This window comes from Lissotriton vulgaris, chromosome 8 (assembly GCF_964263255.1).
Source record: "Lissotriton vulgaris chromosome 8, aLisVul1.2, whole genome shotgun sequence".
NCBI lineage: Eukaryota > Metazoa > Chordata > Amphibia > Caudata > Salamandridae > Lissotriton > Lissotriton vulgaris.
The window spans coordinates 742,427,437-742,499,525 of NC_141696.1; positions in this window are offsets into that span (position 1 = coordinate 742,427,437).

A 72,089-nucleotide genomic window follows, 5' to 3' on the forward strand; every position below is an offset into this window, starting at 1 on the left:
AAATTGTTCTATGGAATTGACTTTTCCTAGCCTCTCTGTTGTTTGTACTAATTTTACCAACACTACCACAATTTTGACATTATTGCCTTTTTATTCTCTCTAGTGGCTCTTGTTTCTGGGCCAAGCTTCTTCACTGTAATAATCACTTCCACTTTTCAAGCCATACTCATTTGTTAATATATCCTTTTCCAATCGATACTTCTACTTCCAGATTTCTCACCATGTCGAATATTCTCCAGACATCAGACTGATCCAGAAATTTTAAAGCAGGACTTCTGCATTCCGGTAGATAGTGTCGTGCAGTTCTGAGGCAATGTTGTTCCTCTTCAGAACTTAAAAGAGGAGCCATATATAAGCCCCACCCATACAAGTTGACATCAGTTCCTTTCTTTCCGAGCCTCCAGATGCAGACCCAAAGCTTCTCCTTGGTCTTTTTACTGATTATTGTGCATGCAGAGGAAAATGTCCTCTCCTAAAACAACAGGAATTGAACCTTATAGAGACTACCGCAAACAAATGTCTGCAACTGACCATCACAAAGTCTGTTTGTGGCGCCTGTGGTCAAAGACAACTCCACTGCGTGCTACGTTGCACCCAAATTAACCCGAAGGGCACATAGGACTGTGAGGCCAAATTTTACATTGCCAAACACAAGAAGACTTGATGCCATGACTGGCTGAAGTTGATGACTCAAAGGCTCTTGGGGTTGTTGGCCTCAAGTGTCCTGCAGGCCAAACACACCAGGTGACACAGTTGGTGAGACCTCCAGGAGAGTCTATTGGATTGTTTCCAGATTTCGGGGGTGACTGCAAAAGGTCTGCAGCGATGGCTACTGAACCACAATTAGGCCAGTGGTAGGTGTCTCTCCTTACCCCACCCAGAGTGGAGAGTGGTCATGGATACATCACTGCTTGGTTTGGGAGGTCATCAAGGAGAGGTGAAGATTAGAGGCCTCTGGTCACCGGCAGAGACTTGAACTCACATCAATTTTTGTGAGGGAGATTCACTTGGCATTGAAGGCTTTCATGCTCACCACAAAGGAAGGTTGGTGCATTGTTTACGGACACCACCACCACTATATGGTACGGCAACAAACATGACAAGGGGGTTTTGGGCCCTGTGTCATGAGGCTCTGAGCCTCTGAAAGTGGTTGGACCACCAAGGTATTTCCTTGGTGGTAAATCACCTGCAGGGATTTTTTTAACGCTAATGCTGACAAATTCAGCCGCATGCATTTAGTGGAACATGAATGGCATTTGCTTAGAAAAAACAATGAAAATTCCACCCGCTGTGGGTTGCGCCACCAGAGATCATTAGTACAAATATAAATGCAGTCAATAAAGAATGTCCATGAATTGTTGTTTCGTTTTTTGTCTCTTCTTTATTCAATTTTCATTTAGGCAGCCAGCGCGTTTCTTTTAAAAGAACTTCATCAGGGCGTTTTGGCTGTGTCCAATGTGCACAGACATCACATCATGTTCCTCTGCGGTCTGCGTCCAATAAAAAATAAATGGCTGCTGTGCCGAGAAAAGTAGCAAGTTATTCCAAGTAAAAGATCCGTTTGAATGGCAGTTGCGTGAGCGGTGGCACAGGGTGTCTTCCATCAATGGGGCCACCTAAGGCTGGATTTTTCCGGGAACCCTGAGAACATTCAGTCAGCGCTTTTGCACATTGGACTTTAAGTGCTTCTCTCTTTCTGAGACACCCTTTGTTCAGAGTTGAGCTCGAGACTCCTTTATGCCTTTATGATACTGCCTCAAGTCCTGAAGAGGATAAGGAACAACAAGGCCAAAATCATCCTTTTGTCGCTGGATTGGGCCAGGAGAGAGTAGTACTCAGAACTCCTGGCCATCAACACTTGTCCTCCGAACAACCTGCAGCTTCAAGAGGATCTTCTGTCACAGCAGCAGGGCAAGTCGCTGCACAAAGGTCTGCAAAATCTGCATCTCCATGCTTAGAGATTGAGTGGAAGCAGCTAACTTCCTTCGACCTGCCACATGAGGTTGTTAATGTCATCTTAGCAGCAAGGCGTACCTTTATACAATCACTGTATGCCTGTCATTGGGGCAGATATGGGAATTGTTGCAGTGCAAGACAAATTGACCCATTCCAGGCAAAGTTGTCTAAATTCTTGATGTTTGTTCTTTCCCAAGCCAGCAAGGACTTGCTTTGCCACTGTTGAGGGCTACTCATTGTCTCTTTAGCAGTTGCTAGATCAGCCGTTGCTATTTAAATCACCTGTTGTGATGAGATTTCTGAAAAGTTTGCAATATTTGTTTCCACCAAAACCCTTTGTGATGCCTTAATGGCACTTGACCATAGTCCTCACTTTTTTTGATGTGCACCCAATTTGAGCCACTGCTCAGCTGTCCTTTGAGATTTTTAATTTTGAAGAAAGTTTTTCTCATCGTCAAAACATCAGCTAGACGTGAGCAAGCTGCAGGCTCTTTCAATTAACCCACTTTATATCACCTTCTTCCCAGATACGTTACTGTTGAGGACCCGAGCTTCCTTTCTTCCAAAGTGGCCAGTTCCTTTCATGCTAGGCAGGCAGTCACTCTTCTAGCATTCTTTGCTCCACCTCATCCCCCTAAGGAGGAGGAAAGATTCCATTGGTTGAACCCTGAGAGAGAATGTAAGCTTTTACGTGGATTGTACCAAGGAGCATTTAGTGGACAATCAGCTCTTTGTATGGATTACTGGAGCAAAGAAGGGCAAGGCAGTGCAAAAACAGACCATTTCTTAATAGATTGTTCTCTGCATAAAGATATGCAGTGGCGAAGAAGCAGCTCCCAGAAGGCTTGAGGGCTCATTTCACCAGGGCCAAAGTCGCTATCACTATGTTAGCAAGTGGAATGTCTGTCTTGGACATCTGTGATGTGGCTATAATAGCACTGGTACACACATGCACAAAGCACTACTACCTCAGCAGTCAGGTTTGTCAAAAGGGGTATTTTGCTCACTGTGTCCTACTGGACTTTTTGATATGCGAAAGTTTACCGACCAATCACCGTAGGAGGTACTGCTATAGTACCTATTTAGAAGGTGAGCAATATGTGGTTAGAAGTATCTACCAGAAGAACAAGTTGCTTACTTACAGTAACCACTTTTCTGGTGGATTCTCTTTCTCACAGCAGATTCATCATGACCCTCCAACCTACCCATTCTTCGAGCAGGACTCCTCTCACATGTACAAAAGTCTCACGTTTAGAGATCTGCACACTGGTCATGCCAATCTGCGAATGGACTCTGCGTCTACGGGTGCAGACAGCCTAGAAAGCATCTGATGTCAGTGCGCACTGGTTGGCACTTATATGAGGCCGATTCATCACTTCCTGAGGTGTAATGACATCATCACGGTGCCACACAATGTCACCTATCAGCCCACAGCAGTACTGCTTTTAAAGTTTGCTCAGCTAGTCACAAGGGGAAATAGTCACACGGTGAGGAATCTGCTGTTAGAGTATCCAAGAGAAAAATTGTTACCAAAGATAAAGAACTTGTTCTAGAGGAGTACAACATTACATACTTCAAAATGCCTTTGTGAAATCAACCTCAGTATCCATAACATCCTGGAACATGATTGTCACAAACTTCATTGAAGACGCATTTGTGCCCCAAAAGCGTTTCTACACTCTTGCTGATGATACACCAACAGTGATTTTGTACCTAAAAGAGCTTTATGTTTCTAAAACTGTTTCCACACTCCTGCTGAGGTTACTTTTAGGGTAATTAGGTCCACTCTGTAGTTTACCTCTAAGTGGGATTTTATCAGACATGTGTGAACAAAATCCTATTTACCAAGGTTGATTTTGTTCCTAAAAATGTTATTCGCTCATGCTGAAGTTTCACCAATGGCGATTTTGCACCTCTATTTACTGTCAAGCAGTGTGATGTGATACTAATATACACCTTTTACACCCAGGGCCAGATTTATCACAGGGCTGCCTTGCCCTTGTGTCACACAAGGGCAACACAATCCTTGAGTAATATTTACCAATCCACATAAGGCCACCTGTGGCCATGTGTGGCTTGGTAAATCTGGATTAATGCAAGACAGCGCAAGTCGCTTCCTTGTTTAAGCAAGGAAGGTATTACATGGGTGAAGTATGGCTGTTCCCAGGCATCCACCCATGTAGTTTGGTGGAAGCCCAGATTTACCAAAACTGGTCAACTTGGGAATGCATCAAAATGATTCCCCTTCCCAACAGAGGCGGAACAAGGTGAAATATCTTTATTTCTCTTCATTGTTTCCTATTTCTAAGTGTGTGGTGTTCTGCAGCACATTTAGAAACGGGAAAAAACCTCTAAGGATTGTTTTATGCAGGAAGGTGTTCCTTCATGCACAAAAACAATCTTGCCTGGCACCCTTGCACCAGACTCAAAGTTGCCTGCCTTGGCCATAAGCAGCCCCTAATGCACCAGCGCAGGAAGAGAGCAGGAATGCACCATATTTTGATAGATAGAGCGCATTCGTGCCCTCTCCAATTGATGCAGCGCAACAAGTTGTTTTGCTGCGTAGTGCTGTGTCAAATGTTGATTAATCAGGGCCCCAATGCAATATCCTACAGTTGCATTTTCACCGAGGTGAATCTTGCATCTAACATTGATTTGCACCTATATGTGTTCCTACTCTTAAAAGCTATTGGTGCTCCTAAATGTCTCCCCACAGTCCAACTTATGTTGCACCAAGGGTGCCTTTGCTCCTAAATGTGTTAAGACAATACTGAAAACTTAGCACCAATGGTAACTATGCACCCCTATGTGTGATTATGCAAGTAAATGCTATTTGTACTTAAACATTTTCCACACCCATGCTGTTGTTGCACTGAGAGATTTTGGAACTCAAAATGTCAACCAAATATTATGTCATACTGATGCCCACCTTTTACACCTAATATGACTGCCTCAAATTCTGTATTTATTGAGTGTCTTTTGCAGCTGAATGATATATCACCATGGTAGGAAAGAAAAGTCCGATTCGTCTTTGAAGATATGGTTCATCTCCTAGGACCATTTAGACAACCTCAAAGTAGCATCCGACTCCATATTTTAATTGGGCTGCAAGTTTCAGAATGAAGTTCAAATATTATAAGTGACGAATTGCATGTTATATTCATTTTAATCCACTGAATTATCTACTAAACCAAAAATATGCCCTTTTTTACTGTGAGATATTTTTTGTTGAAATACTGCAAAACTGAATAACAGATCCCTGGTCAGAAACTTGGACCTGAATCCTCGGTGGTGGGCAGTGATGGTGTTGCCACTTGCTCAGCTTTTTTTCAGCATAATCCTAGTGAAGATCTCAGAATCAAACTAAGCAGGCTAATCAACCTACAGCAGCTCTGCTACTCTGCATGGGTCATATAGTGTCTGTAGAGTTTCTATGGGATCGATATCCACCAGAGAGTAAATGCATTAAAAAGACAATGTACTAATAAGTTAATGCCCGCAAGCATTATTCGAATATGTAGGCTGCAATCAGTAGTTTTATTTGCTCCAGATCTAAGGTTACACCATTGGCAGCTGTCTTGGGCTATTTATAGTCCTGCCTTATTCGGTGGGCCTCACGAATGTCTGGACTAGTGCATTGTTCGTCTTTATTGACATGTGCTGTGGCACACTGGATGTTTTACATCAGGTCTCCTTGTCACTATGGCTCACAATTTTTAGATTCATTGGACCTGGATTGCTGTTACTAGGATTCTTTCCCATGAAGCCTACTAAAAGGCTCTCTTTTTAATTTTACTAAGGTTAGCATGTGTTTTTCTTCTGTTTGAATCAGTGTTCAGTGTGGCACCTTGGAATCAATTATATTTTAGCCCCCTCGTATTCCTCCCACATTCCAAGTTGAACCAAAATCTGGCCATTATATTTTGTTGGTCAAGTTTTTTACTTGTCCTTCTTGTTTTGTTAATTTGAAGGTCCGTTGAAATTAAACTTGAAGGATCTTTCGTCTAACGTTGCTCCGAACGGATGAAAATATTTTGCTTGCAGGCTGGTCATCGGTAGAGGAAAGTCATTCAGAAAGCTCCACTGCGCTCATAGAATTCCAGCTAATTCTGGGCTTGTTACTTCCTCTAAACGTGTGTCATCAGGTCCCTGCTTTTGGTGATCTGATAGACACATCTAACCGCAGATTCCTTAACTTGTGAAATCTCCCCTGGTATCAAACCGGATCTGGAAATTTTTCTCAGCAGTACCTCTTTGCGCCTGGGGGCGATGCTGCATGGCTCCATATGAGTCTGCTCCGATATGACATCAGTGGAGCCATATAAGTAACCTCCAGCACGCTGACATCAGTTTCTTCTTTTTCCGTGCTGCACGCGGATTGAGTAGCGTACCTAATGCCGTTTTGGGCCTGCTGTGACAAACGTTTCTCATCTGTACCAGTGTGCTAAATTCCTATGCCCTCTGGATTTAAGTCCTGTGGGTCCTGTGCTCCCCAAATGTCGGATACAGACCCACATTGTATCTGTATGTGGTGCTTAGGCGAGCATGATAACGCAGACGGTGCGACACCTGCTAGCGGTTGAAGCCAAAGGCTCTGCGGGAGCAGCACATGAAATTTCTGATGGTGCAGTTGTTGCGGACCTCCAGCTCCTCGTAGCGTCTGTCATCCTTGTGATTCAGGGGTCGTTCCTGTGAGTGCTGCACTTCCTGTGGTCAACAGCAATGGTCCCAGTCTCTAGCTACCTCTCATGGTAAGTGGCGTCATGAGACATAGAAGTCCCGGGCCTCTGTGGCTCCTTCGACTCGCGGGTGGTAATAGAGTCTCTTCTATTTCTGCTCCGGCATCGTTCCTATGCCTCCCACCTTTTCCTGGATCTGGGGCAACCTTGAACCAGATGCAGAAGTATTGCAAGGCTCTCCATCTCATCTTCCTCTGGAGCACCTGCGGGCCCCAAGGAGATCGTAGGAGCGCTAACTGTGTCATAGCCGACGGGTTCACCCTCTTTGGCAGTTCCAGCCTCGCACACAGACGCGTCGGTGCACGGTCCTTCGGGACCTCCAGTAGTGATGTCAATCGACTGTGACGCAACCTTGGTTGATCCACCGGTGCCTCTTTCCATGCTGGCAGGAGACTCCGAGCCAGAGTCAGTGCACGACATGGCTGTGCACCTCGTAGGGTCTCCTTCGCCTCAGCTCCTTGCCTCTGCGCCAACGACGACTGGCGTCTTTCACCCTTCCAAGGCGGTCTTCGGTGAGGCACCGGGTCGCGCCGTCCAGCACCGGTTATGGAGCCGTTTTTGATGCTGATGGTTTCTGTGGAGGTTTCACAGGACCAGTTGGGGGAAGAATGTGTGGGAATAGACTCCTACTATGTTGGACAGCTGGATTGTGGAGCTGGGTGAAGCGAGCAGGCGAGATTCATCCTCTTCTTCCTCTATCTTATCGCCTCCTGGCCTCGCCTCAGTAACCATTTCTTATTTGGCAGACGTTTTGAAAAGAGTGGCTGATGTCTTACATCTCACTCTATCTACAGTGGAGAAGGCCATTGACCCTCTCAATAAAGTCCTTCATCCAGGTCAGTCGGGGGTTTGAACCAGTACTTCCCTTTTGTGAGGCACTGATATTTTATTTTGAGCATGGGCAAAACCTGAGTCAGGTGTACTGGTTGGCCGTGCTATTGCCCACAAATACCGCCCTGGCCCAGGGGACCCTGCTTGCCCTATCCTACACCCGACCCACCACCTCTTCGTGGTCCAGATTATTACGGCATCCCCTCAGATGGAGAACCTTCCGCATTTCCTCCTTGACAAAGAGTCCAGGAAGCAGAATTCTTGCGGGAAATACTTTTTGTCCTCCTCTAGTGCAGCATTACCAACACGGTTTGTGTCTTCGGACATTTTCTCCGCCTTGTGGGACTCGTAGCACAGCTTTTACCTTTGTTCTCAGAGGCTAGCAAGGACGAGTTGACCCAGTTGATTTTCGATGGTCGCCAAGGGTCAAATTGCTCATCAGGTGTGGAATGGACTTCACCAAATCCATTGGTCGAGCCATGGCGCCGGCTGTGGCATTGCACCGGCACGCCTAGCTTCGGGCGTCTGGAATTTCAGAAGCTGCCTAGACAGCTTTGCCTTACATGCCATTTGATGGGGTTCTTTTTTTTGGAGCCCAAGCAGATGCAGTATTACGTAGGTTTTGGGCTAGTCTGGAATTACCAGACTCCCTGCTTGCCCTCCCTCCCTTTTTTCCCCTTGCAATTGCAAAGCAGTATGTGCGTTTTGTGGCATCATTGCCAGATCGGTGTCTTTATCCTTGTCTGGTGCTGCTGGATAGCCCCCTGTCTTAAAACCCAGCAGAGGGTCTTACTCTACTGGCTGGTGGGATTCTTTGGATGCAACTGTTATGTGAGTCCTTTATCACACAATTCCCTTTAGCATTATGCGATATGTGTGATATTGGCCACTCTGGCTTATTGCCTTTTCTTCTGTTCCTGTGGGCTGTGGCTCAGGAGTTCTTATCCTGTACTGTTATTGTGTTTGGAAAACTTGTTTCCTGGTTCAGTTCCTTTGGCAGCCTTTTATCCCTCCCTTGGGGGTTCTATTACAAATTAATGTTATGCAGTTTTTGCTCTACACTCCCTTGGTGTTGTCTCCTTCTATTCTATTTTTTCATTGGCGACATGTTTTTTTGCTGAGGTATTTTACGTATTCCCTCCGGTAGATCGTTTTTCCCCTGTTGACTGTTTCCATCTTGTGGATTTTGTTGCACACCCCAATGTGCTGGCTACAGGTACGATTGGCAAGTTTCAGGGAGACTTGTTGTACCTAAGCTTGGAATTCAAGAGTGCTGCCTTGTGACTCTGGTGGTGCAGGCCTCCCCAAACCAGGGGATTAAATTCCTCTGATGTTGGGGAATATACGGCATACCCCAGGTATTGACCGTCCTCACTGCTGCTGGCGGCCAGCGGGGTCGGTCTAGTTGGAATTAGATTGTAGAACAACATGGTTTTCCTGTTTTCCTTCTGCCCCACCCCACAGCCATGGCGTGATCAGCTATCCTTCCCTCAGGGTTGTTGTGTGGCCTGTTGTTCTTGCCTCTTGGCCGTTGTATGATCTGGTCTCCTTGCCTCACAGCTGTTGTGCAGTCATTGTATGAACCTATGTTTTATATGTATATTATATTCCATGGATTGCTTCCCTCATCTGCCTTGTCGAAATTTTCTTCTGGAAATTCAGTTAGGTGATTCTGGAATTCTCAGCCATCCCTTGTTGACTAGGTCTAGTTATTGTTACGCGCTTTTGGACAAGTGTACTCTCATGTCTTCCCCCTGGGAAGTACATGCCTGTTGAGATTATTCTAGCAGGCAATGTTGTCTTGTGCTCTGGCCCCAACCTGTTCTTAGAGGGGTTTTTTGCCCCCCCCATCACCTTTTTCTCCCCTCTTTCTATGGTAGGTACTCTGGGCATTGTCGGTGTGCCTTGAGTGTTGCCATATATATTTTCGGACTGCGGCATGCATTGCTTGCATAGGTGTGTCCAGTTTTTCATATGTCAATATATGCCTCGAATATGTTTTGTTAAGCTGGTTTTTCGGCCGGGCAGTGTCCACCCTTTCGCTCTCAAAAACAAAACAGTGAGGGGGAAGGGAGAAAAGTAGACAGAATTTAGCTTTCTCCATATTATAACCCCTTCTTCATTTGATATCAGCCTCGTTTTTCTAGGGCCTTACCCTGCTTGGGATAAGGGGGTTGTGTCTGGTGGCCCTTCTTCCTCTATTGCTCTTATGTGCCTCATGTTTTCTTTTGTACCCGTTGTTAGTGTACTTGGGGTTCACATACGGCATCCTGACTGTTGTCAGGTGATTTTGTGTAGGAGTTAGTCCCCTGTTTTTCCTAGACTCTTTATTTCCTTGCCGGGATTGCCTGATCCCCTTCTTTGGGCCAGGTGCTGTAGCTCAGAGGCAGTGTCCTGTGCTATTTCTGTATCTTTTCCCCACCTGGCCCTAAAGACTTAATTCATTTTGTTGTGCTTGGACTGATTCCTTTCACACTTTTTCTTTTCCCACTTAGCGATTTGCTTTAGCTCCTCTAGAAGGCACGTTATTTCACATAAGATGGATGCCATCCTCTGGTTAGTCGGTCTGGTGGCTCAGTCCTCAATTGTACACATTGCAGACTCCTATGCCCCTTCTAGTGGTCATGTGCCCACATTACATTGGGGCCAATTAGCCTTTCGTTTAACAGGATCCATGTCAATCTTCCTTGGAGCTTGGTTACAACGGGCATCTGTACTTCAATACCACTATGGCTGACGAAACATGCTCCTTACTCTTGGTGCCTATTCCTTGCTTGCATTTTTGTTGTGGTCGTTACCACCTTTAGAAGAGAGCTCTCTCTCTTCCTTATCCTTTCCCGCTGAGGTCTGGCTGATCTTAATCTCGGTCAGCCGGTCCTCATGGACCTATATGGGATTGGTTCACAGACCCTTCTCCTAGAGATTATGGCTATGGTATCTAATTCACAAGTTAGGGAATCTGCATATAGAGCGCTCTCTTCTTTCCCTCCTACCCCGGTCCACCACGGCTCCGCCCGATTGTTGTGGAGGGTAGGGAGGGCGACCGCGCTACACTTCCGGTCGCGAGGGTGGAGTCAGGGGTTAGCGGGCAAGCCTACTTAATCCCATGCAGTTCGCGACACGCAGCGGGCGCGCCAAAGGCAAGCCCGTCTGCACCCGTCCGCGCCTGGCCCGTGACCAGCGCCAGCCACTCTGCTGCCTGTCCCCCAACTACCCGGATTTGATGGCCTAGATCTCAGCTTTTAAGACTGAGTCACGGCGCTTGCACCTCAGTAATACGGTGTTATCCTTCTATGCTGGATAGACAGCCATTTAGCTGCTCATACTGCTCCTATTTATTTGAACCCTCCACTAAATTGACCAACCTGCAAACCAGAAACTCCAGACCGGCTAGACGCCTTGCAACTTTTAAGGCTGGATTGGTTAATTGCCCCTCCCTCCCTCGTCATGCCAGTGATATTTGGTTATCATTCTCTACCTACACCTAGGATATCTTGTTTTTAACAGAGACCTGGTTAAAAGATTCCTCCAATCCTGACATTTACTTAGCCACTCCTCCTGGCTATAGTTTTGTGGGAATCAATCGGGAGGGATCTAAGATGGGTGGGGGTATCGCCGCTATTCTGCGGTCTCATTTAAATATGACTACCAGGAAAATTACTAAGTTAGGGCTCATTGAAGCCATGTATTTTACCATCTCGGACACTTCTACAGTCATCCTAGCAGGTGTTCTGGTGTACAACCCCCCTTGCGCTCTTCCCGCCTCACTCTCTACATTGGTAACCGCGATTGCAGATCTGTCACTTAAACATACGCACTTTATGGTATTGGGAGATTTTAATCTCCACATTGATGATACCACATGCACACAGGCCAATAATTTGCTAGATACTATGTATAGGCTAAATCTGACTCAGCTGGTCCAGGGTCCCACACATTTAGCTGGCCACACCGTGACCTAATTTTTTCTAATCACCCTGGGCTTATTACCCACCCCGCTTCCTCTTACCTGGTCGGATCATTACCTGATTCCACTTGAGTTAACTTTACCTCAACCATCTGGCCCCTCAATAATTGGCAGGATCTAGGGAGAAATTGGCACAAGGTCACCTAAGCCGCCCTGGAGCCTATCTTTTCTAAACGGATAGGACAACCCTCTAGCGATCTAAATGCAGATGTAGCCAAATTTAATATCTCCCTCTCTTCCTCTTTTGATCTCATTGCCCCATAGCGATCACTTACTTCTTCCAAGTCAAGACCGTTTGTACCCTGGTTCTCCTCCACTCTACGTGAGGAAAGGAGTAGATGCAAAAAACTAGAACGCAAATGGCGATTGACGTATGACTCGGATGTAAGAACCACTTACAAAGCTGCATTAAAGAGTTTTCACAAATTAAAATGGACCACTATGAGGAACTTATTTATAGAGAAAATTAAGAGCACTGAAAACTCAGCTAAAACCCTGTTTAACATCATCAAGGATTTCTCTAATCCTCCACCTTGGTGTCACAGATTACCCCCAGTCAGTCCTTATGCGATGGCCTTTCTGACTTCTTTCACGACAAGATTGTCAAGATTTCATCTACATTTAATCAAGATGAGGCTCGGCCTTCGTCTGATCCTAATGTCATGCAGGAATAGACCTTTGTTTAATTTAAGAACTTAACTATGGAGTCCGCCTTGACTCTGTTTGACCGATGTAAATCCGGGTCCCCTCTCGACCCTGCCCCAGCACAGGTGCTTGGTAAACTTTCTCCCCTGGTGATTAGCCCACTTCTTGCTATCTGGAACACCTCTCTACGCTTAGGCCAATTTCCTTCCTTGTGGAAGCAGGCCATGTTGGTTCCGATTATTAAGAAGACAGATGCTGATCCATCTCTGTTTAGTAATTATCGACCGATATCTCTTCTTCCTAAGCCAGCAAAAATTTTAGAGAAGGCGGTACAGGAACAGTTGGCGGAACATCTTGAAGCCAAACAACTATTGCATGACTCTCAGTCTGGTTTTAGACCAGGTTTCAGCACTGAGACACCACTTCTAGAGGTGTCGGAGTCTATTTGTGAGTGTGTGGATGCGGGCGAGGAGGCCATGTTGGTCCTCCTCGACCTGTCTGCAGCTTTCGATACTGTGTCACATGACATACTGCTGGACCGTCTGCGGAACATTGGTATTGGGGGTACTCCACTGGCCTGGGTTAGATCCTTCCTTACGGTGCAATCTCAGAAGGTCTTTCTCTGACATTTTGCGCCAGAAGAAAAACCTTTGTCTGTGGTGTTCCGCAGGGCTCTGCACTGAGTCCACTATTTTTCAACGTGTACCTTGCTCCGCTGGCAAAAGTGGTTGAATCCTGGGGGGTCAGAGTGATATCTTATGCTGATGATACTCAGCTTGTATTTTCTTTTAGAGATCACTCTGACGGCAGTCTGGCTAGTTTCCGCCACTGCCTCACTAACATCTCCTCTTGGATGACCTCCAATAATCTCAAACCTAATACTGATAAGACGGAGGCCTTATTTTTCAATCAGAAATCGCACTTTCAGCCATACTATGGTGGCCACCGGAGCTCAATCCTCCTCCGGTACCAGTTCAAGCAGCTCGCAATCTGGGGTTTCAATTTGATAACTCTGTATCCTGCAAAACTCACATCAACAAATTTATGGCAGCATGCTTTGGCAAGCTGCGTATGATTAGGAAAATGTTTCCTTATCTTCCCCTGGATTCTTGCAGGACCATTATACACGCCCTGATTACCTCACATCTTGATTATTCAAACAGCTTATATGTGGGCGCCCCAGCCTACCTAATCAATCGTCTGCAGATCGTGCCAAATGCGGCTGCCAGACTGATTGGTAATATCCCCTACCGCCACTCGGTCACTGCATACTTGAGGAAGCTACATTGGTTGCCAGTGACCCGGCGCATTCAGTTTAAAGCACTGGTCTTTGCATCTAGGGCCCTCAATGGACTGGGCCCAGGCTACCTGAGAAAGAGGCTCAAACTTGTCCATTTGACCACAGCTCTTAGGTCCAACAATCTTCGCCTCCTTGTTACCCCGCGCTTTCGCCGTCCAGAATGGGGAGCCGAGCTTTTGCGGTTATGACCGCTAAACTCTGGAACAGTCTCCCCTTAGACCTAAGGTTTATTTCCTCTGAGTCACTGTTCCGGAGTAAATTGAAAACCTGGCTGTTCGCCAGCCCTTAGCTGCCCCCTTCATACTGTTTAGCCTGCTGTCTGCAGCGCCGGGACACTCCCGTTGGGGGTAGCCGCGCACTTTACAAGCTTCAAAATAAATAAATAAATAAATGTCTCTATGAGATTAACAAGTTACTTACCTTCGGTTCAGCAACAATGTATCTGGAAGAGACAAAGCCTAGCCGCAGATTCCTTAACGCCCTGCACATCCTCCCTGCTCTGCGAATGACCTTGAGATCGTCTCTTGGTGTTTTTAGTTCACTTACTTCCTGATTCTATGACCTTTGGCATGGGAGTGTTTCCCCTTTTCCCTTTCTGCTTCTGTTGTGATGAGGTCCTCCAGTTCCTCTGGTCTGATCTCCTGACTGTATGAGAAGTGCCCCCCCCCCCCCCATTTTCTCTAGGTATATGGTGGAGGGAGTTCCACATTTTCCTCTTGGTATAAATGGTTTGGGGAGTAGGAGGGTTTACTCTTGTATATTGTGTCATGCGCCTCTGCGCAGTCTTGCAAATGACTTGTGCTTCATTGACTTTTTGGCCTTTTCCTTAAGGATCTTCTTGCTATTATCATATACTTTTTCCCCCCCTTTTTCGTTGTTTTGGTTAAGATTTTCCCTCCTTTTTAGCACACTGGTTCTATAGCCAGTTTCTATGTGTCTCCACGTCTGAGCCAAAAGTTTCACAGAAGAAGCAGAGGTCAGCGTGTCGGAGGGGACATATTCAGAGCTGACATCTTACTGAGCCAAGCCATGTACCCCTGGTGCACAGAGGTACTGCCAGGATTCCAGATCCAGTCTGAAGCTTGGGGAGAATTGTCAAGTTAAGGAATCTGTTAGCTAGATTATGTCTATCAGATACATTGTTACCAAAGGTAAGTAACTTACTCATCAAATAGTATTTTGGTAGGGCTATCACCAAAAGGGGTTATGATTGCTTTCCGTTTCATTCTATCATAGGTAAAATGTCTTCAATCTTCCAATAAGATTAAGACTTACCCTATCAACAATTTTTAGCATCCATTACTGAAAGATAGAATTTGAGATTATTCTAAAAACGTCTTTGTTAGTTAAAGCCCCCTCCCCTCCTCCCATTGTACCAGTATATATTTGCAAGGCCTCTGGTACTTGGCCCACCCACACATTTGAGGTACCTTTTTTATCGGGAGACCTGGGGAACGCTGGGTGGTAGGCAATTTGTGTCAGCCCGGTGATCCCACATCTTTGCCACACAGAAATGTGAGAAAAATTTGATGTTTTTCAGCTACATTTCAGGTGTGCAGGGTATTCTGGGTAGGAAAACGTTGGAGGATCCACGCAAGCCACACCTCCCTGGACTCTTTAGGGTGTCTAGTTTTCAGGAATGTGTGGGTTTGATAGGTTTCCTTAGATGGCCAGTGTTAGACCTGGCACCATTGACGTGGGTCTCCCTTCCATTTTTGCTGTTGCCTCATGTGTTTTGCTGGTGTTAGATGCTTTGGGCACTGTGCCACTGCTGTCCAGTGCCACAGTGCAAGTGCTCCCTATTGTAAATTGATGTATGAATTAGTGATTCTATGATTGGCTGGTTTGGTTTAACTGTCAGACCCTAGTACAGTGCATCAGGAGTGCCCAGGGCTGGTAATCCAAATGCTGCTAGTGGGCTTGCAGCACTGGTTGTGCCACCCAAAGAAGCAGCCTGTAAAAGTGTGTCAAAGGCCTGCCATTGCAGAGCCTGTGTGCAGTCTGGTACTGCCCTGCTGACTGGGCAAGTGCAGCCACTTGCCAGTCCCTAAACTTTCCTTTTTCTTCATATTAGACACCCCTATGGTAGGCCCAAAGCAGGGTGCATTGTAAGTATAAGATAGGACAAACCCTGTTGTGTGTGGCAAGTCCTAATAGTGAATTACAGCCATTTTCGTTTTTCACTATTGCAAGGCTGCCTGTTCTCCATAGGCAAGAATGGGCAGTTAGATTATTACATCTTATAATCGTAACTGACTCAGGGAACATGGTAGAAATTTGAGTTTAGTGTGCCTGAACTCAGAGTGGTTTTAACATACTTTGTTTGAAAATACCACTTTTAGAAAGTAGGTATTTTCTTGTGTAACTATCCAAGCCTGCCTCTGCTAGGTTGTGTATTCCTTGTCTGGAGTTTGAGTGACAGGGCTGGGGGGTTCAAGGAGACAGAATGAGTCAGCCCAGTGGTGAATGGAGAGATCTGCATCTAGATGGGTGGGTGGAGTTGCCCCTGGGACCTGAATAGGGCTGTGCCTGCCTCCCACAATGCTGACTCCACCTCCTGTGGTGCCGCTGATGTCTCTGCCCTGCACTGTGGAAGAAGAGAAGGAATCATGTCAACAAAGTGCTCCAGGGCTGTGCTTTCCCTCCACAATGCTGGCTCCACCTCCAGTGGGGCGTCTGATGTTTCTGCCCTGCAATGTGAAAGGAAAGAAGGAGTCTTGTCAACAGAGTTCTCCAGAACTGATTTGGACTGGGCAAATGCCCGTCTGCCTTCAGAGGACAAAGGATTTTGGGGTATAAATATTAGGACCCTGATCCTAAGAAATTAGATCACTTTTGGACAACAAGAAGAAACCTTTGCAAAGGAGTGAAACCAGAAGAAACTTAGGAGAGACCCTCCCTAAGCTGAAGTGCTGCTTGGGGGATTGGCCTGCAGTGGTTTCCTGACTGCCAAAGAAAGGAGAAAAGGACTTTGTGTACTTTCATCAACTTGTAAGGATCTCCAAGGGCTTGGAACAGAGCTTGCCTCCTGCTGAAGTCTCAGGGACAACATACTTCAACCCCCAGCTCCCCAGAGTTTCTTAGGAAGTGCCTGCTGCTGTTTTTGCCATTATCAATAATGTGGTAACCTAGTAACCCTCAGAACCTGGGTAGGTATGCTAGCAAAAAAACAATGGTTCTGTTGGGAATCCCGTGTAAATATTCTTGCGTACTAGATACGTGTTATAGCATTACATTGATCATTGACAACACAACACAACTCAATTCAGAGGAAAACTTCCTTGCAGAATTTTTACTTTTTAGCAATATAAGTAAAGCACTGGCTGTCCAAAATGTAGGACTACAAGGAAACATGTGATGGGTGATGCTACTGGTGAATGGTCGTGATCAGTGACACTCTGAAAAGAATTCGGACGGACTAGGACGTCGTCACTTTGAAAGCTATCAACTTTGGTGATCGCTAAGGGGCCCCCCGCATTATTCATTCCACCGGCTGGTGATGAAAGCAATGCAAGGATATATAGAATACCCCTTGATGTGAGTGTATGATGTCGGCTGACACCTTCGGACAGTAGCATTGAATCATTGTGCTACTCCACCTGAACCATTAGGCTGTCCTAACCTCACCTCTCGAAAACCCGCCACAGTTGATTATGAATCTTCACTAATTATTAGGGGTCGAAACGTCGACATTGCCAGCTCAACTTATCCACGTAATTTCCCAACTAGAATAAGTAAAAATTATAGCCTGTTGGGTTTTATGCATCCTCTGTTGGACATGCTTGTGAAGTACAGTTCATACTTGTAAATAAATGTGTTATTTATGTCACCTATATACAGCACCATCTCACTGATCACGACCATTCACCAATAGCATCACCTATCACATGTTTCCTACATTTTGGACAGCCAGTTATTTACTTGGCGTAAAGACTATGGAACAACCCATAAGATGCACTATAAGAACAGCATGAGGAAGTATCATAGGCTGATAAGGAAAGGGAAAAGAGAATTCTTAAAGGAGAGAATTGGGTTAGCCGAGAACTCTTCTAAGAAACTTTTCACAATATACAAGGAGCTAACGTTGCCCAATAGAACAGTGGCCCAGGACACTTATTCCGAAGAGGTCTGTGAGTCTATTGCTGACCACTTCGTGAAGAAGGTGGAGAAGATATATGTGTCCTTCCCGACGGGGACTGGCAAGGACATATCTGACCTTGACGGAAGTACGAGGCACACAATGGATAAATACTTGAATCAGTTTGAGGTTCCTCCTAGATTGGAATTGTTGAGAATCGTGCTTAGCATTCAATCAGGATCTCCCACAGACGCTGCCCCGTCCAAGATTTTTAGGAGTCAGTTGGAACTCCTGATAAACCATATAGGTCATATGGCCACTCTCTCTTTTCAGGAAAGCTATGTGCCTGATGATTGGAAAATGGCTCAGGTAATTCCTATAAAAAGAAAGTAAATTTGAATATATCCCAACTGGATAATCTCCGCCCCATTTCGCTCCTTCCTTTCTGTATGAAAGTAGTGGAGAAAATAGTTAATACCCAGCTTATGAAATTCACGGAAGAAGGCCAACTTCTCCGCCCTTCCCAATCCTGCTTTAGGGCAAACCACTCAACGGAAACCGCCCTTCTCTTCTCCATAGAGATGCTCCGGCAAAAAGTGGATGAGGGTCAGACAGCTGCCTTGGTATTGCTAGACCTGAGTGCGGCTTTTGATACCGTTTCACACTCATTACTGCTAGCCCGTCTCAGTGAGGCTGGAGTGGTAGGATTGGCCAACGATTGGCTGTGCTGATTTCTTAAGGATAGGAGTTTCCAAGTTTACTGCCCCCATTTAAATCAGCATCCCGGTGGGTTCCACAGGGGTCTATTTTGAGCCCCACGTTGTTCAACCTTTATATGGAACCCCTTGCGAGGACTGTGGAATCATATGGTGTGGAAATTGTATCCTATGCCGACGACACCCAGTTGGTGGTCACTTTATCCCAAAGCCCGGTTGAGGCGCAGCCAACTTCTCCGCCTGTCTAACTGAATTAGCTGGCTGGATGAATAATAATTGCCTCTACCTTAACGGGAACAAAACCGAGTTGTTAGTGATCGGTAATATACCATCTATTTAGTTGTCGGCTTGGTGGCCTCTAGAACTAGGTCCAACACCTACTCCTTCTGTCCTTGTGAAGAACTTAGGTGTATACCTGGATACCAATCTCTCCTTTGAACAACACATTGGAAGTATGACATGCAAATGCTATGGCAGCAAATGCTATGGCATTCTGAAAACTCTTCATAAAGTCTTAGACCTTCTTCCCATTAAAGCAAAGAAAACGCTGATACACGCTTTAGTCACCTCCCACCTGGACTATGGGAATTCTTTGCTTATTGGTCTGAACAAGAAAGGTATGCACCAACTCCAATGTGTCCAAAATGCGGCCGAAAGACTCGTACTTAACCTGCCCAGGAAGTCATCAAGTAAACGTGCCTTAGCTACCCTGCACTGGCTCCCCATACGGGAACACATTCAGTTTAAAACTATGTGCATGGCTCACTGTATTGCACAGGGCAAGGGCCTGGCATATCTTAAAAATATGCTGACCGTTTACCGTCCTAAACGACTCCTGCGATCTCTTGGAAGCATGCAATTTCATGTCCCTCGTATTCACAAAGCTCGGGTGGGAGGTCGCTCCTTTAGGTACTTCTCCTGCAAACAGTGGAATGAACTACCCATTGAACTCCAGATGGAGCCTTCAGAAACAAGGTTCCGCCTGAAACTCAAGACTCACCTTTTCCCTAAGAATAGCATTTGAATCTGTGTCTTTGACCTCTGTTTTCTGCTGATTGCCATGACGACTGCCCCCTTTTGTATTGTATTCACAGCGCGGGGACACACTGATTATAGTGTAACCAGGCGCTTTATAAATGTTTTTTATTATTATTATTATTATATTGCTAAAAATTAAAAATTCTTTAAGGAAGTTTCCCTCTGAATTGAGTTGTGTTGTGTATGTTACCTTACAACATTCAATGATCAATGTAATGCTATAAAACGTATCTAGTACGTAAGATTATTTACACGGGATTCCCAACAGAACCATTGTTTTTTTTGCTGCTGTTTTTGGGCCTTCTGAGGGACTGCGTGTCGCAGGGAGCTGGAAGTGCGAGTCGCATTTCAGAAAAAGAGTGTCGCCGCTGTAGCTGACGCATTGCACCACATAGAGAGAAACGTCTTGCACCGAAGAAGAAGCATGTCACAGCCGCTGCCGTCGCATTTCTAAACTAGGATGTTGCCACTGTAGCTGACGCATTGCACCGCATCAAGAAAAGCGTTTTGCATCCACGGAGAAGCGTGCCTCTGTCTGAGCCGCTTTTGTCGCATCTCTGAACAAGGGTGTCACCGCTGCAGTTGTCGCATCGAACAGAAGCGCCTCACATCGAGGGAGAAGAGTGTCGCCGCCAAAGCTGCTGTAGTTGCATCTCTGAACAAGGGTGTCACTGCTGCAGCTGACACATCGAGACGAGACTTCTCGCAACATTCGAGAAGCATGCCGCATCTGGAAGATCTTCACGTCTTTATTTCTTTGCACCGGAACTTTGCCGCATTTCCATCGCTGCAACACTTTTGTTGTGGAAGCGTCACACATCGTAAGGTACATTGACTTAAAGTGTCACATTTTAAGAACTGAACAGAATTAAGCTACAACTACCATTTTAAGTACAGTATTGTGGATTTTTGTCGTTTGTGGTCTTGTGTTAAGTCTATATAAAGAATACTTATTTGTAATATACAACTGTGTGGTGTCCATCTGTAGTGTTGTCACTGGATTACTGTATGTGGTCACAAATGCTTTACACACTGCCTCTGAGATAAGCCTGTCTGCTCGTGCCAAGCTACCAAGGGGGTGAGCAGGTTTTTTTTTAGGAGTGTACCCCCTAACCCTGACTAGAGGCAAGGGCCCCTATTTGTCACAAGTACCTACCTGTGCCAACTAGAGACGCCCAAATCTAACAGCCAAAAAACCCAGGACCAAAAACTCAGGTGCTCCTATTTATCACAAAACAACCTGGTTTAGCAAGAGGGCACTTTTGTTTGAGGTACCGGGTTCAACGACCCTCTAGGGAAACTACTAATCTCAGACATTTTTGAAAACTTGACATCAGGGGGAGTCCAGGGAGGTGTGGCTGGCGTGGTTCTCCCAACGTTTTCCTACTCAGAATACCCTGTAACCTGAAATTTAGCTGAAAAAATCTAATTTTCCTTACATTTCTGTATGGGAAAGTTGTGGAATCACCGGGCTGACACACATTTTTTACCACCCATCAAATTTTCCTCACATTTCTGTCTGGGGTTACTGTGCCAGCACAAAATACCTACCACCCAGCTTTTCCCTCAGTCTCCTGAGTGAAATGATACCTCACTTGTGTGGAGGGCCAAGGGCCTGCGACTGGGAAGGGCCAAAAATATAGGGATTGTGGGAATAGCACAGCGAGCTCTTATTCTTTTTATAAGCGTTTTTAGGCTGACTTTGTATTGGACACCCATGCAAGTGAGGTATCATTTTTATCGGAAGACCAAAGAGGAACGCTGGGTGGTAGGACATTTGTGCCGGCGCAGTGATCCCAGGCAGAAATGTAAGGAAAATTTGATTTTTTCAGCTAAATTTGAAGTTTGCAGGAGAGTTTGGGAAGGAAAATGGGGGATACACGCAAGCCACACCTCTCGACTCTGGATTTCTAGTTATCAGAAATGTCTGGGTTTGGTAGGTTTCCCTAAATGCCCACCGAGCCTGGGACCAAAAATGGAGGTGACTCCCTCGCAAAACGAAGGGGCATATTAGCAAGAACCTCGTTAAAATTATCGCTGTTTCAGCGGAGGAAACTTCGGCTAAAACGGCGATAATGGGCTTGCTAATATGCGTTATAGAATTCCAATAGAAGCCCAGGTTAGATGTGCAGGACATCTAACCTGGGCTTCTATTGGAATTCTATAACACATATTAGCAAGCCCATTATCGCCATTTTAGCAGCAGGAAACTGTGATAATTTTAACGAGGGTCTTGATAATATATCTGAAGTCTTTTTGTGATTGATCATTTTGAAGTCTGCATAGTACGTTTTGGGACATTTCCTGTCGTGGGTACTAGGCCTAACCACACAAGTTAGGTACCATTTTTACTGGGAGACTTGAGCGAATTCTGGGTGGGTGGAAGTTTGTGGCTTCCCACAGATTCAAGAACTTTCCATCACAGAACCGTGAGGAAAATGTGTTTTTTTTAAACAGTCTGAGGTTTGCAAGGGATTCTGGGTAAGAGAACCTGGTGAGAGGCACACTAGTCACCCCATCCTGGATTCCCCTGGGTGTCTAGTTTTCAGGCAGCCCCCACCCCTATGTATAAAAAAAACCAGCATCATCCCTGGTGCCTAGAGGACTTTCTGCCCCCCTGGGGAGCAGATAAGGGGTTATTGCCCCGTCTGCCTCCAGGGGGGGCAGAAATACTGAGGCATTTTTGGGGAGGGGTGGGGGCATTGTCACACTCATTCTGGGTAGGGCCCACCCCTGAATTTGAAAAAAGAATCCCTGGTGCATTGTGGGCTTTCTCCCCCACGGGGGGTCAGATAAGGGGCTGTTGCCCCCATCTGCCTCCCGAGGGGGGTGGGGGAAGAAAGACTGTGGCATTGTTTTTTGGGGTTGTGGCCTTGGCATGTCCATTCTGGGCAGCCCCCACTCCTACTTCAAAAAAGAAAATCCCTGGTCCCTAGTGGGCTTTCTGCCCCCCCTCCTGGGATATTGCCCCATCTACCTCTTGGGGGAGCAGAAAGACTTTGATATTTTTTGAGGGGGAAGGGGGGTATTGGCATGCCTATTATGGGCAGCCCCCACCCATAAACTATAAAAAAAAGAATCCCTTGTGTCTAGGGTACCTTGGTGCCCCCAGATTAGGGGTAGTGCTCCCATCTGCTCCCTGGGGGGGGGGGGGGGGCAGAAAGACTGAATATGCTCATTAGAAATGGGGGGAGCAAAGACCCTTGCCTAAGGAGCCACTCCCCCCTCCCTGGTGCCTAGTGGGTGGGTCCCTGCCTAGGGCGATCCCCAAGCAGGAATGCACTAGATAGGGGTACCATTGGAAAGGGGAGATTCTTCCCTTTCCAATGATGCCTCTCCCGTGGGTTTCAGTGCTCGGGGGCTGAGATAGCCCCACGAGTACCGAAACAGTGAAACTGAAACTAAGGGGCACAGTCCGCCCATCCGACGCAAAAAGGGACCGTCCGCCATAAGGGCGGGGGTCCCGTTTGGGCCATTAGGATGCGCCCGCCACAGCACCGCCCTCCGCAATGCTAAAAATGCACGTCATGCAGTTCAATACACAACGTGACAGGCACGGCGCGGTGCCTGCCACTTTGTATATTAAAATGCAGGGGGGTATGTGCACCCCCCAGAATCCCTGGGGGCCCGCAAGTGATTCCCGCATGCCTTTCCATGGCGGCAATGCCGCCACGGAAAGGCATGTGTCCGCCCCATCATAATATGGTTGGCTTGTCTAACAAACACCGCCAACATATTAAACTCTTTTCCGCCCGGTCAAATATCGGCGGGCGGTCTTTTCGTCCGCCATGTACCCCCGCCATAGTAATGTGGCGGGCGGGGACTGATTTCGGGCATATCGCCATCGCCATGCGGGCGGTGGCGATCTGCCCGACATCCTAATGAGGCCCTAAGTTTCAATTTCAATGTAATGACGTCAGCGTCCCATGCGCACAACTGTCATTTAATTGAGAAAGGAAAAAGTGCCTCAGGAGGTTGGGGAAGCTCTTCCCCACCTCCCGAGGCCAGAAAATTAAAAAAGGAAATCCCTCTGCTGTTTTACAGCAGAGGGATTCAGTGTGATTGTGCACATGATTGAATGGTTCCGTCATGAGCACACGAGCACTGGTGCTCATGACAGAACCATACCCTCATGAGCATCGAAAGGGTTAAGGGAATTAGTATCCTCTGTATCCCTGGGTCAGTAAATTTCAGCCATCACACCAATGTCTCTCCGGGCAAGTTGGCTTTCGTCAGGACCTCATAAGTCATGCCACTTGGAATCCCAGTGGGTAAAAGTCCTTTTAACACCATAGGGTGATCCCCTTGGGTGGGTACAGAGAGGTAGACTAAGCACAGTAGTGGTTTCCTCCTGTTGTAGGAGAACTTGAACAGCCAAAAACAGATGGATGTTTGACTGTTGACGTAGCTTATGTGAACTGATCTCCTTTGTATATTACTTTACATTAGCATACATTATACAAAATCAATCCCACTAAATGGGTGAGAGGTGACTGCTTCACGGTGTGGTTTGTCCTAAATATTTATGAACACCCACAAGCAGGTTAATTTGTTAGTATTCACCATGGAAAGTTTGAGATGTACTCTATTTAAAGATGGTATAAATACCTTTACAAGATGGGAACACCCCCGAATTCAAACAAGGATTTAGAGAAAGTACTAGGCCATGGGAAAATGACCCCTTTCCTTTTGCAAATAAATGACCACCCCAGCTTATGAGTTGGTTAGTTTTCAATGGTTCGTGACTGGAATTTCAGTTCCAAATCATTGATACATATGGTACTAATTTAGTATTTGGTAAAGACGCCAAAACATGTCCTTTCAAAATACATAATCTGTATCCATGTCTTAAACCAATGTAATAGTTAATAAAACTTTACAGATTCATAAAGTGGGTTTAGTAATTTAAGAATAACTTTTTTGTGGTTGCAAATTCTGACCCGGATAGTTCTTAACAGCAAATACATTTTGGTACATCTGACCTTTTATGTACAATTGTACAGTAGTGTTTCCTTTCCTTAAATCAGAATTGTATCTACACTCATTTCCGCATTGTGGAAATACTACAGCACAAAAACGCCACAACTTTTCCATGAGTACACCTGGAAACCTGTGACTCGATAGGTTCTCCGTTGTGTTCGAGGCTGTGGCCTCACTTTCTATCGTGATTTCACACTCTGAGGCTCTTTTATATCTGTATTTTAAGCATATAGGGGGTATTGGCTAGGAGAATGCTTTATGTAATCCTGCTGCTATTTTAAACAGATCTTGACAACAGATATGAATTGCAATTCCATTTCTTCGACTGCTGTAAAAGTACACATAAACTACTTTTCCACCTTACCAAAAATGCCATGGCTAGGCTGTCCTGCAGACTTGAGGAAAAGCATGCAGTCACATATACCAGTTCCCAATGAAAAATAAAAGTGCTAGCTTTCAGAGTGGCATGCAGGCCTTCTCCAAAAGCAACATACATACATAGTGCCCACTAACCTCAAAACTCTTAATTTCTTGGGAGACCTACCCCGTTTCTCAAGTCAATTTAACCCAGAGGTCAGGTAAGCAAAGTCATTAGAAACTTCTAGAAAGATTCAAAAGAGAGAGATAAAGCTTTCCCCACCTGTAATGAAAATCTTGCTAGGATATGCGGTTGGTCAGGCTCCATCTTCAGTGGAGAGGTTCGCTGAATGGCATAACAGCAATCTGCGCTGGGACGCCCTTTTTGCTAGGGCAAAATATAAAATCGCATAGGATAGCATGGCACTCTGAAAGAGGGTCAAGGGATGGTAAAATACAAGCACAGAAGGAGCATGACCCCACTCTTATATCTATAAAGGCTAAGTTAATGGAATCCATTGAGCCACATGGCATACATCTAGTGGCAGATCGGGACTACATGATGTACAAGGTGTCCTGTCCACGGAAAGGTGAGCAGTGAGGCCTAGGTGCTCATCAGAGGGAGTCGAAGAGCTGCAGCAGACTGGATACAAAAAAGTGACGCAGCGATTTAGATGAACGCAGTCCTATATAGTGTATCTTATTGCATGTATATATTTTTTTCCAATAACGTTTTTATAATCGGTGAAACGTCAGAAATATAAACTATACAAATAGTTGTTTTTAAATGCAAGAGGGATCGTGTGTGAAAGGGCGATGTTATTCAACTCCACATTAAGATAGTAACAAATACCAATCATAACATCTTTCTTTTACTGTCTTTTAGATGTAGAGCTTCAGGGTGCATTATGTCCCGGTACGTGGTGAAAAACACACTGGTGACAGAAAGGTGAGCTGTGAATATTCTTTGCAGTCACTCTCTCACTTCCTCTCTCCTTTGATAAGAAAATTACACACAATGTTAACTTCCTTTTTATCTTACAGGTTGTGTTTCACAAATTGGCGTACCCCCAACACCTCTAAAACTCAACGTGTGGCCTAGTAACAACTTCTGAGAAAGCTGCTTCGACACATAGTGCACCCTCTTTGAATCAGGCCAATGGCACAAGGTGAGCAAAAAAGCTTGTTTCCGAAACAACGAGAAGCCATCAGTTAAAGGAGAGAGTGGGTAGTGTGCAGCAGCTTCACTGCGTAGGAATGTACAATTACCTCCGGGCACTGAGAATAGATAGGTTACAACAGTTTGAGGGGCAGATGTACGAGCCCTTTGCGCCACTTTTGGGTCACTTTTAACATGGGAAAAGTGACGCAAGGAGCTTCTAAATCTGCCTCCGACTTCCCAAGAAAAACACTCACCTACGGACTCTGCGAGTCAATGGGGTGCAACAGTCTAGATATATGTAGTATCCTGTATATTGTGTGTATGCATATTTCCCACTACTCCATCTGTAGAACAGTCTGGTGTGATGTCATTTAGAATGTTGTTCTATGAAGCAGTCAGTTGGAGTAGGGCTGAGTGCCTAGCTGGGTGCTCCTGGTGGGGCTATATACTGATGTACTACTGATCTACCATCTATCTTCAATAAATCTATCTGAACATCACTAATCTGCGTGGAGTCAGTTACTAAATTTATTTGGCGACGAGGATGGGATCCTCGTCGCCAAATAAATGTAGTAACTGACTCCACGCAGATTAGTGATGTTCAGATAGATTTATTGAAGATAGATGGTAGATCAGTAGTACATCAGTATATAGCCCCACCAGGAGCACCCAGCTAGGCACTCAGCCCTACTCCAACTGACTGCTTCATAGAACAACATTCTAAATGACATCACACCAGAGTGTTCTACAGATGGAGTAGTGGGAAATATGCATACACACAATATACAGGATACTACATAACCCAATATTGAGAACTCACGGCTATGCAGTGGGAATGCATGGGATATGCTACTTTGGAAAAAAAACTGCACAGACACCTCCTTACAGTGGAACTTGTTGTAATGTAGTATCCTGAGTGTACAAATAATTAAACCAAAAATATACATGTGCATTTGTATATACTATGCTATTACTAACTCTATATAATATCTTTCAGATCACTAAATTGGAGGGTGCACTATGAAGCAGCATGTCCTTTCTCCAGTATTAACTGCTCCATCTATAACTTTCTCGCTCTCACACTTTTAATGTCGTTTTTTCTCCCTTTCTCTTGCTCACTTTCTCTCACATCGTTTCTCTTTCTCTTTTAAAGTTATGGACGCTGCTGTCCACTCTGGCGTGTAGAACCAAAGCTGAGTTCAAGTTGTAAACACTGTTGGTCACAGTGTTTACACAAGGTAAGCAGAGCGGCCTAGATATACAATCCCTCCGATTAAATGCATTAGAATTAAAAGAGCTTATTTACAAGCCCCTTGCACCACTTTTGCTTCACTTTCAACATGGGAAAAGCAACACAAAAGTGGCGCAAGTCTCGTAAATAAGCCGTGATGAATATTGTCCTCCATAATTACTTGATCTCTCACCTAATTCTGTCTCATCTCTGAATCATTTTAAAGACCTGTTCATCTATAGTGTAAATCTGTTGGATAAGAGTCAACAATCCAACGTCGACTCTGCCTCGTCCGGCGCCAACTCCACATCAACCACGACAAGCCCCACTTCCGAAGAAGGGGACGGCGTCGGGGCCTGGGAGGCAAGCCTACGGCGCCGCACCGGAGCTGACTCAGCCTCAACCACAACTGTCTCCAACTCCGGAAGTAGGAAGCGAAGTCGGAGCCAGGGAGGTGAGTTCAAAGTGCCGGAACGGCACAGAACCCGGCTTTGGACAGGCGGCCGCCTGCCCAGAAGGCCGAGGTGTGCTTGAAGCAAGGTTTTGAGCACCTGCACCTACCTGCGACGCCGCAGGGAGCCCCACTTGACTATGCAGCGCGGCAGGGGTTCTATTGGTCGTAAAGAAGGACCCAGCTGGGCCGAACCCTGACAACACAATATCTCTGTTGTCCCTGGAGGGCAAGGGCTCATTTGGCACCGGGGGTGAACCCACCGGCGAGTCCGTCAGAGACCCCGTAAGTATTTGAGGCCCGAGGATGCCCCAGGGACAGGAGAGGACCCAAAAAATGCCTGCAAGGCCGCGGCATAAACCTCCATCTGGGTCCGAGTCACCCCCGCACCCGGAAAAGGCAGATAGGGGAGGAGTGACTCCCAGGGGCGTACGTCCAGAGGGCTCTGGGAACTAGTGCCCCCAACAACAGAGGGAAGTGAGGTCGAGGACCTAGGCGACATGTGCCGCGACATACCCGGAAAAGGCAAACGACGACCCCGGGCCCCAGAGGGCGACCGCCCCCACAACTGGAAACCACCACCAGATGGACCTGCTGCCGATGAGGAGGCCGGAGGTCGGGACGACTCTGACCGTGATAGGTGAGCCAAAAAGAACTTCATCCGGCACTCCCGTCGAGACTTCGGCTTGAGTTGTTGGCAAGCGTCGCAATCCGTCGAGTCGTTGTGTTTGCCTAAACACCACATACAGATAAGGTGTGAGTCAGTCGTGGTCATTTGCCGCAAACAGGAGGAACTTGTTTTAAAGCTCGAAGGCATCGCACACTGTTCCAGACGCAAAGCGTCAAAAAGGGCCTGAAAACAGGCCAGAGGAACTGTTTACTCCGGATCCGCATTGCACGCAGAAAAGAAGGAAACTGACATCAGCGCGCAGGGAGGGACTTATATGACCACGATGACGCCACATACGTGGATGACGCAAGGGCTTGGTCATGTGGCGCCAAGCCCCCAGGCGCGTAGAGTTGCTGTGCAAAAATTTTTCCGGATCTAGTCTGACGCATGGGGATATTCAAAGTTTAGGAATCTGCGGCTAGATGTCTCCATCAGAGGTGACGTGCCAAGATCTAGGTACCCAGAGAACACATAATTTGGTTGTGGTGTATTGCAATATTGCAGGTTTAAAGGTCAAGCCTGGGATTCAATATTGGATATCATTTATTATATTCTCAAGATTATGTAATTGAAGGAAACGTGCGATTAACCAGCCCCACCAGAGTGGTTGCTACTCCTGCTAGGTGTGCCCCATGAATATCAACACCATAACATCGATGGGACACAATATCGAGGACCGAATATCCCACAACAAAATCGACAGGTCAGCAAATCTAGTTTTTTTTATATATAACTACACTTATATTTGTCAAAGCGGTACATGTATCTTTAAGGTACGCAATACTGCAAGGTACGTAGATCGTCAAGGTGCGTAAATGTGGAGTTAGGAATAGTAAATCTATGCTTCCCTTTTTGCACTAACCATTCAATATTTTGTCCCTTGATATTCTTGTATCACAATATGGTTGGTTTTGACATTCAGGAAACAGCCATCTTCCGACACTCCTCCTATTGCAGGGAAATATGCACGATCTGTGGAAATCCTGACAAAGTGCCTGGCACTCGACCTGGGCTGCTCTGCTAGACAGCTTAAAACAGGGTCCAACAATATTAAAGCTCTCGGTCTAAAGTTAAGTGATGGCCTAACCTTCAAGGCTACAGTGCTCCATTCCTTAAGAGTACTCAACTGATCATAATGGCCGTATTCTATGGCTAGCCTATTTCGTCTCGCCTTCAAAACAAGGGGACTGCCAGTATCACCGATCACATTATTTATCTGCTCCATTTGCTAGATATGATCATTTGTTCGAGTACCTCGAACAAATTACCAATACCAAGGATGCTATTGTAATTCTAGTTTTTTTTTTATTCACCTCTCACTTAACGGCCTCTCTAACACTTGGCCATCTAGACCAGGAAAGAATGATTCAATTGTGTGTAGCGTTATGAAGCAGAAGCTGTGAAGGACCTGAAAAGCTTTGCCTGTGACAGAGAGGACAATTGCCTTAAAAAACACTGACTTATAAAAAAGGGTCAGCCATGGAAGGGAACTTAGGAAAGTGAGAAGGAACAAGCCATGTGAATCATTTAGTGCTCTAGATCCTAGAAGGTTTGGCTATCACTTGGTGAAATGTGCAAATGGCTGAAATCCTTAGAGTCACCTCGATGACATTATATCTTTAGGAAAGTAAACTATCCATTGCAGTTATTTCTTGGGCCCTAGGATCAGAAGACTGTAGTGGGTATTGAACAATATAATAGGCTGACCTTTACTCTTGATTAGGCTTTTGATGCCACACACATTGAACTTGTCAGATATGTTTTCAGGCCCAGCAATATCCAAATGGATATTTTTGGGATTTAATCATGAGCTGTGAGGTGCCCCCTCCCAGATGACACCATTAATGTTTCTGTTACAATTCCAGATTCCAGTGGTATATTTACAAATGTCCCCCATATTAAATAAAGGAAACAGGGATGATCTCTCCTAACAGAATTAAATGCTATCAGTTTGATCAAAGCTACGCACAAGACTTTCTAGGCAGATTCTAATAATTATTATGAAATCACACAACTTATTACATGGACCAAATATATCATTGATGTGGCAAAGTGGTTAGGACATCAGAAGTTACTTGACTCCCAAATAGCCTTGCGGTGATTAATAGGAGCAAATTGCTACATTTCTTCTATAGAAAATGTTAAAGTCAAAGGGGAAGAAACACAAACATTTCATGCAGCAAGTTCTTCACCTTTTAACTTTAACTAAGCAATAGTAACAGAATAGTAACAGACATCATGCGGCAAGATGTCGCACAGTTGTGATAGTATTACTCCATTATTCTGTAATTTTACAGATTTTAAAGCTGTCTGGGCAAAGGTTCGCCTCATTATCTCCAGTTTAGCACCCAAATACAGAAGTAAGGCAGAGAAAGGTGGTCAGTCATCCTTTGCAAAGAGCCTTCCAGTGCACGCAACAGTCATCAGTGTTTAGTAACTTTTGATCAGTTTGTGGCAAATACATTTTTTCATTAAGATATGCAACAGGTGATGTAGCAAATCCATAACTAGGCGGAAAACGCCTCAGCTTCGCATAATTCCAGAGGCATATTCTTTATTGGTATGTATTTATCGAAGAAACCACTCATTCCAGCATTTAGATGGCAAAAGCCCCAAGCAAAAATATCCTTTCAGCAAATGAGGTGGCAGAGGCTCTCCACCGGCGCATTACGTACCACGCAATGACGCACACAGCAGCTTCTGCAACATTAAACTACGTGGGCCGTGCTAAAAGTGCACAGTTCTTCTGGTTAGTGTGACATATTCAGCATACCACGTTGTTGCAATGTTTTCTCCGTTTCAAAGTATTTGTATGTAAAATCAGTATTTTCGTTTTACACAAATCAATAGAAAATCACTCAAATCTTTAGGTAAAAACCATTAGTATTTTATTAGGAAAATCAAGAGGCTTGCCATTCCATTTATTTTTAGCACTGTTCCCATATTTTGGGATTTTTTTTCTTGCTTCGACAGAAGGCTTGTGTTAGCATGTTGCCCTATTGCCTGGGGCATGATAGTCAGCTAACCATTTGCCATATGGAAATGTTATATTTAACTGCACACAGCATGGGAGAGAAATAATTGATTTTATGTCTAATGCTTCTATTGTAAAACATTTTATACACTTTCTGGCTTCTTTGAATTAGTGCTAAATGAGTTAAACCAACAGCAACTTTCACATCCTGCATTTCTCAAGTAGGCATTTTCTAAAGAGATTCACAATTTGTATGTATGTGGTATTTCTGTAGCGTGATTTCCTAAATTGTTACCCACGCCAGCCTCTCAGTTTGAAGGTTTGCCTTGACTGATTGTAAATATTTTTGTGTGAGCAGCTCAGAAACCTTGGTGTACATTAAAGCTTTTGGGTATAATTTTTCCCTTAGTAGGATTGGGAATTCAATTCTGTCCTTTCACATATCTGAGTTTAGGAGAAGACAACTCAGAGTTTGCTTCTGGGTCACAGCCGACCACAGAACTCTGTAGGCGCCTGAAACAAGAACAAGGTGGTGATGCCTGCCAAATATACGCCCCTCGTCGAAATTTCCGCTCTGCTACCCAAGGAAGTTTCATCACCCCAAATTTAAACTAGCCCGGATGGGGGGGGGTAGATCGTTCTCTTACCTTGGCCCCTCGCTCTGGAATTCATTACCCCTAGCACTCCGAAATGAGACAAACTACACCCAGTTTTGTAAGTCTTTAAAAACCTGCTTATTTGACAGATAAACTGTGTGATTTCTGCCCTTTTCCCTCTGAGCACTGATTCGTTTTTGCGCCGGGAAACCCTTTTTGGGTAGCTGTCGCGCACTATAAATTTAAAAACTAAACTAAACTAACCAGTATGGACTTCTAGTCCCAGAGTTAGACAAAGGGGAGGAGATTCCCCTTTGTGAGACATTGGAGGCATATGGAATCCTTCCGTAGGATGGCCTCATGGTTAAAATGGGTGGTATAGACAGAAAGCATATTTTCTGGTGGAAGGGCTATAGCCAGACCGACGTTTACTTAGTGTGACGCAAATTGTCACAAACCACAGTATGGACCAGGTTTCTGCCACAAATCATATTTTGTGCTGCAAACTGAACCGCAGGGGAGATTAACTAAGATTCTACACCATGTTTGCATCACAAAAGGGATGCAAATCTGCACAAAATCTTTTTTTCTGATTTACTTTTTCAGAAATAACATGAAAATAGCGCAAAGCAGTGCATAGCTCTGCTTTGAGTTACTTAGCACCAAGGGGAAGTACCATGGGTGGTAACCACCCAAGGTTTCTGATGCTAAATCTAATTTACCAAATAAAGTAGACCAGGTTTAGCATCAGAAAACTGTGCCTATTTCAAGTAGGCGCAACAAAGGAGAAATGCTTTCATTTCTTCTTCCTTTTCCGACTGTACATGTTCTGCACTGTACAGCACACATACAAAGAGGGACAAGGGTTAACCCCTTCCATTCGTGGCAGGTTTTCGCACTGTGCAGGTGTTTTTAAAAGTGGGCGGGATTCGGACGGTCCCCGGCCGTCCTCCGCACACGCCACCGTGACCGATGGCAGCCAGGGGCTGTCATGAGCATGCAAGGGCTCAAAGTCAGTCTACGCATACTTGCTACATCGACACGCTGTATGCTGACGAAGCTCACCTTTTGTTTGTCTTCCTAATCCCGTACCTGTGGGGAGCAGAACCTCACCGGACCCGCTTTGCGGGTCCCGCAGCGCGCCTCTAAATCGGCGACAGGAGCTTTAGACCACCGGGGGCAGTATCTTTACGACCGGCAGGGCTGCGAGCAACAGGAGGGACTCCGAGGACCAGGAGTCCCTGCACGCCCCTTGGACCAGCCGGGCTGCTCTCCCTGCCGGCCCCGCCCGCCCACAGAGTCATAAGCCTGCCGTACCTTGGAGGGAGCGACTTGCTACATCAACACGCTGCATGCTGACGCAGCTCACGTTTTGTTTGTCTTCCTAATCCCGTACCTGTGGGGAGCAGAACCTCGCCGGACCCACTTCGCGGGTCCCGCAGCGCGCCTCTAAATCGGCGACAGGAGCTTTAGACCACCGGGGGCAGTATCTTTACGACCGGCAGGGCTGCGAGCAACAGCAGGGACTCCGAGGACCAGGAGTCCCTGCGTGCCCCTTGGACCAGCTGGGCTGCTCTCCCTGCCGGCCCCGCCCGCCCGCCCGCCCACAGAGTCAAAAGCCTGCCGTACCTGGGAGGGAGCGACTTGCTACATCTGTCAGGTACGCTCCACAGGATCCGGATGATGATCACATAGCCCACCTCCAAACGTCACAAACCCTCTGATTATATGTCAACAGAGGATTTGAGCCATTAGGTGAGGGGTAAATACAAAATAATAAACAGGGAAGGAAAGGGAGGGGTCTGCAGGGAAAGGGAATATCTGAAACAACAAAATGCACAGAGACAAGAACACTGTTCTTGTCTAAGATCTGAACACTCATTTAGAAGTCATATAACCTGAATACCTGTGGATATAAAAACAGGAGTTCTGGAAAGGTATTTCTGTTATCCCTCTTTGTCTGTACACTCGTCCTATATGAAATATAAATACAGTGAGACCAATAATCATATGCACCACAGGGATATTGAACCTAGTACACTATGCCTCTCATACCTTCTACAAGCAACTGCAATATATCAACAAGGGGGGTTCCTGGGAGAGTATCCCACTATTCACACTGAAGAGGAGGACTGAGGAGAACCAAAGAGAGGCAGCACAGAGAATAGAAACGCAGAACACGGCAATGCGTGGGAAGCAAGAACGACAGCATTCCGCTCTGCCAGATCCAGTTGAAGAACAACAGTCAGTTTTCCACAGATAGAAACAAAAGGAATCCAAAAGTAATAACGATGGTTGTTCAATAGTATTAATATTGGCTAATACTATCAGGACACAACACCTAAGGTAGTTATTTACTTTTCCTCACGGAAACGCGTAGCTGCGACCGCCACAGCGCTCCGTTAGTACATGAATCCAGAAATGGTCAAAAACAAGGAGAAAGCAAGCCGCTTGCACTGGTGTCACGTAGCGGCTACCACCACCGTGCACCACATATGCCACCGCAGGCAAGAACTGACAATCAGCGATCGTAAAGACAACCAAGTCCAGGTCACTACGGCAACGTGTGGCTGGAACCACAACGCTCCGCAATAGTCTGTAAATCAATGCAACAGCTACGCGAGCAGTTCCTTCACTGCACGCGACGAACAAGACGGCAACGCGTGGCAGCCGCCACCGCGCTCCGCTTAATGACGGTAAAAGGAAACTGGATACCACTCCTACCTGATCCAGTGGTATTCAAAGCAGGAGTATCCCCGTAGACCAAACGGAAGAGCGAGAGACGACTTCCCTCTCGCGCTGGACCAAAACGCCGGAATTACACGCAACAGGATGCATGTCATTCTCCCTGATAAAGCCTCAGCCGAGGCTTCTGGGAAATGTAGTTTACCTGATGTCTTCGTGGTTTCTAAGCAGTTTACCAGGGTTTCAATGCAGGCGCGTTAGTCAGACCCCGACAACATCGACACGCTGCATGCTGACGCAGCTCACCTTTTGTTTGTCTTCCTAATCCCGTACCTGTGGGGAGCAGAACCTCGCCGGACCCGCTTCGCGGGTCCCGCAGCGCGCCTCTAAATCGGCGACAGGAGCTTTAGACCACCGGGGGCAGTATCTTTACGACCGGCAGGGCTGCGAGCAACAGCAGGGACTCCGAGGACCAGGAGTCCCTGCGCGCCCCTTGGACCAGCTGGGCTGCTCTCCCTGCCGGCCCCGCCCGCCCGCCCACAGAGTCAAAAGCCTGCCGTACCTGGGAGGGAGCGACTTGCTACATCGACACGCTGCATGCTGACGCAGCTCACCTTTTCTTTGTCTTCCTAATCGCGTACCTGTGGGGAGCAGAACCTCGCCGGACCCGCTTCGCGGGTCCCGCAGCGCGCCTCTAAATCGGCGACAGGAGCTTTAGACCACCGGGGGCAGTATCTTTACGACCGGCAGGGCTGCAAGCAACAGCTGGGACTCCGAGGACCAGGAGTCCCTGCGCGCCCCTTGGACCTGCTGGGCTGCTCTCCCTGCTGGGCCCGCCCGCCCGCCCACAGAGTCAAAAGCCTGCCGTACCTGGGAGGGAGCGACTTGCTACATCGACACGCTGCATGCTGACGCAGCTCACCTTTTGTTTGTCTTCCTAATCCCGTACCTGTGGGGAGCAGACCCTTGCCGGACCCGCTTCGCGGGTCCCGCAGCGCGCCTCTAAATCGGCGACAGGAGCTTTAGACCACCGGGGGCAGTATCTTTACGACCGGCAGGGCTGCGAGCAACAGCAGGGACTCCGAGGACCAGGAGTCCCTGTGTGCCCCTTGGACCAGCTGGGCTGCTCTCCCTGCCGGCCCCGCCCGCCCGCCCACAGAGTCAAAAGCCTGCCGTACCTGGGAGGGAGCGACTTGCTACATCGACATGCTGCATGCTGACGCAGCTCACCTTTTGTTTGTCTTCCTAATCCCGTACCTGTGGGGAGCAGAACCTCGCCGGACCCGCTTCGCGGGTCCCGCAGCGCGCCTCTAAATCGGCGACAGGAGCTTTAGACCACCGGGGGCAGTATCTTTACGACAGGCAGGGCTGCGAGCAACAGCAGAGACTCCGAGGACCAGGAGTCCCTGCGCGCCCCTTGGACCAGCTGGGCTACTCTCCCTGCCGGCACCGCCCACCCGCCAGTCGCTCTAGTAGCTACTTAAAGGTGGAACTGATCGAGCTGCGCGGGAGCGCGCGGGAGTGCGCCGGGAGAAGCCCGGGACAAGGGCGGGACCGTCTGTGGCCGTCCGGGGCCAAAGGAGGCCGGGCCAGGCCTACTCCCTTTCATCGAGATCGCAGCGTAACGGTACGGACAATACCGCTAACTTTGACTTTGACCATAGATTTCAAACGCTTATCTGCACCACTCCAGCCACAGTAGTGTTTGTCACTGTTTGTGTTTCTTAAGGTCTCTGTTATCCTGGTATCTTGACCTGTTTGTGTGACTAAAATTTCATCTCTCGAAGTAAATTCCATGTCAGGAACGGTTGGGTCTCCCATTTTAGGCCCTCTGGATAAATTCTTTGCTAAAATTAAGAACGAAGTGGACAGGGAGCTTACACTCGCCGAGAAGCGAGCTGGGCGACACCTCTCCATTGAGCTGCTAAAACAAAGACCCCTACCGCCTCCGGATGTAGCCACAGGCACCACAATAGACTTAACTAAATCTAAAGAACATGATAGTGAGTCCTTTAATACAGAGGATATTCCACTCATCTTTCAGACCAAGTCTCCCGACCAAAAATATACCATAATTATTCCTGACCCTACCCCCTCCGAGTCTATGGATAATCAGATAATAGACTTAAGCACTCCACTTAATGATTTAGCCCCTCTTCACGACATAAATGTACCTTCCCCAATATTTACACCATTGGGGTCCGACCAACATTCCCTTAGCATACCTGATGGAAGGCCTAAAAAATCACCCTCTAAGGAAATCAACAAGTTCCCCAACAGTACCTCTGGTTCTCCACCGAGGAAGAGAAGAAGGAAGGGAGCTCTTAAAAAGGGAAATAGACCTTCCATCAATCCCATGTACACCCCGCACACGATTCCCCAAAATGCAGGGAAAGTTGACTTAACTGGACACTTGATTGCCAAATCGATATCTGTTCCTTGCTATGAAGGGTTATTAAACAATATCGATTGCCTTATAAAGGCATTGATACTTCCACTCACCGAAAGGGTCATAAGGCTAGGGGAAAAAGTTGACCAGATCCTCCAAGGGCAAAAGGATTTACCATGTCACAAACCTGATGAACGAAGAAACGTAAATCAGTCTATTAAACATCCACATATTGAACCATGAAAGATACCGAATGGTACTCCTATAACAACCATAAAGCCCGCAGCAGGGACCTCCAAACTAGTGCTGGACAGTAAATCTCTTAATAAATCCTTTCAGCCACTGACATTATCATCAAAGATACGCCCCATTCTAATACAGGGACTCAAAAAAGATGCTCTAACATCAAAAATCCCTCAGGTAAGTCAACCCCTGCACTCCAAACAAGATCAAGAAATGTCGCTGATTTACCCCCAGAGTGCCTAAATTATGTCATCGTCCTCACAGGTGTCCCGCCCACGCCAGAGGGTAACCTAGAACATCATTCTAACCTCAAAAATAAGGTTATCTACTGGCTGCGGAAAAACAGACCACTTCCAACACACCTAAACGGTGACATCGTTTCGGTTAGGCGATGCAAGTGGGTGGGTTCTAGACCTAAGGACATCGAAGGTGATGTGATTATTGTCAATTTTAAAGACCACAGACTGGTCACATACATCAGCGATTGGTTCCCTGGGAAGGCCGAGGGGGGGATTGCCACGCATAATTTGAGCTATTTTTATCCGGAAGCGCTCATGAAGCCCCCACCCCCTAACAATTTACCAACGAGGAAGAGAAATCATCATTTTATGAATAAATGGAGACCTGAAGGCCCCTATGGACCCACTCTAGCCTTGAACCCAGCCCAAAGACATCATAATGGAAATGACTCTCCCTTCTCTCAACCAATGCCCACCCCTCACCAACCTAAGAGCTATAGTCTACATGTACCCTACAGACCAGATCCATTGATGAATCCGAGGGCCCATGACCTTTATAATAGCACTAGCGATCTTTGTTTTCCCTTCTGGCCGCCAAACCAACCCCTGCCTAATTACAACAATCCTTTTTCCTATAATCACTGGGACAATTTTCAATCCTATAATCCCAAGGACTCTTGGAACATACCGTTGACTAATTTATTCCATCCTTTCTCTGGACTGGATGAGAATGAATGACTCAATGTGACAGGCACAAGGGGGAAATTGCTTGGTGGGTATGGGATGTGTGAACGTACCACCGTCCAAAATGTATTATCTAGTACGTTAAAGGAGCAACAGGACAACATGATAGCTGGGGAAATTCCACCAAGATTTGTTTCGGACCCTAATTCTCCCCCATATCATTCCCAATCAAATTGCTATGAGTGTAGTTCTGCCATTCCCACGACCACCGTGGCCACCCCAACTATACCGCAGAACCCCGTAGTGAACGCTGGTACCTCACAGGGGGACACTAGAAGGGATTCTCTGCTCTCGTGGAATGTGGCGGGTCTAGGAAGCAAAGTTGCCAATAAAGCTTGGTTAGATGTCATTCACAAACATGGTATACTTTGCTTCCAAGAAACATGGCTTCTTGAAGAAGTACATTTGCTAGGCTATCAGACCTTTCATTCCCCGGCCATGCGTCAGCACAGGGACATATTAAGGGCGGCCTCTGTATTTATGTTTCAACTACCGTAGATGTAAAGGTTCACACATTTTTCTCCAGTCAATATTTTCAATTATTATCATTTAAATGGGGCCATGACGAGAATATTATATTAGCGAATTTTTATAACAACATGTCTAACAATGAAATGGAGTCCACTATGACAAATATGTTGAGTCACATGGCCCGATTTGCTGATGATTCTCTGGGGGCAAAAAAGATCATTTGGGTGGGGGATTTTAATTGTACCATTTGCTCGCCTATTGAAACAGACTTGTGCGGTTTGTCAGAGTATGGGGTGGAGGGTCCAATACATTTTTCTCACACAAAGATGGGGTCCCTTTTAAATGGTATTGTTTTCAATTTTGATTTCTCATTTGCCAACCAGATTTGTTCACCACCTGCCCCTTTTGAGCCAACCTTTTATGGTAGAGGTTGTAACTCGACAATCGATTTCGTTTTAATAACCCATGCCAACCCAGGGTTTATAACTTCCTGGGAAGTCGGAAAGGATATATCGAGTGACCACTACCCTCTGATAATTGGAGTAAATTTAACAGGGCGTTATGACAAAAGGGAAATTTCCCGCACTTACCCATATAAGATTAATTTAGCTAAAACCAACGGATACGTTGTTAAATGGGAAAAAATTGTGCCCAGAGTGTTCCTGCAGAAGTTGATTACCCAATGTGCGGATGACGTCACTGTCTGTTTGGAGGAACATGGCACTCCTAGTAATGTTATGTCCGCATTTGCAAATATTCAACGTCACATTAAAAACATGCTGCTCCGAGTGCCTAAAGGAAATCCATCAAGCCCTGAAGGGTGGTTCAACGGGAAATGCACGAAGGCGTTGAAAGATTTAAAACGAGCTCTGTCCCTAAAACCAAGAAACCCCCCCTTTAATACGCGAGGCCAGGAAACTATATAAATTAGTTACTAAAGAAAGAAGATTGGCCCTAAAAAAGGGAGCATGGGAATCATTGATGGAGGCTTCTAGACAGAAAAATAGTTCTTTCTTCTGGAGGGCGGTTAAAACCTTATACCAACCAAGGGAAAGTGGTAACACAATGGACCTAGCCATAACTGGTGAAAGATGGCTAATCCATTTTAGTCAACTGTATAATCACCTACTGGCTGGTGATACCATATCACCTTCAGGGGTGTGCCCTATCACAGAAAAAAGAGCAGCCACCAGTGGCTGTGTATACCCATCATCCCACCCATTTCCAATAGACCTAACCTTTACTATAGAGGAAGTCCACGATGCCATCAGGGAAAGATCTTCAGGCAAAGCTGCAGGACCTGACTGTACCCCGGTAGATGTTTACAAAGCAGAGCCGGATTTCTGGGCCCCCCTGCTCACAAATGTCCTAAATATGGGAAACCAAAGCGGGTTCATTGAAACCTGGTCGGATGCCATTGTGGTCTCTATATTTAAAAAGGGCAGTAGGGACGACCCTACCTGCTACAGGCCAATATCTTTATTGGATGGCCTAATGAAAGTGGCAGGAAGAATTATCTTAAAAAGGTTACAATTATGGGAGGAAGATCATAATGTTGTGTCCCATCTGCAGTATGGGTTCAGAAAAGGAATAGGGACTACTGAACAGTGCTTAAATTTGTCCCTCCTTATTTCTAAGTATACCCAGGCTAAGAGCGGAGCACTTTTTATAACTTTTATTGATTTAAGCTCCGCATTTGACTGCGTTGATCATTCACTACTGTGGGCCACATTATCATTTTCATTAAAGAGCTCTATAACGACTCAGGGGCAATAGTGAGGTTCGGTAAACAGGGGGAATGTACTGAGAAATTCCCGATCTCAAGAGGGGTGAGACAAGGCTGCATCCTGGCCCCACGGCTTTTTACCTACTATATAAATTCTATTGGACAATACCTCTCTCTCCTACCAAATGATTACCCCACTGTCAAAGGCGTACCTGTACCAATTTTATTGTATGCCGACGATGCGGCCATAATGTCCCAGACCCAAGTCGGCTTACAAAGGGCGGTAACCAACCTTGCATGTTACATGAGGGACAGAGGCCTTAGAGTTAACATCTCGAAAACATTTACCATGCCATGTACCCGAAAGCATAACAGGGCCCCATGCACTATATTCCTCGATAAACAAAAAATAGCTCTTACTGACAATTTTTGTTATCTAGGAGTTCTGTTTGACAGACGGTGCCGCTGGCAGGCTGCAATAGCAGCCAGAAAGCTGGCGTATAGCCGCACTATAGGCGCCTTGCGCGCGTTTTCAGATAGACTTGGTGGTAAGCCTATTAAAGAGCTGATCCAGATCTATCGGGCGAAATGCGTTTCAACAGCCACCTATGGTGCGGGCTTATGGGGCATTGAGAAGGACCACTCCCTGCAGGGTTGCGAAAATCAATTTATTTGTTACTTATTGGGAGTGCCCAAAAGTACCTCCACGTTCATGTCGCATATCGAGGCAGGAGTTAAATATCTTAGTGACACCATTAAGATGTCCCCAATCCTGCTGTGGCATAAAGTGTGGGTTACTCACGAAGCTAGGTTTAACCAGGATTTAATTGAAGACAGTTTGGCCTTATATGGGTTTGCCAACTTTAGATGGTTATCATATGTAGGGTCATTATTTACTGATCTGGGGCACCCAGAGTACTACGAAAATCCCAGAACCTTGGAGGGTATCTCAAGATCAGTCTTGAAAAAAATGATAACCACCCACCTAGAAACCGCTAGATGGAACCATGAAAAATTAAGACATACAGTTTTAAACTTTCAGGAAATAACCCCCAACGAAGGCTTGCAAACTTACCTGGCTGTGGTTCCCAGCCCGTACCTCCGAATGCTTCTGTCCCGCCTGCGCCTGGGGATTTTTTTATCACATGGTCACTTTACCTAATATCAATGATTGGTCAGCTAGTAAATTGATTTGCCCATGTGATAACACCGCGGTGCAATCTAACATACATATAATGTTTTTCTGCAAATTATATACAAACCCTAGACAACAATTTTTGAAGCCTTTATGAAAACGATGGGGGTTAAGAAAATGCAGACTAGCTTTTCAAAAACTGTTACAGCTAGAAGATGATCATGTTATTTTTGCCGTCTCATGTTTTTTAAAATCGGTAATAAGGTACAGAAAATCTCTGTGGTAACACATTTCTCCTCCTGACACTTTGTTGTCTGCCGTTGTCTGTTTAATATTGAATTTTTCTGCAATAATGGTGTTTTATTCTGTTACCCAAATGAACGTCTCTTTTTAAATGTTAAAGTAAGCGTCTATCTGTTTCAATCATGTATATGAGTTTTAATTGATGTATTTGTTGTGCTTTTATGATTTTATTTGAATAATCGAATAAAGCTTACTTACTACTACTACAGTCTATGCATAGTATTTTGTACTGGAAGGGTATCCTCTGAGTAGAAACCTATGCTACACTCACAGAGATACCCTTGCACTATGACTCAAAGGTGTCTCTGTGGGCCACAGTAGCTGATTTCAGCGCAGGCGCTCAGGAAAGGGGAGGAGAGTACCATATTTCGGTAAATTTGGTGCTCTCCTGCTCTCTCGCTCTTACGCAGTGCAGCATCAGCGAAGTATCAGGGCATTTACCTGATAGCAAACTACCTTAGCAGGATCCTTGAATGCCAGGGCAGACAAGCTCACCCAGCAGCGTTGGGCAGATCATGAATGGTACCTACACACCGATCTAGCACAGGGCATCTTCCAGTAGAGAGGAGAACTTTGGCTTGATCCTTTTGATACTGTCGAGAACACACAGTGTCAAATGCTGCATTGGAGTTTCCGCAAGAACAGTGGTTATAAGATGCACTCTGGCTAGGATGGAATGTTGACTCCTCTGCATCTTCCTGCTTCTGCCTCTTCTACTCCATGTACTAAAAAACATCAAATACCACTAGACCCACGTTATCCTAGTGGCTTCAGATTGAGCCATGGGAGTGCAGTACCTGAACGTTTAGCCATCAGCATCTGCCCACTATTGACCCTGCCCTCTCTGCAGAGTCACCCCAAAACTTTTTGCCTTTTACCCTCCACTTTTTGCTGCATTTGTTTTTGATGGACCTAGGACTCTACCACTCCTAAACAGGGCTAACATGCTTGTGCTCTCTCTCCAAAACATGGCTAAATTGGCTTATAACTAATTGGCATATTTATTTACCTATAACTCCCTTTTAGAGTGGTATACCATATACCTAAGCACTGTAAAATAAATACTATGAGTGGGCCTACATCACTTATAGTGCCACCAACTTAAGTAGCACCTTAAAACATGTCCCAGTTCTACCATTGCAGCCTGAATGCACTGTTAAACTGCCATGTTGACTTTGTGTTTAAACCCCATTATCAAGCCTTAAACTCCTCTTTTATAGCATGTGTCATCGCTATGGTAGGTCCTACAAAGCCCACAGAGCAGGGTGCTGTATAATTAAAAGGTTGGACATGTAATTTTAAGTTTTGCATGTCCTGGCATTAAAACAAACTCCTAAATTTATTTTTCAATACTTTCAGGCCTACCCCTCTGTTAGGATAACATTGGGATTCCATATTATATTTAAAAAACTGTAATTTCCAATTGGGAGAAGGTAGCTATCATATTTGGTGTCTATTGAATTGTAATGACAAGTGCTCTTTCATAGTTATGTCAGATTTTTCATTACAATTTAGTAAATGCCACTTTTAGAAAGTTGGCATTTTCCTGCCTTTAGCCCTTTTGTGCCTGGAGCCTGCCTTGGGTCATATGACTGGGTATAACTGAGAGTGATACTTTCTGAATTTCTCCAAGACAGTCACACAATAGCGGGAATAGGTGTGCCTAAATGGGCCATCTGCCGGAAGGATGGAGGGTGGAGCTGAGCTTAGTCCCACTTGCAACGGAATAGCCAGTGCTCTGCCTTCATACAAAGGGCCTGATGACCCCACATGGTCACTGAAGACAGTTTGAGCCAGGGCAGGGGGCTGACATTCCATACACTTCAAAGTCACTGTCTAGAAGCTTCTCTCACCTTCCAGAACCAGGGTAAAAAATAGGGCCTAAGACACCAACTCTTCAATACACTCCTGGACCTGTGGATACTCAGCCAGAAAGAAGGGCTGCTCTGCTACTAGATGGACTGCCACTCTGCTGGATTGCTGCTCTGATTGTCCTGCTGCTATGCTACCTTCTGCCTAGGGATAACAGACTGGCTCTTCAACTGTCTCAGGACCCCAGAGTGACCCACACAGCCTAATTTGCTGGTCTTCTGTTCAGAACTACAGGGACACAAAAGGCTTTTTCCATCTTGAACCCTCACCTAGACCCAGCCTGAGTGAGTCCTGACCCTTGAAGGGGAACCCCTCCAGAAATGGACCCTTGGTGGTAGTGCTAAAGGTGCCCAGACAGCCAAAATACCAAAGTGCGAACTTAAATATTATTGGGCTAAAAACTGCTCTGAGACCCAGGAGGAACTGAGACCTACCGGCTTGCCTATCCACCTGATGTGCATATCTGGTTTGATTGACTTTGCAACTTCTTTTGTTACATTCTTCTCTGCAGCAGCAAATCCATTTCAGCGGTCCATCACCAAAGGGGTACCTGATCCTGTGGAACTGTCTTCGGCTGCAACCCTCTGCCAAGTCCTTCTGAAGACTTTCAACTTTTATTTCAAAGACTAAGGGCCCCATTAGGATGGAGGGCGGATCACCGGCCCGGCGGTAGCCCCCGCCGGCCCGGTGTGGTTTTTTTCACCCGCCATCCTTTCAGCAAAGACCCCCTGCCATATTACTATGGCTAGGGGGTCTGCGGCGGATGGAAAGGCCGCCCGCCGCTTTTCCGCCCGGTCGACTTATCGACCGGGCGGAAAAGGGTTCAATATGGTGACGGTGTCTGTTAGACACCGCCAGCCATATTTGGATGTGGACTAGAACATGCCATTCCTTGGCGGCATTGCCGCCATGGATAGGCATGTGGAGTATGCAAAGTATGCAGAGTATGCTTGCACATAGGGGGTACCTATAGAACCCCCCTGCAGTTCCATGCACAACAAGGCAGGCACCGCGCGTTGACTGCCATTTTGTGCATGGAAGTGCACGACATACCTTCCTGGTATTGTGGCGGGCGGTGTTGAGTGAACCGCCTGCCGCAATGTCAGGAATGCACTGATGGCGGGCGGTCCCATTCCACGGGAGGATGGCAGGCGGACAAAGACAGCCCGCCATCCTAATGACCCCCTAAGTTTGAATGTATAAATAATCAACTTGGCTTCAACCTAAGGCTTTTTGACAACAATGCTCTCCTCTAGGACACCTGTAGCCTTGCCCTGCTGAACTTTACCTTCTCAGAACATTTTTCTCAGGAACTTTACTAAGTCAGAAGGTAAGCACAGACCAGGCCCAATGCACTTCTTGATTCCGAACTAATCTCCATCGCGGTCGGCCCTATTTTTTACCATTGACCTAATCTTACAAGACAAGTTGTCAATAGTTGGAGTTTTGATTTTTTAGGTACTAGTCTGTACTAAAAACTTAAACACTTTATAACTCTAGTTCTACTGATTGGATTTTTGTCAATTTAGTGTCAAATATTTTCTTACCATTTACTCCTATATTTATTTTATTGGTTTGGGATTTTTCTTTTGTTGTATTTTCACTTTATTTGTGTTTGTGTGCAACATAAATACTTTACACATTGCCTCTAAGTTAAGTTTGACTGCTTTTTGTGCTCAACTACCCAGAGTTAAGCGCAGGTTGCTTTAGTTACTTTTTGTTGTTAACCCTGCAAGGGTTGGTTCTGGAACCATCTGCTCCTCTTGATCATGGACAAGGATGGTTATTCTTCCTCGTTGCCTCTATGCCCTTCAAAACTCATTATGCTGCATCCCGAAATCTTCATTTGGCACCTTAAATGGCCTCTTGATCTCACTGGTGTGAGCCGGGAAGCGCAGTTGGGTGAAGCTGGTGGTGCTTAAGCTGGATACAGATTTGGGGGGTCTAGGCCTGTCCGATTTCCTTCTTTATTATATTGCGGGGCTGCTACAGTATGTGGCGCAATGGTGTGCTGATGGTACTAATGTAGAGAAGGCACTATTGGTAGACTGGTGTGCGGAGGCAGAACTCCGGCGGTACCTCATGATGGGTTCACAAACTCCCCCGGACTGTCCGTTTGTGGTCCATCAAATTGCAGGGGCCTGGGAGCGGGCAGTTGCCCAGGTGATATGTAAAGCCCCAAATGCCCCTCTGCCCCCCCCCCCCACTCCTCGCTGGAATCCAGGGTTTCCGTAGAACGGAGACTGTTGTGAACTTCACAAGCTGGCACTATAGCTGGGGATCTGTACCTTAACGTGGCCTTCCTCTCTTTTGTAGATGCAAAGGAGTGTTTTCAAGTCCCGGATGGCCCTTTTTTGTACTACGCGATTATATCTGGCCCGACTTGCGAAATATGGACTACGTTCCCAGATGAAGGACGCAAAGCTTGGCACTGTTGCTCGACCCGAGCTCCGATAAGAGACTAATCTCCCACATATACAAGGCTCTGAAGGCGGATCGTAGGATAGATGTGTCAAAAATTCAAGATAGATGGGCAGCACAACTTATCGTCGCAGCTCACTGAGATCGAGTGAAATCGGGCATTTGACAGGTTCAGGAGGTGGCTAGCAATGCACACTTTAAGCTTCCCCAATTCTTGTATGAAATGTATTTATGAATATAATGGTTTAAAAGCAAAATCAATAAAGTGTGTTTAAAAAAATAAAATCCCAATTTTTCTATCTACATCGTACATACCTGATACCCAAGTGGTTGTCTGGGTTTGAAGCGACGCGCCCCACGAAGTGCCCCTGGTGTGGTATGGGACCTGCAACATTCTTGCATATGACCTGGGACTGTGCCTGGGTACAGATATATTGGGAGACTGCTCCTCATGTTGTGAGGGGTCACAGATGTGGATAGCGAAACGTCAGTCAAACACTGTCTTTTAAGCGTGCTCCTGATACCCAAGTACTAGCTAAACGCCACATTGTGATACACTGGACCCACTCTGTACCCCCACAGCTGGATAAATGGAGGGTGGACATGCATGAGTGGGGTGTGGCTGAGGAGCTCAGACTGCGCTTGATCGGCTCTGATGAAAATGGAGAGCACGATTTGGAGATGTGGGGAACTATGCTAGAGGGCCTGTTTACGAATGGTGGACCAGTGCAAAATGTGTGGCCTTCTCACAGACAGCAGCTCCTGACAAGTTTGCAAAAACCTTGGAGGATGATCCCCTGACTGGTTGAATGATCTGATGCGTGGTTTATGATTGTATGAGTTCCACGGGTAGGCACGCTATAGACTGAGTAGATTGCAGGACGAATTATGCCCTGTACTGTAGACCTGGGAGAATACATATGGGAAGATTCCCCACATGCCCTCTGCCTGCCATGTTGAATTAGCCGGTCTTTACGTCTTACCTGGCAGAATGAGTCACTCTTGATTTATGCCCTCTCCCTCCTGCTTAGATGAAGGGGTGTCCTGCCCTCTGGGAGATAGTGGGGCTTCACATGCACATATGATTGAACCCTACCTGCTACTCGAGGATTCTTTTGGAGAAATATAGCCCGTATGCCTATCACTGGCAAGTTCTTCTTAAAATTTTTATTTGTTAAAAGTGTTATGTGCATGATCAATGTCCATGGGAGTTGTCCTATGTGTTACGCACACCAATGTATGCCCAGCAATGATGCTTGGGAGTTGAGCACTTGGGCGAACATTGGGACCGCAATTATATCCTGTACCGGCTCGCAACGTAACCCCTCCCCCTTGTCCTCTCCCCGTACAGCAGTACACACAACCAGAAGAGGGCGGGGATAACCCCGGAAAAAGAAACCCACAGGAGGTGAAAAGGGTCAGAGACGCGAACAGCGGACACGATACAGCTAGACACGAGAAGGAAGCAAAACGAGACGGAGGAGAAGACGCCAGAGGACGGACCGAGACCGAAGAAGCAGACGCAGGAGACCAGGACGAGAGCGAGACGTGGTACGAGGCGTGGTGGTCTCCACAGGAGGTGGCTGAGGAGCGGCCGCAACTCAGGAGAGATGCGGTAGAGCCGGTGAGTCTCTAAAACCAAGGAGAAAGAAGGGACTGGGGCGGCGGGAGGAGTTATATGTACAGGAGGGTGGTGGGAGGTTGTAAAGGGTATCAGAGGGGAGCGAGAGGCGGAGGCTTTAAGAATAATGAAACTATGAAGGGCAAGGAAGCCTGATTAATTTTGATAGTAGTTTTTTGTGATAATAGCGATACCAGGCCGCATAATTAAGAGCTACAAAAAAAACCCAGACATTGGCCCCAAAGTATAAATAAAAAGTCAAAGGGCTATCCCTGGAAAGGTTTGTAGATGAGAATACTAACACCCAACTTACAGTATTCCTATCGCATTCACTCACAGCATGCACTAAATGTATTACTCAAATCACTGGTCACGAACTAGATTATAACGTTTACAGTCTTTTTATTAAAAAGTGATATTTGTTAAAATTTCAGTAAAGAGTCGATCGGATTCTACTGAAAACATTTAGCATAGAGACATCTCATAACATAAAAAGATTATTTAAAAACAACATGGTAAAATTACACTTATACAGCATATTAGAAAAAAAAGAAAAAATAAATTTTTCAAATCGTCAGAAATAATCATACAATAGATTAAAAGTCAATTGAAAAGAACATAAACAAAAGAAACCCCCTATTTTCAATAGAGCAATTGATGTTGCTACAGATTATCTGATTCAATAGCCTTTAAATAGATTAATTGAGACTTTCAGTATTACAAGATACGATATATCTAGAGTCTCCTAGGCTTTGTTTGAATTCTATTTTGGAAAAGTGCGTCGACGCGTTTCGGTGTATGAGCCCGCAGATACGGTCACACCTTCATCAGGACAATATGTATTCACATGGGGTCATCAAGTTCAGTAGACCGGTATCCTTTCTCTCAGTTGAGTATTCTAATTGTTCCAGTCTTTGTATGCATTCATTTTCACATTCAACCATACACTATGGTCAACAGGTCAGGTTATTCTGGAGACTCGATATTCAATCGTTTTTCTTTAAGAAAGACTGTGTAGACAGGTCTTTTTTCTTTTCTTTTACTTCAGCAGGCAACTGGTTAAATTGCTCCGGTAAGTTTCAATCACACATTTCTGTTGAGGCCTCCTCATATTGTTCGAGGCACCTCCTTCCCTGTGGTTTCACTGTAAGTTCGGACTGCCAATGGCGTCCTGGTACCAGCTAGTAGAACTCGATATGTTCTCTTGCTTCGATGGCTCCGTTACTGCCATGGGTACGTCTTGTCTCGTTTTTTCTATTATATAATAAAAAGACTGTAAACGTTATAATCTAGTTCGTGACCAGTGATTTGAGTAATACATTTAGTGCATGCTGTGAGTGAATGAGATAGGAATACTGTAAGTTGAGTGTTAGTATTCACATCTACAAACCTTTCCAGGGATAGCTCTTTGACTTTTTAGTATCTTAAGTACCCTGTTCCCTGGAACCTGTGGGGTCTTCTCTCATATTCTTTACCCAAAGTATAAATATCCTGAGCACTTTCCTTTTGGAGAGACCCCGAATCCTCGCAGTATTCTCTCACATTTGTCTGTTTGCCTGCACATCCCACATGACAGTGGACCTCCTTTAAAGCCCCCCTTTCAAGTATCATCCTACCTCCCTCACTCTTGTTTTCTGCCCGAATACTAGTTGCACCAACCGGGTGTGGTGACGTAGACCTTAGTGTCTACAAAACTCTATCAAAAATCCATGCAAACACTGACGGCTCCCTCTTTTCTCTCCTCTTCTGAGCCTCCTGGGAAGGACCAACCACTGGACCGGCGAAACCAGGACGAAGAGAAGATTTCCAAAGATCCAAGAAGAACTGTGATTGTGCTTTTGAAATTGAGAAGGACACTATCGCTATCAACATTTGTTTATTGTTGAATAAAAACCGCCCTACTGGCCCATTATTTACATCCTCAATGTCTGTTTATCCGGCCTGCCCTCCCACAGCAACTCATGTGAGATATTGAATAAAAGACAAGTTAAATAAAAATACCTGCAAGGGATTGCATCTGCTGCTTTACCAAGGCTCACACTCCAGTCAGCCAGCAACCCAATTTCTAACACCTACAGATAATAGGCTCTCCTGTCGCAGCAGCAAAACACAGTTCTTCATCCAAGCCTGTGTAATCTGCACCTCCATGCGTGGAGTTTAAGTGGCAGCAGTTAACTGTGTTAGATATTCAGCCTCGAATGTAGGATGTTATGTCTGTCACCAGGTGTCCTTCCATGAATTCCATTTACACTGGATGGGGTGGCAAATTTACGGCCTGGTGTGGATTCCAAAAGACAGACCACTTAACAAGCTAAACTGTTGGATGTCCAGTTGCTTGTTTTGTCATTTACCTAGCAAGGCCTTGTTACAGACTGTATTAAAGGTTATTTGTCGTCCCTTTCTGTGTTTTTAGGTTTACCTGATCCCCTGTTGTGATGCTCCTTATTAAAGCTATGACTTGTATGTTCCCTCCCAATCTACTTGGGATGTCATAGTGTGACCGTAACTTTATCTTGAGTCGATGCACAGCTGCTCATTGCATCTTATGACCTTAAAGACTGTCTCCATCACTGCAATCAGCTCAAGTTCTGGCACTAGTGAACTTCGGATATCTTCGGTGCATGCACCATATACTACCTTTTTCCCAGACAAATTGGTGCTGAGGACTAGGAAACCTTCTTGCATAAAGTGATGATACCTTTCTACATTAGGCAAACCATCATTACCCCAAGCTTATTTACTCCTCTTTACCCCTTGAAAGAGGAGGAGAGGCTCCATCGTTTGGATCTCAAAAGAGCTTTAAGCTATAACATCAATCGCACCAGGGACCATCGGGTGGACCATAAGCTATTTGGGTGGGTCCAAGTTAGGAATCTGCACACTAGGAACAATGATTGTGTCACAATCCTTGTCTGAGGGCGCAGAATGAGTCAAGTAAGATACTGACGTTAGAGCTTATATTAATCTTTGCTCCCTCATTTCCAGTGTGATACAAACCCAGTGGAGAACCATTTAGCAGCCAGCAGGAGCATTGATGAAACGTTTCTGGATCCAGTCTGGCACCTGGGGAATAATGTAAAGGTGAAAATTCTACAGTTAGATTAAGTAGCTACTAGAAAGAGTGTTGATGAAGGCAATTCAATTGTTCGTCTCTACCACAACTTATGAGTTCCCAGATATGGACCCCACTACTAAGGGAAGCAATCAGTTGAAAACAGAAAAAAAACCTCAGACTAGGCGAAAGAGAACATGGTATATGTAATATTGTAGAACTGCTAAAATACCCACTAGTCATAGAGATATCTGAAAATGTCCCCACCGTGACACCAACTTTTTAACGAGTCTGTGGTCATCGTTTATCAGGGTAAATTGGCTTCTCTAAAACAGAACATCTATCCATTCCACTGAACCATTAATGCAGCGGTAGAACACTAGTAGATCATCAGAACCTAGCAATATCCCTTTTGGTGTGCAGAAACCTCAACCCGTTTAAGGACTGCATACCCCATGTCTTCTATGATGCACAGGATTAGTGTACCAGTCCAGTTCCTCAAATAACATATGTGAAACACAGATGTTAAGTTTTTAAACAAGATATGGACCAGTAGATTAAGGTAGTGTTAGCAAAGAACTGATACATAAAGATCAGAGCAGATAAAAAACACAAACATAATGCAATTAGTTATTATTAGAGTTCAAGCTCATGTAGGCATTAGGGCTTGATGTGCAATAAACAAAAACCAACTGGAAATACCTTCTCAGAGTAATATAAAGGATGCACTTCGGCACAACTTTACAATAGTCTTATTGCTTTGTTTGGAGGATCAAAAGCCGGAATCAACACTAATGTGCTTTTTTGTAAGAAGGAATGATAATATCAACAAAACAAGGATGTCCATTGTCTCCCTTGTTATTGAATGTAGCTCTTGAATCATTAGCAACTGCAATACAATCCAATACTAATATTGATGGCATTTGAGACCTCTAATTGTAGATGACATATTGCTTACCGGTAAAGTGTATTCCCATTTTACTTTGACCTGTTAGGCACTTGAGATTGTTTCTCAGGCTATAAAATAAATTGGTCTCCGCCTTTAAAAACAGAAGCAGCTATTTATTCGGTTTTAGTGGAAAGGCAAACAACTGACATACCTGTGTCTGTATTACTTACTTTGGAAAAAAACGAAAAATACTTCCTTTGTTTTCTCACTTTTTTTTCAAAATTTAATTGTTGTGGAAGCTACTGGACCTTTGTCAATTTAAAAAAAAAAGAAAGAAAACGGGAAAAAGCTAACATGAGTTTTGGGTCTCAGAAGGCACACATTGCCATGGTAGTCCCCGGCCCTCTTGGAACGAACTACTGTGTGGATGTGCTCCGTTTGAAAGAGGAGAATGCTGTCACTCACAGTTAAGTTAGCCAGTGACTGATGGGCTGACCCACTGGCTCATCCTGCGTGTTAAAGTCATGGAAGAAAAATATGAATGATACAACGGACCAATGAATGTAGAGGGCTGCCTAAAAGTCCCTCTAAGTAAATATATAAACATATCATTTTAGAAAAATGAAGATATTGGCTAACACCAAACCGAATGAATGACTCACCTGAACTATTTTATATTTTTTTAGAACATAGGTCTCCCTTATAAATATCAAACATACACACACTCTTACAAAATGTAATGAAAGTATGTATTTGGTAACCAAGGGCCCGAGGTAGGTGGCCAAATACTGTTACCGGCCGGTATTTGGTTGAGTGCAATGTAGGTGAATTTAACCCTACTTGCAAAATAGCGATTCCTTATTTTGCTCTTGCATTTAAGGAATCGGAAATACCGATTCCTTAAATGCAATGTAAGTAGCACTAAAAACAGTGCACTTCAGCCTTAATGAATCGCTAATTACTATCACCTTCAAGTTGGTGGTAAGTAGAGATTTCCTTTAAAAAAACACTTTTTTTGCTTTTTCAAAAGTGCCATGTGGCATACATCCATGCCCTTAGGGCTTGTATGTGTGCCACATGTGCACACATGCACATTTCAGGGGTGCAACAGGGTGTCCTTTGGACACCCAGGCACCCTTGAAATAGCTCCTGCTATTTGCGATTCTGTAATACCGAATCACTAATAGTGGATACCCTCCCATTCATTCCTATCGGCCTCCTAGCCCATAGGAATGAAGGGCTAGGTATTCCTTAATAACGAATCTCAATTACCGATTCATTATTAAGGAATATTAAGGAATCGCTAATATTTTAGTGATTTCTACCTACATTCAAATTAGCGAGTCCTTAATAGCGATTCAGTAAAAATCGCTAAATTGAAGTTACCTACATCTGGCCCCAAATCTGAATATCTTAAAATACCTAGATAAGATGAAAATAAAATGTTCAATACCAGGCTTTGTTTTCTTTCAAGTAAAAAAAAAAACACCATCACATATTTACCTTATCTGGTGTTCAACACTGGATTTTAATTGCTTCACGAGAAACCCCAAGATGGTTACTTATTAAAAAGGAAGGAGGCAACTGCCTCATGACCACAAAAGACAGAAATACTTTGATCAGTTCAACTAGAGATAGCCATTATGCCCTTGATTAAGTTAATATTTAGGCACCTATTTGAAGATCACAATTAGGGGCATATTCACAAGGACTTACCTCCGATTTATCTCCACCTTATCTCATCATAAGTGGAGATAGAACTAACACCCCATTGACAAGCTTGTGCAAACAGCAGACATCGTCAGATTTCCGCGATAAGAGCCCCAAAACTAACACCATGGCAGACACTACCAACTGACCCTAATGAGATGCAGAGTAGGCGTTCCAGTGCAGAAACACACGAAAGAACAACATCTCTACTTTCACAACAAACTGACAGATCCACAAAGCAAACCAAAAACAGGCAATAAGCCTGGGTAGCTGCAGGTATTTAACACCTGCCTCAAGCAAGTGTAAAGACGGACAACTATCTGCAGTAGGCAACGGAGTCCCACACACAGCCATACCCAAAGAACAAATGACGCCATGGAGCTACTCATCATGGAGCTCGGAGCCCCAACAGGGCCACAACACCCACCGCCACCACCCCCAGGACCACCACCACCCCTAGGACACGGACCCGTCCAACCCCCTGGACCACCACAGAGGCAGTGCAGAGAAAGACAGCGGACCTACCGAAAAAGCACCACTCCCACAGAACTAAAGCCTGAGAAAGTCATTGCCCACTACAGGCTCAAAGAAGCATCTAGTTCAATTAATTGTCAAACAATAATCTGATAAGACAGCGCATTTGCAATTTATACCAAACATGAACAAGTCAAAAGACCCGATCGGTGCAACTGCCATCTCCTCTCAAAAGGAGTCCCCTTGACAGCGCGCATCACTGGACCTCGCTCCTTCGAATGCTTTTGTCTTCCTCACAGGGCACTCTGGTCTTGGCAAGCAAGTAGGCACTGGTTCTCCAGGTCAGATTGTCTTGGATTTCTTCTGTGATGTCCCCATACCCAGCAGGAGGAGGATCGAACTTCTGGAGACGCCCTAGAAAGCGCAGTGTGGAACGGGAGTGACAGATTTGGTTTACTGGTGAACGTAGAACCAAAGCACTTTGGCCTCTAGCGTCCAACACTTAAAAAGGTGCATCAAGACGATAAGTCAGCGCTGCACTTTTGAAGCTCAGGTTTTAGTCTGTGGAAATACGCAGAGCATGTATCTCTCGAGCATATTTTCAGTACTTGCTGAATCCAATGTTTAAGTTTGTGGAAACGCGCACAGCATGTATCCATGAAGATTGTTGAGCCCCTCTATCAGTAGAGAGACTATTTTTCACATTCAATTTCCCCTGACGAAGGGACAGTTTTCCTGAAATTCATTGGGCTTGATTTATTTTGGATTTATGTAGTAATCATTGAGTTTTTGAAATTATAATGCACATGGAAATGTTCGTTATTTGAATACGTCCTTTGTTAAAATTACACGACATCATGCAATAATTAAAATTGTATGAGGTGAATTAAAAATTGTGTTTGCATTGAACGTTGTTAACTGTGAATATATTGATTCTTATCAGTATTAATCCCCCCAACTGTGCTCGTGTGAGTCCAGGCCGCCTTTCCAGGACCTGGCCACTTTTTGATTACCATACCCAGCAGGCATAATAGCAGGCCTTGGCCCTCAGTCCTGGTCACAGGCAGAAGTCTTGCAGTGCTTTCCCTCTTCACACAGTTTGTTTGGCTGCTTGGGAGATGACCATTTTTGGGGTCTCAAGCTCCCCTGTTTTCCATTTCCAGACATCAAATGCAATTTAGAGTTTGAGCCTTTGAAGATTATGTTGAGGGTCTGCTTCTTTTGAAGTGTCCACTCCTTTGCCCTCTTATTCTTCTTGAAAGCAGTCTGCCACAGCAGGAGTGACTTAAAAGCCAATAGCCCCACAATGCAGGCCATGGAAGTGGTTAGAGTTCACACCTGGATGTCAGCCGCAGTGATATGTCTGTCAAAAAATGAGTCCAGGGCCCAGCCCTACTCTTTGGGACTCCCTTGTCAGCCCCATCTCCTTCCTTAGCTGTGCCCAGGCCCCTTCTTTGTGATCTCTTACTAAAACGAACTACATCCTTCTTGTGCTGTACCACTCATAGGCACACATACATCCAGCACATACAGTACTGAGCAGTGCTTGCATGGTAAATGCATTATCCATATATTAAACGCTTCCCAGGCACACATACACCGCACAGATACACCACTCCTGAGTTGTGCAGCAGGGGTACTTTAAAAATGTGTAGGCCTCATTCTAGTGTGACAGGTTAAAAAGGACATGTTCACTCTTAATGATCACTACACAGTATGTTGCCACCACTGTGTTTGTGTTGCTTAACTCCTGGTGAAGGCAGTAGTCTCTCACCTCTGTGACGCTAGAGCTTTTGACACCCCTCCCGGCCAAACAATACCACAATCAATTAGACAGGCCTTTATCATGGCACACATGCATGATCCAGGTTTGCCTCAGACAACAAAATCAAAATCAGGGATCCAGATATCAATTCAGTTGGGGTACTCAGGGCAAGGGCCCAAGTCCATTAATTGTTTTTAATAAATATGTACAGCATTGTCGATCACTTACAACAATTAGGTAGCCATTGTATGTCTGAATACAATATAGATTACCACCAGTGGTCCCAGAGTAAAGAAAGGGAATTTATTCATCTGAAAGAAACACGTTAGTGTTAGATTCCTTACCTTAGAATATCCCCAGGCGTCAGTCTGGATCCGGAAACTTTTGCGTAGCAGTACCCCTGCGCGTCGGTAGGCGTTGTCTGCAGGCGACCCCTGCGGCTCCGCGTCCGTCGTTGGCGTCGTGCGCCGTGATGACGTCGCTGGAGTACATAGACGCCGCCTCCGCGCGCTGACGTCAGTTCTTCTTTTTTCCGCGCCAGTGGACGCAGATCTGAAGAGCGGTACTCCGGTCTTTGACCAAGTTTTTCGATTGTTTTTTCTCTTACTGTGCCTGATAGGATGCCTGGGTTTAAGAATTGCGATGACTGTGAGCGCACGATGTCGGTCACGGACCATCACCGCCTCTGTCTCCGGTGTCTGGGCCCCGACCACGACGTGGACTCCTGTGTCGACTGCCGGGCCCTCACCAACAAGGCTAGGTGGGAGCGGTCCCGCAAGCTGCTGGAGCTCTGGGTGTCGGCCCCACGTCGGGACCGGGAGCGGTCCCGGTCCGGCCGGAGGTCGAGAGAGCGTTCGAGGGAGCGGTCGCGGAGCCGCGCCGGGCGTTCCGGAAGTCGACACCACTCGTCAGGCTCGTCAGGTAGGAAGCACAAGAAGTCGGGGCGTCGTCGTACCCCCGACTCCCCCCATGCGGCCGGGGGCTCAGGTGACCCCAACCCCGCGGCTCCGCGAGAGTCGCCGGCGCGGCCTGCCTCATACCCTCCGGTCCCTGGGCATGGCGCGACGCCTGAGGAGATCGAGGCGTTCCTCATGGCCATGAGGGCGCTCGCTTCTCCGACGGGGCCTACGGTGCCTTCGGGCCCAGTGCTACCGTCTGGGGGCCCTGGCGGTTCGGGTGTCCCTGCCTCGGCGCCGTCGGGTGCTCCGGCCCCGGCGCCGCCGATGGCTCCGACCCCGGCGCCGCAAGGGCCTTCGGGATCGGCGCCGGCTGGTCTTCCGGCCTCCCCGGCGCCGTTGCCATCGGGGTTACCCCCGACGCCGCCCCCGCGCGGCGCCGGTTCTCCAGTGCCGGCTCCGGCCGGCGGTGGGGTTCCGGCGCCGGCTCCGGGCGGCGCCGTCCCCTTACCTTCTCCGACGCCGGACGCGGCGCCGGACGGGCGTCGCTCGACGCCGCTCCCGGCGCCGATGGGGCCCATGAACCCCGAGGAGCCGGTCTTCATCATTGACTCCGAATACGGAGAGGATGAGGAGTACGGTGAAGGTTGGGAGGGGTCCGAGGACCCTCTGTCACGCGAGTGCCAGTATGACCCGGACTGGACAGGTGACTTGGGGGATGCCAGTGGTTTGGACGACTCTCCTAACCCTGGTTTGATCTCTCCTCCTTCCGTGGCATCGGTGGAGGGAGCTGCCTATTCTGTGGTGCTGATGAGGGCTGCCAAGGCCTTAAACCTTGAGCTCCCCGTCGCGGCCGTGAGGCCTAACATCCTCACCGAGGTCTTCAAACCGCAGTCATGCCCACAGGAGCCACTGCTGCCGTTTAATGAAGCCTTATCAGACGTTCTGTTGGGCACGTGGTCCAGGCCCGCTTCAGGTGCGCCTGTTGATCGGAACGTGGCCAGGCGCCACCGTCCTTGTCCGGACGACCCCAAGTACCTGTCTACCCACCCCACTCCTGAGAGTCTGGTGATCCAGGCCTCGACCTCCCAGTCCGCATTCCCGTCGGCCCCGCCCGACCGGGAATCCAAGAGGTATGACCAGTTTGGCAAAAAGGTCTTCTCGTCCATTAGTTTGGGCCTGCGGTCTTGCAACACCGCCTGCCTCTTGGGCCGCTACACCCACTCTGTGTGGGATACGGTCGCGGAGCTGCTGCCAGAATGCCCCATGGAGTTGCGGGCAAAACTCGGTCAGGCTGTGGCTGAGGGCCGGGATGCAGCGAAATATTCAATTCGGTGTGGTCTTGATACGACCGACTCGCTGGGCAGAGCTATGTCTACGACGGTGGCGATTCGTCGCCACGCCTGGCTGAGATCCGCCAATTTTTCGGCTGATGTCCAGAATACCCTGATGGACATGCCGTTTGATGGCTGTCACCTGTTCGGTGACAAAGCGGACCACGCGCTGGAACGCTTCAAGGACTCTAGGGTCACGGCCAAGTCCTTGGGTCTCTCGACCCAGCGTCAGCAACCGGGTTCGTTTCGCCCCTTTCGTGGCCAAGGAAGGGGCACCCCCACACGTGCTGCCAGCCACGCGCCGCAACAATCCTTTCAACGCGGTGGCGGCCGTGGAAATCGCCGTGGTGGCGGTCGGGGACAACGGCGGGGTCAGACCACACCCTCCCCCGCAGCATCTACCCCAAAATCCTCCTAGTCCGTGCTTTCGGCCCCATGTGACGCCAGTGGGTGGCAGGGTTCGCCATCACCACGCTCACTGGCGCACAATCACTTCGGACAGGTGGGTGCTGCAAATTGTCCGAAGGGGCTACTCCCTCCCCTTCGAGACCTCTCCTCCAGCCATGCCACCGCAGAACCACCGTGTGTCGGGGGACCACTTGACACTTCTGCAGGAGGAAGTTACGGCCCTCTTGGCCAAGGGGGCCATCGAGCGCGTTCCTGGGCCAGAAGTAGGGCGTGGTTGTTATTCCCACTACTTTCTGGTGCCCAAGAAGGACAAGGGGGGCCTGCGTCCTATCTTGGATCTAAGGAACGTCAACGGCTTCCTCCGGAAGGAGAAGTTCAAGATGTTGACGTTAGCTCAGGTCTTGGCTGCTCTAGACCCGCAAGACTGGATGGTAGCGTTGGACTTGCAGGACGCCTATTTTCACATCCCCGTCCTGCCGGCCCACCGGCGTTACCTGCGGTTCACGGTAGGCCTGGAGCACTTTCAGTTTATCGTGCTCCCCTTCGGCCTTACCAGCGCCCCACGGGTGTTCACAAAGGTGATGGCGGTCGTCGCAGCCCATCTGCGCAGGTTAGGGGTTTCAGTCTTCCCCTACCTAGACGACTGGTTGTTGAAGGCGGGCTCGCCCCAGACAGTCGTCCACCACCTTCAGATGACGGCCGACCTCTTGCACGACCTGGGGTTCTCCATCAATGTGCCGAAATCACACCTGTGCCCCTCTCAAAAGCTCCTCTTCATCGGAGCGGTTCTGGACTCGGCGCAGTTTCGGGTTTATCCTCCGGAACGGCGGGTTCGGGATATTCAGGCTTTGATTCCCATCTTTCAGCCGCTATCCCGAGTTTCGGTCAGGTTGACGCTGCGGCTGCTGGGACTGATGGCTTCCTGCATCCTTCTGGTGCATCACGCCCGGTGGCTGATGCGGGCTCTGCAGTGGGTCCTGAAGTTTCAGTGGGCCCAGCATCAGGGTAACTTGTCCGACCACGTCTTGATCTCGGAGGGCACTGCGAGACAACTGCAGTGGTGGCTTACGGACCGCGATTGGGTCAGGGGCAAGTCCCTCTCCCTTCCCCAACCGGAGCACGTTGTCGTGACGGACGCATCCCTCCAGGGCTGGGGTGGCCACTTGGGAGAGGCAGAGATCAGAGGCATCTGGTCTCCGGCGGAGTCCCGGCTCCATATCAACTTGTTGGAGCTGCGGGCGATTCGTCTGGCACTGAAGGCATTCCTCCCCTTTGTCTACGGGAGTGTGGTGCAGGTGTTCACCGACAACACCACCGCCATGTGGTACTGCAACAAACAGGGCGGAGTGGGGTCGTGGACCCTTTGCCAGAAGGCTCTGCGCCTCTGGCAATGGCTGGAACGTCAGGGCGTGACTCTGACGGTTCAACACCTGGCAGGTTCTCTGAACGCCAGGGCGGACAAACTCAGCCGTCGGTGCTCGATGGATCACGAATGGCGTCTGAACTCGGACGTGGCGCAAGGCATCTTTCTGCAATGGGGAGAGCCTTGGTTAGATCTATTCGCCACAGAAGAGAACGCGCAATGTCATCAGTTCTGCGCGTTGGAGTTTCCAAGACGGCACTCGCACGGCGACGCCTTTCGGCGCGAGTGGAGTTGCGGTCTGTTATACGCCTTTCCGCCTATACCACTTCTGCCCAGAGTGCTGAAGAAGATCAGGCGCGACCGGGCCCAAGTTGTCCTTGTGGCTCCGGACTGGGCTCGACGGTACTGGTATCCCGAGCTACTCAGCATGTCAGTCGGTCCCCCGATCCGCCTGCCCCTTCAGGAGGACCTTCTGTCGCAGCAGCAGGGGGCGGTCCTCCACCCGAACCTGTCCAGTCTCCACCTCCATGCTTGGAGATTGAGCGGCGGCAGTTGAGGCCATTTGACTTGCCTCCTGAAGTCTGTGATGTTATTCTGGCAGCCAGGCGTCCCTCCACTGAGTCGGTATACGCCTGTCGGTGGAACAGATTTGTGGCATGGTGCACAGCAAAGGCTGTGGATCCTCTTTCTGCCCCTCTTTCAGAGGTTCTTCTGTTTCTTCTTTCTCTTGCCCAGCAGGGCTCTGCTCTGGGCACTATCAAGGGCTACCTTTCTGCCCTTTCAGCCTTTTTGAGGCTTCCTGATCAGCCTTCTTTGTTCAAATCCCCGATTGTAAATCGATTCTTGAAGGGCATCACTCACATGTTTCCACCTGTTCCGTTTGTGATGCCTCAGTGGGATTTGAACCTGGTTCTGACCTTTCTAATGTGTGCTCCCTTTGAGCCCCTTCATTCTTGTCCTCTCCGTCTCCTGACTTTAAAGACGGCTTTCCTGGTTGCCATCACCTCTGCCAGGAGAGTGAGTGAGCTCCAGGCTCTTTCTGTCCAACCTCCTTTCCTGTCCATTCATCCTGATAAGGTGGTTCTGAGGACTAGACCTTCTTTCCTGCCCAAGGTTGTTTCGGCCTTTCACATCGGGCAGTCCATCACCCTCCCTTCCTTCTTCCCGCCTCCGCATCCTTCAAAGGATGAAGAGCGGCTCCATCGTCTGGACCCAAAACGTGCGCTTTCATTTTACATGGATCGCACACGCCAGTTCCGGGTGGATGACCAACTGTTTGTTGGCTACGTGGGTGCGAAGAAGGGACGGGCGGTCTGTAAACGAACCATCTCTCGATGGGTCGTCCTCTGCATCAAAGCGTGCTACTCTTTGGCTCGGAAGGAGCCTCCTGTTGGGCTGAGGGCCCATTCCACTCGGGCCACGGCGGCTACCACTGCCCTGGGCCGGGGAGTCCCCTTGCAGGACATTTGCCAAGCGGCTACGTGGGCCTCGCTGCACACCTTTGCGAGGCACTACTGCCTGGACAGTCAAATCCGGAGGGATGGCTTCTTTGGCCGTTCTGTCCTCCAGGACTTTCTGGTGTAGTTTTGTATTGGTTCGCAGACCCACCACCGGGGTTGGTATTGCTGGGGTATGTATTCTAAGGTAAGGAATCTAACACTAACGTGTTTCTTTCAGATGAACAAGTTACTTACCTTCGGTAACGATATATCTGTAAGAAACATTAGTTAGTGTTAGATTCCTTACCGAACCCACCCATCCTCCCCGTTCTGCGAACTGATACCTAGGGTTAAGGACATCCCTTTCAGGGCCCTAGTTTACATGGCACCAGTGTTGGTTCTCTCATGGCTCTGCGTCTTCTGGCGCGGAAAAGCTGTGTACAAAGAACTGACGTCAGCACGCGGAGGCGGCGTCTATGTACTCCAGCGACGTCATCACGGCGCACGACGCCAACGACGGACGCGGAGCCGCAGGGGACGCCTGCAGACGACGCCTACCGACGCGCAGGGGTACTGCTACGCAAAAGTTTCCGGATCCAGACTGACGCCTGGGGATATTCTAAGGTAAGGAATCTAACACTAACTAATGTTTCTTACAGATATATCGTTACCGAAGGTAAGTATCTTGTTCATATGTTAGTGAGCGTTAGCATATGTTGCATCTGTTGATAGGGATAAAATGAAACATCATCCACAGGCCCAAGATCTTTTACTTACGGAGGTATCCCTACCTTTGAAGATTCGGGCCTTAATCATCATATCTGTATCCATGCCACAGATCTATTACCCAGTATCAGGTGTGCCCTTTCAGCAAGGAGCAGCTCAAGATTTCTAAACAATTTTCCAGCATTCACGGTCTTCTGTAAACTAGACTAAGGCCATTTTCAGGGTCAAATGACACTTACAAAGCATCTGAAGTGACGTGGCTGGGGTCCTCTCTACAGTGATTGTGTGTATCAAAATGCATTCCAAAACAGCATGTAGATAATACCCTTGTTCAGTTAGGCGGGCCAGACACTGGTTTAAACTGTCTATTTTCATGTACCGCAACTCTACCTTTGTGCAGTATATCCAGTGGAGATAGCTAAACTGAGGGCAAGTAAGTACTGTTAAGTACTTTGGAGTTTGGGGACACCTGTCTGCTTCTAACCAGAAAATGCCTTGAGGGCGGCCACCTGTCAAAGTCATATCCCCACCCATCCAAATCAAGAACTTCATCGTCCTACACACTCACTTAATCCTTAACAAGGACTCACCCCAAGCAGGGGTGGCCTTAGGCATATACAAGCTGCGCACCTGCACAGGGCCACCAAACCCCAGGGGCCACCACATCAATATATATCCTTAATATAATGATCCTCTGAGGATGGATACATATTTGCGTGGCGGCCCCTGGCAGGGATTTGGCGGCCTCCGGCTCTGTTTCACTTCCAAACACCCTGACCCCCACCTTCCTGAGCTCCGGGGGGCTCCCCCCCACCCAAACCCCCTCTTCTGGGGCTCCCTACCTACGCTCCCTGCCCAGGGCGGCCATAAGCCTAGAGCCGCCCCTGCCCCAAGTGTGGCACACTGTCTGCAAGGAGTAAGGAGTGTCAGGACAATGGCTTCCGTACAGCAGCCGCCAGTACCTACAATTCAGATTACGTTGCTGTTTTATTTGTAAATCAGATATTCATTCATACAGCAATATTAAGTGAGAAACCTAGTAGTAGAGGTGTAAATCAGCCATCCCCAGGCTTCCATCAAACATGAACTTGCAGCATGTCTTCATTGAGGCATTTAAGATCCCTCCTGTGCATGGAATGAGTGATTATGATGGATACTTCTAACTGCAGATTCCTAACTTTAGAATACTCCCAGACACCAGCCTGGATCCGCAGATTTATTTCAGCAAAGCTTCCAACGCACCAGTGGGTGGTACCGTATGGTTGCGGAGTGACTTGTGGAGCATAGCCACATATAAGCACCACCCTTGAGTGCTGACATCTGTTCCCTTCTAACTGTGCCATTCAATGCAGATCTAGAGTTCAGCTTCCAATTTTGTCTGTTTTCCAGCTCCCAAATTTGTCCGGACAGTGTGTCAGGGAAGATGCAATCCATGTAAACAAGAGAATTCAAGCAGTGCCATGACTACATTAAACAGAATTATGATCATGGAGGCCCATGGTGCTTGTGCGTCAGTCACAGCTCTAAATCATGTGATAAGTGCACCCTCATGCAACCAAAGGCAATCAGGGAGCAGGAGGTGAAGCTTTATGTTGCCGAGCATAAGAGGGGGGCCCTTTCAAAACAGAAGTCATTTGGTAGTTCTCGGGGATGAGGAGGGTCGTGTGCAAAGTCCCATTCCCACTCATAGTCTTGTGGTAATCTAAACTCAAAAACATGCCAAAAGCACAAGAAAGCCAAGCAAGACTCTTCCCTAGATCACCACTCAAAGTCCAGCCAGAAGAGCATCATTCGAAGGATTCCGCATCGTCTGATTTTAGCCAGTCCCGCATTTGATCTTTGTGCATCATAAATAACCCAGGACCATCATCATTCCTGCAGCAAATATCGTTCCTTAAAGAAGCCAGGCTGCACTTTTTAGGTTGAGCCTGCGAAAAGCGCGCGAAGCGCGTTCTCGCTGTGAGAACTATAGTCGTCTGTTCGGCCGACAACGAGTGGAGACAAGAGATGGCCACGCGCGCAGCATAGTCAATGGGAGAGATAAGTGATGGCCACGCTCACAGCATTGTCAATGGTATTTGGTCGCGCGCGTTAATCAATCTCCAATTCAGACTCGGAGCTTGCGCCGGGACAGCCGTTGTGCACGCACATGGCGACGGCGTCTTGTGCGCTCCCACCGTGCTTTCAGTTTCGCGGCCGGCAATCCAGGGAGCTCCATGCACCACGGCCGCCGCCATGAAGATCCCTGGGGGAATCCATGAAAATGCAGCCCTCAGCCCCCAGAGCAGCGCCAGCGTTAAGCGGGCTTCAGTTTGAAAAATGATGCCTCAAGCCCCAGTGCCTCCCAGTGCTGCCCAGAGCGAGCCCTACTCACACATGGCCCGGAGCAACGCCTTTGACATGCGTGCTCTGGGGGCTTTATTTTTATTTGCAATAAAGGGGCTTGTTTTAAGCTTTGCGTTCGTTTTCAATTGTGGTAACATTGTTATCACGCAGGTGATTTTTAAGCTCTAGCAGTCCGTTTTAAGTCTCAGAAATTTTAAAAGTTACGCAGATTTGTATGTACCACACAATACATCTGAAAGGCTGCGTGGCGTTGTCAAAACCAAAGTAAATACTTCCAATACAACCTGTCCCCGACCATTAGTTCCTCTTCCCTTCAGTCTAGTGTCACAGTTGTCTCCCGATCTTTTGTGCTTGTTGCTTTACTTTCCTGTTGGTATTGACCTCTTGGCACATTGGTAACAATTGGCACAGAGCAGCCACCTTTTCATGTTGGGTTCTGTGCAGCAGTTACCCTATTGGTTAACATTTGTGCAGTGTTAGGTGGTGTTTTCACAGAGCAGCACTAAATGACCCAGGCTCATTTAACATTAGCGTAGTGCTGGGTTGCAATCTTCACTGAGCAGGCCCTCTCTTCATATCGTGTACCAATATCCACAGTCATATTGGTTTATATGGGCGTTGAGTGTTGGTAACGATCTGCACAGTTCACAGCAGCTTTCCTTCCCTCAGCACTAACCCCAAATCCACCTGCAGCCTTTTGCTTCCGTCAGTCCTCACCCCACACATCGCAGCTCCCAGAACTAACCCCTGCTGTAAACCCTCCCTTCCGAACCCTGAACTCTGCCGACAGCTGCTCCTTCGTCCTTCCCCCGACCATTAGTTCCTCTTCCCTTCAGTCTAGTGTCACAGTTTGTCTCCGATTCACAGATTACGGATTCTTTGTGCCCCCTTGCAAAACCCTTTTTGTTGCTTCTGTTTGGATTTAAGAATGCTCATTGTTGGTGACCTTAAAACAAGTTTGTAATATTTGAAACGTTTGTGTGGAACATTAAATTGCAGTAAGTGGCATGGGCAACCTTCTTTGCAAAGAGAAGTTAAAAGTACAGAATATTCATCTTGAAGTGTCTTCGTTCTGGTGACCAGCTCATTATTTCTGATTTGCAAAACTGTTCAGTTTCTCTACTCATTAGAGTTAGTCCCTTATGAAAATCTGTAAGATAGCAGTGTTAAGCATGGAATAACAAACTGGGCATTTATATTTACTGCGGGTTACTGCCATTTCTATTTTACTAAGACATTTTCCTTTCCCAAGAGCGCATCCTTTTTACGGCTCAGTATAATTAATAAAAAATAAACCCTTCAAGGACTATGGAGTTAGCTTTGCCCTACACAATTTCAGACCACACATGCAGAGTGGGCCCACAGATGTCAGCGTCACCACAGCATCACTCAGCATCACCTCATCACCACATCACCACAGCACCACTCAGCCCCACCACAGCATCACTCAGCGCCACCCCAGCATCACTCAGCCCCACCACAGCATCACTCACCGCCACCCCAGCATCACTCAGCGCCACCACAGCACCACTCAGCACCACCACATTATCACTCAGCACCACCACATTATCACTCAGCACCACCACATTATCACTCAGCACCACCACAGCACCACTCAGCACCACCACAGCATCACTCAGCACCACCGCAGCACCACTCAGCATCACCACATCATCACTCAGCGCTACCCCAGGATCACTCAGCACCACCACATTATCACTCAGCACTACCACAGCACCACTCAGCACCACCACAGCATCACTCAGCAGCACAGCAGCACCACTCAGCATCACCACATCATCACTCAGCGCTACCCCAGGATCACTCAGCACCACCACATTATCACTCAGCACCACCACATTATCACTCAGCACCACCACAGCACCACTCAGCACCACCACAGCATCACTCAGCACCACCGCAGCACCACTCAGCATCACCACATCATCACTCAGCGCTACCCCAGGATCACTCAGCACCACCACATTATCACTCAGCACCACCGCAGCACCACTCAGCATCACTACATCATCACTCAGCGCTACCCCAGGATCACTCAGCACCACCACATTATCACTCAGCACTACCACAGCACCACTCAGCACCACCACAGCATCACTCAGCAGCACCGCACCACCACTCAGCATCACCACATCATCACTCAGCGCTACCCCAGGATCACTCAGCACCACCACATTATCACTCAGCACCACCACATTATCACTCAGCACCACCACATTATCACTCAGCACCACCACAGCACCACTCAGCACCACCACAGCATCACTCAGCACCACCGTAGCACCACTCAGCATCACCACATCATCACTCAGCGCTACCCCAGGATCACTCAGCACCACCACATTATCACTCAGCACCACCACAGCACCACTCAGCACCACCCCAGCATCACTCAGCGCCACACCAGCATCACTCAGCGCCACCCCAGCATCACTCAGCGCCACCACAGCACCACTCAGCACCACCACATTATCAGTCAGCACCACCACATTATCACTCAGCACCACCACAGCATCACTCAGCACCACCGCAGCACCACTCAGCATCACCACATCATCACTCAGCGCTACCCCAGGATCACTCAGCACCACCACATTTATCACTCAGCACCACCACATTATCACTCAGCACCACCACAGCACCACTCAGCACCACCACAGCATCACTCAGCACCACCACAGCATCACTCAGCGCCACCACATTATCACTCAGCACCACCACATTATCACTCAGCAGCACAACAGCATCACTCAGCACCACCGCAGCACCACTCAGCATCACCACATCATCACACAGCGCTACCCCAGGATCCCTCAGCACCACCACATTATCACTCAGCACTAATACATTATCACTCAGCACCACCACAGCACCACTCAGCACCACCCCAGCATCACTCAGCGCCACCACAGCATCACTCAGCGCCACCCCAGCATCACTCAGCGCCACCCCAGCATCACTCAGCGCCACCCCAGCATCACTCAGCGGCACCACAGCACCACTCAGCGGCACCACAGCACCACTCAGCGGCACCACAGCACCACTCAGCACCACCACAGCACCACTCAGCACCACCACATTATCAGTCAGCACCACCACATTATCACTCAGCACCACCACAGCACCACTCAGCACCACCACAGCATCACTCAGCACCACCGCAGCACCACTCAGCATCACCACATCATCACTCAGCGCTACCCCAGGATCACTCAGCATCACCACATTATCACTCAGCACCACCACATTATCACTCAGCGCCACCACAGCATCACTCAGCACCACCACAGCACCACTCAGCACCACCCCAGCATCACTCAGCACCACCACATTATCACTCCGCTCCACCACATTATCACTCAGCACCACCACAGCATCACTCAGAACCACCACAGCACCACTCAGCACCACCACAGCGCCACTCAGCGCCACTACAGCATCACTCAACACCACCACAGCATCACTCAGCACCACCACAGCATCACTCAGCACCACCACAGCACCACTCAGCACCACCACAGCATCACTCAGCACCACCACAGCACCACTCAGCGCCACTACAGCATCACTCAACACCACCACAGCATCACTCAGCACCACCACAGCATCACTCAGCACCACCACAGCACCACTCAGCACCACCACAGCATCACTCAGCACCACCACAGCATCACTCAGCACCACCACAGCACCACTCAGCACCACCACAGCACCACTCAGCACCACCACAGCACCACTCAGCACCATCACAGCATCACTCAGCACCACCACAGCAACACTCAGCTGCACCACAGCACCACTCAGCACCACCACAGCACCACTCAGCACCACCACATTATCAGTCAGCACCACCACATTATCACTCAGCACCACCACAGCACCACTCAGCACCACCACAGCATCACTCAGCACCACCGCAGCACCACTCAGCATCACCACATCATCACTCAGCGCTACCCCAGGATCACTCAGCATCACCACATTATCACTCAGTACCACCACATTATCACTCAGCGCCACCACAGCATCACTCAGCACCACCACAGCACCACTCAGCACCACCCCAGCATCACTCAGCACCACCACATTATCACTCCGCTCCACCACATTATCACTCAGCACCACCACAGCATCACTCAGAACCACCACAGCACCACTCAGCACCACCACAGCGCCACTCAGCGCCACTACAGCATCACTCAACACCACCACAGCATCACTCAGCACCACCACAGCATCACTCAGCACCACCACAGCACCACTCAGCACCACCACAGCATCACTCAGCACCACCACAGCACCACTCAGCACCACCACAGCACCACTCAGCACCACCACAGCACCACTCAGCACCATCACAGCATCACTCAGCACCACCACAGCAACACTCAGCAGCACCACAGCAACACTCGGCACCACCACAGCATCTCTCAGCACCACCAAAGCATCACTCTGGAACACTACAGCATCACTCTTGAACGCTACAGAATCACTCTGGAACACTACAGCATCACTCTGGAACACAACAGCATAGCTATGCGCTGCCACAGCATCACTCAACACCACCACAGCATCACTCACGGCCTCCACAGCATCACTCACGGCCACAGCATCACTCACGGCCTCCACAGCATCAATCACGGCCTCCACAGCATTACTCACGGCCTCCACAGCATTACTCACAGCCTCCACAGCATCCTTCACGGCCTCCACAGCATCACTCAGGGCCTCCACAGCATCACCCGCGGCCTCCACAGCATCACTTGCGGCCTCCACAGCATCACTGGTGGCCTCCACAGCATCACTCGCGGCCTCCACAGCATCACTCGCGGCCTCCACAGCATCACTCGCGGCCACCACTGCATCACTCGCGGCCACCACTGCATCACTCAGGGCCACCACAGCATCACTCAGGGGCACCACAACATCACTACGCGCTACCACAGCATCACTGAATGCCACAGCATCACTCGTCGCCACCACAACATCATTCCGCGCCATCACAGCATCAATCTGTGCAACCATTCAACAACAACTGGTTCAAATATGTTCTCTCAATGTTTCAAGCCTTATTACAAATGTCACAAAAAGATGTTAATATTTCACTTCTGTTCTTGGATTTTCATCACAATAAAATACACTGAACATAATCTTCACAAAAGTTATTTACAAAAGTTTAAGCTATTGCCATTATAAATTACAATCACTTTTATTTAAGTATTAATTATTTTAAAAAATTAAAAGCCATTGTTATTTGTAATATCAATACATCTAAGTCACGTAATTACAAAACATGTTGCATTACAAATGCTATAGGTGTCACATTTGCAAAAGTTATAACTATTGGCATTGTAAATGACAAAGCAAATAATTTAGCTATTTTCAAAAGCAACACATAAATAAAAAAATTGTCATTTACAAGACCAATAGCTCAAACTTTCCTAAAGCGAGACCTATTGCATTGCAAAGCCAGGTCTTCGATGCAGATAACAACACAGCCAGTACCAGATCCAATTATGACACTGGTTTGTGACCCAAAACCAATTTTGCCCCACGCCAGGCCTATGTCCCGCTCTGAAATAACAAATGTGCATGCTGTAGTTGTACAATGAGTTATCAATGATAAAAAAAAATGTATTCATACAAAATTATTTAAAAAGACCATTGTAAGTTCTGTATTACTTCTTGGGAAAACATATATGGGACAATAGTATCATAGCATAAACACTAATAATGACAATGATAGATGTTTTCAAAATGCACCATAAAACAAACAAAGCTGTATGTCCCATACATATGGTCTATATTGGAAAAGTTATATCATCAATCAGAGATCTGTATATACATTTGTAAAGATAATAATAGTCAAATCAAAAATACAATAAATTTGAAAGTGATGAAAGTGTGATTGATTGAATACCTTTTCCTATTTGGACCATACAAATGGGACATACAGCTTTTTGTTGTTGTATGCCGCATATTAAGAACAACATGAAAAAGGGAAGTTCCCAATCTTTAAGAGGACCCAAAGGGTTCCAACAGTCAATGAGAAACGCCCACAGAACAGCTCAGAAAACTCAATTTATTAGATCATTTGTTTATTATCGTAGGAAAATATATAACACATTTTAGTTAATTCAGTAAAAAGTACATTGTTTCATAAATAAGTGGTATATCATCAGCCCAAGGGACACAACAAAACACTAAAAATTGGCACACAGGTCACTCACTCATTCTCTCAAATACTGACTCATTCCTAGACTATAAGCATTCATACTCTACTCAATCAACAATCACAAGTAATCAGGCAAACACTGAAAAGCGCCGACGCGCGTTTCGGAACAGTGCCAATATGGGGAATTCCTTCATCAGGGCACATGTAATCAGAAGCAATAATTGGCCAGGTCTCACTGGAGATCCTGTGATGGCATGTAGTAAAACAGGTCCCAAGTAGTACAGAAGGGCAGGAGGAGCATATTTGTGGGCGAAAAAGACAATTTCAATAAAAGCATTTAGTGACAAGGGAGGTCCCAACCGGTGGCAGGAGCAAGACAAAGTACACACACGCACAGTCATGTCAAGAATCCAAGTAAGTAATCTAGAAAGCAGTAGAAAGGGATCGATTAGGCGGACCAAGAATACAGGTTCCACAGCGTTAAGTAAAACAGGAAACCGAAAACTGGAAAGGAAAAATGATACCACCATAGAATGTGTGAAAAAAAGTTTGTGACTCTCATCCCAAGACAATTACAAACTCAAAACAGGCATACCCAGTGTATTAAGGAAAGGACTTCTTACAATCAGAGATCCGTTTGTAAGCAAAATGTGGACCCGCTGATCACCGGTCTCCAAATCAGGGCATCAGAGCAGAAAGTATAATAGCTGCACCGAGGAATAAATCTAAGAAAAACTAAACAGGGGAAAATGTAACAGAAACAAGTATCTCAAAGAGGAATATGTCCAGGATAAAAAGCAACAGAAAAGGGGTTTCTAGTAGTTGTCTAATGTTCTAAGTCCTAAAGGCAGATTTGAAAGTAACGTGCTTAGTACACATGAGGGTAGAGCAAGTTAGATAATTTGCCGAAGTGTAGATGTCCCATGCAAATCACTGAGAAGGGTAGTCACCTGAACCAATCCTCAAAAAGCAGAACAGGAAAGTCGTACTCACCTGAGACCGAATGCAGGCTGAGAAAGCAAGGCGGGTCTGGATCGGTCAGCCTTATAAAGGAATTGCCTCCAAAGAGTGAACAGCACGCTACGTACAGTGCGAGGGCATCAAAACACAACGATGTTATTCTGAGGGATAAAAACAAGGACATGCATAAGATCCAATAAAGATGAAAAACGGAGGAAGATATATCCCTCGTAACCACCACTTAGAGCCTACACGTATACCAGAGTATGAAAGTCTACAATGACATGAGGCATAAAATGGAAAGATTTAAAGACCTGCAGCCGCAAAGATGGTGACAACAGTATCAAAGTAGATTAAACACATGCCTATTCGGAAACCTAGAACCGAGTCAACGCGGAGACAGGAGGTCTTACAAGTCCGTGAAACAACGGCTAAAGAGGTAATGCGGTCAAAAACAAGTACATAAGCGCATACCTATTCAAAGATCCAGGATCGGATCCAGTAGATAGAAAACGGGTTCCGGGGAGATACTAAAAAATATAAGAGTGGAAAAATAGATAGACCAATGATAAAATAAAATGATAAAATAAAATGAAAAGCAAGACCCAAGGTGAAAACCGATATATCCGGAGATCCGAAGTCGCTTACCTCGCCACGGCTACTTCATTCGAATCGCGATGGGGTCTACCATCCAGCCTGCCAGGAGCACGCCGAGACGGCCACTGCACGCATCATCCGATTTAAATATCAAAGAATCAACACAGAAGATAAGAAGTATGCAGCATATTGACAACATCTATCATTGTCATTATGGTGTTTATGCTATGATGTTATTGTCTCATACGTTTTTAGTGCTGCCACAGATTTAATGATCCTTGTAAATCTAGAGCAGTGCCAAAAAGCAATGGGTGTTGCATGGGAACACCCACAGCAATACCCATTGCACGCCCCTTTGCCACAGAAAACTGTGTCGAGGAGGACAATATTTACA